General features: G+C 40.3%; 1 long non-coding RNA gene and 1 other non-coding gene across 2 annotated transcripts; one reads left to right on the top strand and one right to left on the bottom strand.

The window, feature by feature from the left end:
* The first annotated feature begins 37,917 nt into the window (after nucleotides 1-37,917).
* On the top strand, nucleotides 37,918-38,000 carry trnal-uaa (transfer RNA leucine (anticodon UAA)). Its single transcript has one exon. It is a non-coding gene; the product is annotated as a tRNA-Leu (tRNA).
* An 8,714-nt stretch (nucleotides 38,001-46,714) lies between these two features.
* On the bottom strand, nucleotides 46,715-50,538 carry LOC140582672 (uncharacterized). The gene is made up of 4 exons (XR_011985481.1): nucleotides 50,445-50,538; nucleotides 47,350-47,451; nucleotides 46,921-47,123; nucleotides 46,715-46,828 (listed from the first exon to the last, which is right to left on the bottom strand). It is a non-coding gene; the product is annotated as an uncharacterized lncRNA (long non-coding RNA).
* Nucleotides 50,539-72,089: the final 21,551 nt, after the last annotated feature.

Here is a 72,089-nt window from a genome sequence, read left to right as displayed (position 1 = left end):
CATTTGGACTATGAAGCTCCGCCTACTTAGATTTTTTGCTAATTTGCATAATTTGCAAATCATACTTCTGCCCTCAAGTCCTACCCCGTCTGCCCAAATCAGACATATGAGTTGTCAAACCAATCAGTTTTCTGAGCTGGTCAAGACGTATTAAAAATAAATATAATATTTCTGTATCATATGGCCTTCAGCCACGCCCAAACTCCACCTAAATTTGGCCAGTTTCAGTCTGACTGCTATAAGTTGGCCCTGCTTTAGCCGATCTTAACCAAATTTGAAATCGTACCTCCCAGCACCATTCTGGGGAGTAGATATAAAGCTGGCCCCATTTCGTCAATAGGGGGCGCTACAACTAAAAACTGCCAATATCTCCTGACTGCCTTGACCAATCTAATTGAAATTTGGCAGATATGTAATATGTACAAGCCTTAGGTCAGACAAGTATCATGGCAGTCATTAGTTGTAAAATCATGGCCACCATTAGCCAATCAAAATCAAGCAGCCATTTGACTGGCTAAACAATGAGCAATCAAAACCAAATTTAGGTTCTACATTTGTCCTCTGACCCTGAGCCCACCCTGTAAAGGACATGTCAGTCTGCCATATGGGGGCGCTACAGCGCATTTCTGCTTATTTCTCCTTAACTGTTAATTATAAAATTGACAATTGTTGCTTCAGCTATCCACTAGCTCATGACAAATTTAAAGGTAAAAAGAACTTCATCATATCTCTTGCCATTTTTGCCTATTTTGTAAAAGTCTTAAAACAGTACTTTTTCTTAACCTCCTTTGATTTTCACCAAACCTTAATATTTCTGTTATCATTTTAATCAGGAGACTGTCCTTATAAAGAAATATTAACAAAATCTGAAACTTTCCATGTGGTATGGCCACCAGCCACACCCAAACCATATGGGTGCCACACCCATTTCAATCAGACAGCTATATCTCAGGTGTGCCTCAGCCAATCATCACCAAACTTTAATATATACTGTAGGACATTACTGGGGAAGGGCCCTCCAAATTCTGTGCTGATCGGTCAAACGGGGGCGCTACAGCAATATAACATCACTGTATAAACTGCAAAATCAGCTCAACTTACATTTATCTCATTTTTGATCAAGTGACATATTACTGGTTAAAATCTTTTGCCCTGCAAGTTCTGTCAGTCATGTCAAATCAAGAAATATGCAATGTCTCATGATAGTCATTTGCATTCCCTTGTCATATTTAAAAACTTAAATAACATATTACTGTAACTACTGCAATGTCCAGCCCAAGGAGGTCAATCTGGTAGTAGATCAATCATGACACTGCCATTATGTATAATTTATAAAGATATCTTCACCTGCCTGTACAGTATGGCCACCAGCCACACGAACCTACAGCATTTCCATGATCATTTAAATCAAACAGCTAAATCTGAGGCATACTTCGTCTGATCATCACCAAATTTGACCCACTAATGTAGCACTGCACCTCAGACAGACCCTCCAACTTTGGTGCCGATCGGTCAAATGGGGGCGCTACAGCTACTGTCCATATACACTCACCTAAAGGATTATTAGGAACACCATACTAATACGGTGTTTGACCCCCTTTCGCCTTCAGAACTGCCTTAATTCTACGTGGCATTGATTCAACAAGGTGCTGAAAGCATTCTTTAGAAATGTTGGCCCCTATTGATAGGATAGCATCTTGCAGTTGATGGAGATTTGTGGGATGCACATCCAGGGCACGAAGCTCCCGTTCCACCACATCCCAAAGATGCTCTATTGGGTTGAGATCTGGTGACTATGGGGGCCATTTTAGTACAGTGAACTCATTGTCATGTTCAAGAAACCAATTTGAAATGATTTGAGCTTTGTGACATGGTGCATTATCCTGCTGGAAGTAGCCATCAGAGGATGGGTACATGGTGGTCATAAAGGGATGGACATGGTCAGAAACAATGCTCAGGTAGGCCGTGGCATTTAACGATGCCCAATTGGCACCAAGGGGCCTAAAGTGTGCCAAGAAAACATCCCCCACACCATTACACCACCACCACCAGCCTGCACAGTGGTAACAAGGCATGATGGAGCCATGTTCTCATTCTGTTTATGCCAAATTCTGACTCTACCATTTGAATGTCTCAACAGAAATTGACTCATCAGACCAGGCAACATTTTTCCAGTCTTCAACTGTCCAATTTTGGTGAGCTCGTGCAAATTGTAGCCTCTTTTTCCTATTTGTAGCGGAGATGAGTGGTACCCGGTGGGGTCTTCTGCTGTTGTAGCCCATCCGCCTCAAGGTTGTGCGTGTTGTGGCTTCACAAATGCTTTGCTGCATACCTCGGTTGTAACGACTGGCTATTTCAGTCAAAGTTGCTCTTCTATCAGCTTGAATCAGTTGGCCCATTCTCCTCTGACCTCTAGCATCAATAAGGCATTTTCGCCCACAGGACTGCCGCATACTGGATGTTTTTCCCTTTGCACAACATTCTTTGTAAACCCTAGAAATGGTTGTGCGTGAAAATCCCAGTAACTGAGCAGATTGTGAAATACTCAGACCGGCCCGTCTGGCACCAACAACCATGCCACGCTCAAAATTGCTTAAATCACCTTTCTTTCCCATTCTGACATTCAGTTTGGAGTTCAGGAGATTGTCTTGACCAGGACCACACCCCTAAATGCATTGAAGCAACTGCCATGTGATTGGTTGATTAGATAATTGCATTAATGAGAAATTGAACAGGTGTTCCTAATAATCCTTTAGGTGAGTGTATGTCTAAGACCCACCTTAGCAGATTCAGCTGAAATGTCCTTATTACTCATATAACCTTCAAAGAATTGAACCTTCAAACCTTTCCCTTCACCTGCGTCCATATTTTTAATTTCCTTTCAATTTTCACCAATTTGCCTTATATAACATTATCAGACTTCATTTACAAATGAGAAGGTCAGAAAGCATTTAATATCATTTTAAAAATGGAGCGCTGACTCCACCTGCTGGCCACACAATTTCCATTACCATTTCATTCAAACAGCTAAATCACAGGCAAGCTTTATCCAATTCGTACAAAATTTGATTCACTTCTGTATCACTGGACTACAGACTGACCATCCAAGTTTGGTGGCGATCAGTGAATCAGGAGCGGTACTGCCACTGTCATAATATGTCTAATACCTACCTTGGCTAATTCAGCTGAAATAATCTTCATAATACTTTCAAAGAATTGTTTACTTTCCCTTCATGTCAGTACATATTTTTAAGCGCCTTTCATTATTCTGCTATTTGACTTATAGAAAATTATCAGATTTTATTTATAAGCCAAGCAGTATATATTGCAGATTTTTCACTTTTTTGTATTAAATTGGCCAGTAGGTGGAGATGGTGCTCTATTTATATTGCAATTTTTAGATTTTTTTTATAGACTAGCCAGCAGGTGTAGTTCGTCCTCTATTTCATTAATGCCATTAAATTCTTACAGGGCTTCTCATGACTAGAAGAATACTTTACAAATGTAGTAAGCCACTGTTGTTTTTAATATACAAGACAGCATGTGTTCACTGAGGTACTATAAAGTTTGATTAACTTGTATGATCTAGACTTAAAATATTAGGTATGCAGGTGCCTATTTCTACCGTCTACTTAGACCATCTGACACAAACCACACATTCTTTTGGGCTGAGGCACTTCACCAAAGGGTTCTATTTTATATCATATATTGTTGTACTAAGGCTGCTTCTGCTAATGGCAGTAGTCAAACTGCCACACCAGGGACTGCATGCTACCATTTATCAAATGTAGTGCTAACTCCACCTGCTGGCCACACTATTTCCATACTGAATTCTCATTAATACTTCATCAAATTCTCAAAATTTGACTCACTTCTATAGCACTGGACTACGAATAGACCATCCAACTTTGGTGACATTCGGTTAAACGGGGGCGCTACTGCCACTGTCAAAATATGTCTAAAACTCATAGTTAATGCAGCTGAAATTTCTTTATTTTTCATCAAACCTTCAGAGATTAATCACATATTCATTTACTTTCATTTTCCTGCCATTTCACTTTTAGAAATGTATCAAAGTTAAGTGATACTTCAGGCTGTGTACACTGCAGCAATTGCAATTTCTTTGAACAGCTAGTCACCACATTTCCCTTCCGTTTCTCATCTACCATCTTCCCTTTATCGTACCTTAATCAACATTTCTACGGTAATGTTAAAATGTCAAGTATCATCTTATCATAGTAGCATTTGCAACATTGTGACTATTTAAATGCATTGGCCATCAGTTACAATCTGTACTTCATTTCCAATTTAGCCACTGTCCTAATATGTCTAACAACAACCTTGGTTAATGCAGCTGACATCTCCTTATTGTTTATTTAAATATTAATCACCTTTCCCTTCATCTAAGACCATATTATTAATCTGCTTACATATTCCTGCTATTTTACTTTTAGAAATCTATCAAACTTCAATGTTACTTCAACCTGTGTACACTGCAGCAATTGCAATATTTCTACCAACAGCTAGTCACCACATTTCCCTTCTGTTTCTCATCTTCCCTTTTCCTTTTATCAAACATTGATGAACATTTCTACAGTAATGTTTAAAGGTTAGATATCATCATATCATTTTAGCATGTCATATTTTCTGACTATTTAAATGCATTGGCCATCAATTACAGTCTGTACTTCATTTACAATAATTAGTGAACTTTTAAGTTTATGTCATTCACTTCATTCCTATTCATTGCTTCTGTCCATTTGCTTTGGGCCCGATTGTCACTGCTTGCAGTTATCTTTATTATTATTTTTCTGCCCTAAAACTGAATGCCCAGCCGTAGCGCCCCCCAACACATTTTGGACGATATCTCCTGTCCTGTTTGTCCTACCATCGAAATTATTTTTTCTCCTGATGCAGACAGCCATGCCCTACCAAAAAGTCAATGGGACCATGAAGCTCCGCCTACTTAGATTTTTTGCTAATTTGCATAATTTGCAAATCGTACTTTTTCCTTAAAGTCCTTGCTTGTCCTACCAAATCAGACATATGAGGTGTCAAACGAATCAGAACTCTGAGCTGATGAAGAAATATTAAAAAAATTCAGACATTTTGTGTATCCTACTGCCATTAGCCACGCCCAAACTATATCAAAATTTGGCTCATTTTGGTCTGACTGCCATAACTTGGCCGTGCCTTGGCCTACCTTGACCAAATTTTAAATCCTACCTCTATACACTATTGTGGGGACACTCTCCAAAGCGGGCCTCAATTCGTCAATAGGGGGCGCTACAAATACCAAATTCTCATATCTCCTGACTGCCTTGGCCAATCCAACTGAAATTTGGCAGACTTATACTAGGACCCAGCCTGAGGACAGAAACGTACAATGCTTAAATTTGAAAATCTTAAACTTTCAGTAAGGTACGGCCAATAGCCAAACCATGACCATACTGGTGCCATGTCCATTTCAATCAGACAGCTATACCTCAGGCATGCTTCAGCCAATCATTACCAAATTTATCTCACTAATGTAGGGCTGTAACCTAGACAGACACTCCAAATTTCGTGTCGATCGGTCAAACGGGAGCGCTACAGCCACTGGTTATATATGTCTAAGACCATCCTAGGCTAATTCAGCTAAAATGAGTTACCAGGTCAGGTAGGAAGGTGTCCAGCGATCTCACCCATTTTACCAACAGCAGCAGGTGGCTCAGTGGGCTAAACTTGCGTGCTTGTAATCAGAGGGTCGCCGGTTCGAACCCAGCTTCGGTGGGTACATGAGCTAGGCAGCCTGATGTGCGCAGCATGCACTCCGTAAAGCAAGCTGCGGAGACGTAAAGGTGTTTTCCACATGAGGGGAAAAAATAATAATAAAGTAATTATTTAACCAGCCATTCAGACAGGCTCAGGCACTCTTCCAAAAGGGTTCGATTATAATTTTTTTTCTTCCCTAAAACTTAATGCCCAGCCTAAACCATAAGTCCTAGGCTGACCTAATTTGGCAGTAAGATTCCTATTGCTACCCACTACTCAGCCCCTCCGACCCATCCCAGTCAGTCAGAGGGGGGCGCCGTTGCGCCCCACAATACGTTTTGGTCGATATCTCCTGACCTACTTGATCTACACTTAAATTTTATTGTCAGTCAAATTCACTGTCATGCCAAATCCAGTAACATATATAGTCATATCTCATTAGACCTACGCTGAATCTCCATCATGTTATGGCTGACTAATTCTGTCTGACTTTCTACTACCATGGCCGCCGGATCTCTGCCCTTATTCCTCTACTGTCCTACCAGTCCGATCATCCTACGCTTTGGACCCTTTCGTAACTGCTTGCAGTTTCTAGTTATAACTTGAAATTCTGAGTTCATTTCATGAAACCTGCGCTTCCCCTATAAGAGTTCGACCTACCATTATAGGAAAACGTGTTTTTGTGAAGAAGTCATGACAAATAACACAAAATGAAGATTTGATTATAACTTGACATTCTGAGTTCATTTCATGAAACCTGCGCTTCCCCTATAAGAGTTCGACCTACTATTATAGGAAAATGTGTTTTCGTGAAGAAATCATGACAAACTAACACAAAATGAAGATTTCATTATAACTTGACATTCTGAGTTCATTTCATGAAAACTGCGCTTCCCCTACAAGAGTTCGACCTACCATTATAGGAAGACGTGTTTTCGTGAAGAAATCATGACAAACTAACACAAAATGAAGATTTCATTATGACTTGACATTCTGAGTTCATTTCATGAAACCCTCATTCCCCTATAAGAGTTCGACCTACCATTATATGAAAACGTGTTTTCGTGAAGAAATCATTAACACAAAATTAAGATTTCATTATAACTTTACATTCTGAGTTCATTTCATGAAAACTGCGCTTCCCCTATAAGAGTTCAACCTACCATTATAGGAAAATGTGTTTTCGTGAAGAAGTCATGACAAATAACACAAAATGAAGATTTCATTATTACTTGAAATTCTGAGTTCATCTCATGAAACCTGCGCTTCCCCTATAAGAGTTCGACCTACCATTATAGGAAAACGTGTTTTCGTGAAGAAGTCATGACAAATAACACAAAATGAAGATTTCATTATTACTTGAAATTCTGAGTTCATTTCATGAAACCTGCGCTTCCCCTATAAGAGTTCGACCTACCATTATAGGAAAACGTGTTTTCGTGAAGAAATCATGACAAACTAACACAAAATGAAGATTTCATTATAACTTGACATTCTGAGTTAATTTCATGAAAACTGTGCTTCCCCTATAAGAGTTTGGACCTACCATTATAGGAAAACGTGTTTTCGTGAAGAATTCATGACAAACTAACACAAAATGAAGATTTCATTATAACTTGACATTCTGAGTTCATTTCATGAAACCTGCGCTTCCCCTATAAGAGTTCGACCTACCATTATAGGAAAATGTGTTTTCGCGAAGAAATCATGACAAACTAACACAAAATGAAGATTTCATTGTAACTTGACATTCTGAGTTCATTTCATGAAAACTGCGCTTCCTCTATAAGAGTTTGGACCTACCATTATAGGAAAACGTGTTTTCGTGAAGAATTCATGACAAACTAACACAAAATGAAGATTTGATTATAACTTGACATTCTGAGTTCATTTCATGAAAACTGCGCTTCCCCTATAAGAGTTCGACCTACCATTATAGGAAAACGTGTTTTCGTGAAGAAGTCATGACAAATAAGACAAAATGAAGATTTCATTATAACTTGAAATTCTGAGTTCATTTCATGAAAACTGCGCTTCCCCTATAAGAGTTCGACCTACCATTATAGGAAAACGTGTTTTTGTGAAGAAATCATGACAAATTAACACAAAATGAAGATTTCATTATAACTTGAAATTCTGAGTTCATTTCATGAAACCTGCGCTTCCCCTATAAGAGTTCGACCTACCATTATAGGAAAATGTGTTTTCGTGAAGAAATCATGACAAACTAACACAAAATGAAGATTTCATTATAACTTGACATTCTGAGTTCATTTCATGAAAACTGCGCTTCCCCTACAAGAGTTCGACCTACCATTATAGGAAAACGTGTTTTCGTGAAGAAATCATGACAAACTAACACAAAATGAAGATTTCATTATGACTTGACATTCTGAGTTCATTTCATGAAACCCTCGTTCCCCTATAAGAGTTCGACCTACCATTATATGAAAACGTGTTTTCGTGAAGAAATCATTAACACAAAATTAAGATTTCATTATAACTTTACATTCTGAGTTCATTTCATGAAAACTGCGCTTCCCCTATAAGAGTTCAACCTACCATTATAGGAAAATGTGTTTTCGTGAAGAAGTCATGACAAATAACACAAAATGAAGATTTCATTATTACTTGAAATTCTGAGTTCATTTCATGAAACCTGCGCTTCCCCTATAAGAGTTCGACCTACCATTATAGGAAAACGTGTTTTCGTGAAGAAGTCATGACAAATAACACAAAATGAAGATTTCATTATTACTTGAAATTCTGAGTTCATTTCATGAAACCTGCGCTTCCCCTATAAGAGTTCGACCTACCATTATAGGAAAACGTGTTTTCGTGAAGAAATCATGACAAACTAACACAAAATGAAGATTTCATTATAACTTGACATTCTGAGTTAATTTCATGAAAACTGTGCTTCCCCTATAAGAGTTTGGACCTACCATTATAGGAAAACGTGTTTTCGTGAAGAATTCATGACAAACTAACACAAAATGAAGATTTCATTATAACTTGACATTCTGAGTTCATTTCATGAAACCTGCGCTTCCCCTATAAGAGTTCGACCTACCATTATAGGAAAATGTGTTTTCGCGAAGAAATCATGACAAACTAACACAAAATGAAGATTTCATTATAACTTGACATTCTGAGTTCATTTCATGAAAACTGCGCTTCCTCTATAAGAGTTTGGACCTACCATTATAGGAAAACGTGTTTTCGTGAAGAATTCATGACAAACTAACACAAAATGAAGATTTGATTATAACTTGACATTCTGAGTTCATTTCATGAAAACTGCGCTTCCCCTATAAGAGTTCGACCTACCATTATAGGAAAACGTGTTTTCGTGAAGAAGTCATGACAAATAAGACAAAATGAAGATTTCATTATAACTTGAAATTCTGAGTTCATTTCATGAAAACTGCGCTTCCCCTATAAGAGTTCGACCTACCATTATAGGAAAACGTGTTTTCGTGAAGAAGTCATGACAAATAACACAAAATGAAGATTTCATTATTACTTGAAATTCTGAGTTCATTTCATGAAACCTGCGCTTCCCCTATAAGAGTTCGACCTACCATTATAGGAAAACGTGTTTTCGTGAAGAAATCATAACAAATTAACACAAAATGAAGATTTCATTATAACTTGAAATTCTGAGTTCATTTCATGAAACCTGCGTTTCCCCTATAAGAGTTCGACCTACCATTATAGGAAAATGTGTTTTCGCGAAGAAATCATGACAAACTAACACAAAATGAAGATTTGATTATAACTTGACATTCTGAGTTCATTTCATGAAACCTGCGCTTCCCCTATAAGAGTTCGACCTACCATTATAGGAAAACGTATTTTTGTGAAGAAATCATGACAAATTAACACAAAATGAAGATTTCATTATAACTTGAAATTATGAGTTCATTTCATGAAACCTGCGCTTCCCCTATAAGAGTTCGACCTACCATTATAGGAAAACGTGTTTTCGTGAAGATATCATGACAAACTAACACAAAATGAAGATTTCATTATAACTTGACATTCTGAGTTCATTTCATGAAAACTGCGCTTCCCCTACAATAGTTCGACCTACCATTATAGGAAAACGTGTTTTCGTGAAGAAATCATGACAAACTAACACAAAATGAAGATTTCATTATGACTTGACATTCTGAGTTCATTTCATGAAACCCTCGTTCCCCTATAAGAGTTCGACCTACCATTATATGAAAACGTGTTTTCGTGAAGAAATCATTAACACAAAATTAAGATTTCATTATAACTTGACATTCTGAGTTCATTTCATGAAAACTGCGCTTCCCCTGTAAGAGTTCGACCTACCATTATAGGAAAACGTGTTTTCGTGAAGAAATCATGACAAACTAACAAAAAATGAAGATTTCATTATGACTTGACATTCTGAGTTCATTTCATCAAACCCTCGTTCCCCTATAAGAGTTCGACCTACCATTATATGAAAACGTGTTTTCGTGAAGAAATCATTAACACAAAATTAAGATTTCATTATAACTTGACATTCTGAGTTCATTTCATGAAAACTGCGCTTCCCCTATAAGAGTTCGACCTACCATTATAGGAAAACGTGTTTTCGTGAAGAAGTCATGACAAATAACACAAAATGAAGATTTCATTATTACTTGAAATTCTGAGTTCATTTCATGAAACCTGCGCTTCCCCTATAAGAGTTCGACCTACCATTATAGGAAAACGTTTTTTCGTGAAGAAATCATGACAAACTAACACAAAATGAAGATTTCATTATAACTTGATATTCTGAGTTTATTTCATGAAACCTGCGCTTCCCCGACAAGAGTTCGACCTACCATTATAGGAAAACTTGTTTTCGTGAAGAAATCTTGACAAACTAACACAAAATGAAGATTTCATTATAACTTGACATTCTGAGTTTATTTCATGAAACCTGCGCTTCCCCGACAAGAGTTCGACCTACCATTATAGGAAAACTTGTTTTCGTGAAGAAATCATGACAAACTAACACAAAATGAAGATTTCATTATAACTTGACATTCTGAGTTCATTTCATGAAAACTGTGCTTCCCCTATAAGAGTTTGGACCTACCATTATAGGAAAACGTGTTTTCGTGAAGAAATCATGACAAACTAACAAAAAATGAAGATTTCATTATGACTTGACATTCTGAGTTCATTTCATCAAACCCTCGTTCCCCTATAAGAGTTCGACCTACCATTATATGAAAACGTGTTTTCGTGAAGAAATCATTAACACAAAATTAAGATTTCATTATAACTTGACATTCTGAGTTCATTTCATGAAAACTGCGCTTCCCCTATAAGAGTTCGACCTACCATTATAGGAAAACGTGTTTTCGTGAAGAAGTCATGACAAATAACACAAAATGAAGATTTCATTATAACTTGATATTCTGAGTTTATTTCATGAAACCTGCGCTTCCCCGACAAGAGTTCGACCTACCATTATAGGAAAACTTGTTTTCGTGAAGAAATCTTGACAAACTAACACAAAATGAAGATTTCATTATAACGACATTCTGAGTTTATTTCATGAAACCTGCGCTTCCCCGACAAGAGTTCGACCTACCATTATAGGAAAACTTGTTTTCGTGAAGAAATCATGACAAACTAACACAAAATGAAGATTTCATTATAACTTGACATTCTGAGTTCATTTCATGAAAACTGTGCTTCCCCTATAAGAGTTTGGACCTACCATTATAGGAAAACGTGTTTTCGTGAAGAAATCATGACAAACTAACACGAAATGAAGATTTCATTATAACTTGAAATTCTGAGTTCATTTCATGAAACCTGCGCTTCCCCTATAAGAGTTCGACCTACCATTATAGGAAAACGTGTTTTCGTGAAGAAGTCATGACAAATAACACAAAATGAAGATTTCATTATTACTTGAAATTCTGAGTTCATTTCATGAAACCTGCGCTTCCCCTATAAGAGTTCGACCTACCATTATAGGAAAACGTGTTTTCGTGAAGAAATCATGACAAACTAACACAAAATGAAGATTTCATTATAACTTGACATTCTGAGTTAATTTCATGAAAACTGTGCTTCCTCTATAAGAGTTTAGACCTACCATTATAGGAAAACGTGTTTTCGTGAAGAATTCATGACAAACTAACACAAAATGAAGATTTGATTATAACTTGACATTCTGAGTTCATTTCATGAAAACTGCGCTTCCCCTATAAGAGTTCGACCTACCATTATAGGAAAACGTGTTTTCGTGAAGAAGTCATGACAAATAAGACAAAATGAAGATTTCATTATAACTTGAAATTCTGAGTTCATTTCATGAAAACTGCGCTTCCCCTATAAGAGTTCGACCTACCATTATAGGAAAACGTGTTTTCGTGAAGAAGTCATGACAAATAACACAAAATGAAGATTTCATTATTACTTGAAATTCTGAGTTCATTTCATGAAACCTGCGCTTCCCCTATAAGAGTTCGACCTACCATTATAGGAAAACGTGTTTTCGTGAAGAAATCATAACAAATTAACACAAAATGAAGATTTCATTATAACTTGAAATTCTGAGTTCATTTCATGAAACCTGCGTTTCCCCTATAAGAGTTCGACCTACCATTATAGGAAAATGTGTTTTCGCGAAGAAATCATGACAAACTAACACAAAATGAAGATTTGATTATAACTTGACATTCTGAGTTCATTTCATGAAACCTGCGCTTCCCCTATAAGAGTTCGACCTACCATTATAGGAAAACGTATTTTTGTGAAGAAATCATGACAAATTAACACAAAATGAAGATTTCATTATAACTTGAAATTATGAGTTCATTTCATGAAACCTGCGCTTCCCCTATAAGAGTTCGACCTACCATTATAGGAAAACGTGTTTTCGTGAAGAAATCATGACAAACTAACACAAAATGAAGATTTCATTATAACTTGACATTCTGAGTTCATTTCATGAAAACTGCGCTTCCCCTACAAGAGTTCGACCTACCATTATAGGAAAACGTGTTTTCGTGAAGAAATCATGACAAACTAACACAAAATGAAGATTTCATTATGACTTGACATTCTGAGTTCATTTCATGAAACCCTCGTTCCCCTATAAGAGTTCGACCTACCATTATATGAAAACGTGTTTTCGTGAAGAAATCATTAACACAAAATTAAGATTTCATTATAACTTGACATTCTGAGTTCATTTCATGAAAACTGCGCTTCCCCTATAAGAGTTCGACCTACCATTATAGGAAAACGTGTTTTCGTGAAGAAGTCATGACAAATAACACAAAATGAAGATTTCATTATTACTTGAAATTCTGAGTTCATTTCATGAAACCTGCGCTTCCCCTATAAGAGTTCGACCTACCATTATAGGAAAACGTTTTTTCGTGAAGAAATCATGACAAACTAACACAAAATGAAGATTTCATTATAACTTGATATTCTGAGTTTATTTCATGAAACCTGCGCTTCCCCGACAAGAGTTCGACCTACCATTATAGGAAAACTTGTTTTCGTGAAGAAATCTTGACAAACTAACACAAAATGAAGATTTCATTATAACTTGACATTCTGAGTTTATTTCATGAAACCTGCGCTTCCCCTATAAGAGTTCAACCTACCATTATAGGAAAACGTGTTTTCGTGAAGAAATCATGACAAACTAACACAAAATGAAGTTTTCATTATAACTTGACATTCTGAGTTCATTTCATGAAACCTGCGCTTCCCCTACAAGAGTTCGACCTACCATTACAGGAAAATGTGTTTCCGTGAAGAAATCATGACAAACTGACACAAAATGAAGATTTCATTATAACTTGAAATTCTGACTTCATTTCATGAAACCTGCGCTTCCCCTATAAGAGTTCGACCTACTATTATAGGAAAATGTGTTTCCGTGAAGAAATCATGACAAACTAACACAAAATGAAGATTTCATTATAACTTGAAATTCTTAGTTCATTTCATGAAACCTGCGCTTCCCCTATAAGAGTTCGACCTACCATTAAAGGAAAATGTGTTTACGTGAAGAAATCATGACAAACTAACACAAAATGAAGATTTCATTATAACTTGACATTCTGAGTTCATTTCATGAAACAAGCACTTCCCCTATAAGAGTTCGACCTACCATTATAGGAAAATGTGTTTACGTGAAGAAATCATGACAAACTAACACGAAATGAAGATTTCATTATAACTTGAAATTCTGACTTCATTTCATGAAACCTGCGCTTCCCCTATAAGAGTTCGACCTACCATCATAGGAAAATGTGTTTACGTGAAGAAATCATGACAAACTAACACAAAATGAAGATTTGATTATAACTTGAAATTCTGAGTTCATTTCATGAAACCTGCGCTTCCCCTATAAGAGTTCGACCTACCATTATAGGAAAATGCGTTTACGTGAAGAAATCATGACAAACTAACACAAAATGAAGATTTCATTATAACTTGAAATTCTGAGTTCATTTCATGAAACCTGCACTTCCCCTACAAGAGTTCGACCGACTATTATAGGAAAATGTGTTTTCGTGAAGAAATCATGACAAACTAACACAAAATGAAGATTTCATTATAACTTGACATTCTGAGTTCATTTCATGAAAACTGCGCTTCCCCTATAAGAGTTCGACCTACCATTATTGGAAAACGTGTTTACGTGAAGAAATCATGACAAACTAACACAAAATGAAGATTTCATTATAACTTGAAATTCTGAGTTCATTTCATGAAACCTGCGCTTCCCCTATAGGAGTTCGACCTACCATTACAGGAAAATGTGTTTACGTGAAGAAATCATGACAAACTAACACGAAATGAAGATTTCATTATAACTTGAAATTCTGACTTCATTTCATGAAGCCTGCCCATCCCCTATCAGAGTTCGACCTACCATTATAGGAAAATGTGTTTACGTGAAGAAATCATGACAAACTAACACGAAATGAAGATTTCATTATAACTTGAAATTCTGACTTCATTTCCTGAAACCTGCACTTCCCCAATAAGTGTTCGACCTACCATTATAGGAAAATGTGTTTTCGTGAAGAAATCATGACAAACTAACACAAAATGAAGATTTCATTATAATTTGAAATTCTGACTTCATTTCATGAAACCTGCGCTTCCCCTATAAGAGTTCGACCTACCATCATAGGAAAATGTGTTTACGTGAAGAAATCATGACAAACTAACACGAAATGAAGATTTCATTATAACTTGAAATTCTGAGTTCATTTCATGAAACCTGCGCTTCCCCTATAAGAGTCCGACCTACCATCATAGGAAAATGTGTTTTCGTGAAGAAATCATGACAAACTAACACGAAATGAAGATTTCATTATAACTTGAAAATCTGAGTTCATTTCATGAAACCTGCGCTTCCCCTATAAGAGTTCGACCTACCATCATAGGAAAATGTGTTTACGTGAAGAAATCATGACAAACTAACACAAAATGAAGATTTCATTATAACTTGAAATTCTGACTTCATTTCATGAAACCTGCGCTTCCCCTATAAGAGTTCGACCTACCATTATAGGAAAATGCGTTTACGTGAAGAAATCATGACAAACTAACACAAAATGAAGATTTCATTATAACTTGAAATTCTGACTTCATTTCATGAAACCTGCGCTTCCCCTATAAGAGTTCGACCTACCATCATAGGAAAATGTGTTTACGTGAAGAAATCATGACAAACTAACACAAAATGAAGATTTCATTATAACTTGAAATTCTGAGTTCATTTCATGAAACCTGCGCTTCCCCTACAAGAGTTCGACCTACCATTATAGGAAAATGTGTTTACGTGAAGAAATCATGACAAACTAACACGAAATGAAGATTTCATTATAACTTGAAATTCTGACTTCATTTCATGAAACCTGCGCTTCCCCTATAAGAGTTCGACCTACCATCATCGGAAAATGTGTTTACGTGAAGAAATCATGACAAACTAACACGAAATGAAGATTTCATTATAACTTGAAATTCTGAGTTCATTTCATGAAACCTGCGTTTCCCCTACAAGAGTTCGACCTACCATTATAGGAAAATGTGTTTTCGTGAAGAAATCATGACAAACTAACCCAAGATGAAGATTTCATTATAACTTGACATTCTGAGTTCATTTCATGAAACAAGCGCTTCCCCTATAAGAGTCCGACTTACCATTATAGGAAAATGTGTTTACGTGAAGAAATCATGACAAACTAACATGAAATGAAGATTTCATTATAACTTGAAATTCTGACTTCATTTCATGAAGCCTGCCCATCCCCTATCAGAGTTCGACCTACCATTATAGGAAAATGTGTTTACGTGATGAAATCATGACAAACTAACACAAAATGAAGATTTGATTATAACTTGAAATTTTGAGTTCATTTCATGAAACCTGCGCTTCCCCTATAAGAGTTCGACCTACCATTATAGGAAAACGTGTTTTCGTGAAGATATCATGACAAACTAACACGAAATGAAGATTTCATTATAACATGAAATTCTGACTTCATTTCATGAAACCTGCACTTCCCCTATAAGTGTTCGACCTACCATTATAGGAAAATGTGTTTTCGTGAAGAAATCATGACAAACTAACACAAAATGAAGATTTCATTATAACTTGAAATTCTGAGTTCATTTCATCAAACCTGCGCTTCCCCTATAAGAGTTTGACCTACCATCATAGGAAAATGTGTTTACGTGAAGAAATCATGACAAACTAACACAAAATGAAGATTTCATTATAACTTGACATTCTGAGTTCATTTCATGAAACAAGCACTTCCCCTATAAGAGTTCGACCTACCATTATAGGAAAATGTGTTTACGTGAAGAAATCATGACAAACTAACACAAAATGAAGATTTCATTATAACTTGAAATTCTGAGTACATTTCATGAAACCTGCGCATCCCCTATAAGAGTTCGACCTACCATTATAGGAAAATGTGTTTACGTGAAGAAATCATGACAAACTAACACGAAATGAAGATTTCATAATAACTTGAAATTCTGAGTTCATTTCATGAAACCTGCGCTTCCCCTATAAGAGTTCGACCTACCATCATAGGAAAATGTGTTTTCGTGAAGAAATCATGACAAACTCACACGAAATGAAGATTTCATTATAACTTGAAATTCTGACTTCATTTCATGAAACCTGCGCTTCCCCTAAAAGAGTTCGACCTACCATTACAGGAAAATGTGTTTACGTGAAGAAATCATGACAAACTAACACGAAATGAAGATTTCATTATAACTTGAAATTCTGACTTCATTTCATGAAGCCTGCCCATCCCCTATCAGAGTTCGACCTACCATTATAGGAAAATGTGTTTACGTGATGAAATCATGACAAACTAACACAAAATGAAGATTTCATTATAACTTGAAATTCTGAGTTCATTTCATCAAACCTGCGCTTCCCCTATAAGAGTTTGACCTACCATCATAGGAAAATGTGTTTACGTGAAGAAATCATGACAAACTAACACAAAATGAAGATTTCATTATAACTTGACATTCTGAGTTCATTTCATGAAACAAGCGCTTCCCCTATAAGAGTTCGACCTACCATTATAGGAAAATGTGTTTACGTGAAGAAATCATGACAAACTAACACAAAATGAAGATTTCATTATAACTTGAAATTCTGAGTTCATTTCATGAAACCTGCGTTTCCCCTACAAGAGTTCGACCTACCATTATAGGAAAATGTGTTTTCGTGAAGAAATCATGACAAACTAACCCAAGATGAAGATTTCATTATAACTTGACATTCTGAGTTCATTTCATGAAACAAGCGCTTCCCCTATAAGAGTCCGACTTACCATTATAGGAAAATGTGTTTACGTGAAGAAATCATGACAAACTAACACGAAATGAAGATTTTATAATAACTTGAAATTCTGAGTTCATTTCATGAAACCTGCGCTTCCCCTATAAGAGTTCGACCTACCATCATAGGAAAATGTGTTTTCGTGAAGAAATCATGACAAACTCACACGAAATGAAGATTTCATTATAACTTGAAATTCTGACTTCATTTCATGAAACCTGCGCTTCCCCTACAAGAGTTCGACCTACCATAACAGGAAAATGTGTTTACGTGAAGAAATCATGACAAACTAACACAAAATGAAGATTTTATTATAACTTGACATTCTGAGTTCATTTCATGAAACAAGCACTTCCCCTATTAGAGTTCGACCTACCATCATAGGAAAATGTGTTTACGTGAAGAAATCATGACAAACTAACACAAAATGAAGATTTCATTATAACTTGAAATTCGGAGTACATTTCATGAAACCTGCGCATCCCCTATAAGAGTTCGACCTACCATTATAGGAAAATGTCTTTTCGTGAAGAAATCATGACAAACTAACACAAAATGAAGATTTCATTATAACTTGAAATTCTGAGTTCATTTCATGAAACCTGCGTTTCCCCTACAAGAGTTCGACCTACCATTATAGGAAAATGTGTTTTCGTGAAGAAATCATGACAAACTAACCCAAGATGAAGATTTCATTATAACTTGACATTCTGAGTTCATTTCATGAAACAAGCGCTTCCCCTATAAGAGTTCGACCTACCATCATAGGAAAATGTGTTTTCGTGAAGAAATCATGACAAACTCACACGAAATGAAGATTTCATTATAACTTGAAATTCTGACTTCATTTCATGAAACCTGCGCTTCCCCTAAAAGAGTTCGACCTACCATTACAGGAAAATGTGTTTACGTGAAGAAATCATGACAAACTAACACAAAATGAAGATTTCATTATCACTTGAAATTCTGAGTTCATCTCATGAAACCTGCGCTTCCCCTATAAGAGTTCGACCTACTATTATAGGAAAATGTGTTTACGTGAAGAAATCATGACAAACTAACAAAAAATGAAGATTTCATTATAACTTGACATTCTGAGTTCATTTCATGAAACCTGTGCTTCCCCTATAAGAGTTCGACCTACCATTAAAGGAAAATGTGTTTTCGTGAAGAAATCATGACAAACTAACACAAAATGAAGATTTCATTATAACTTGAAATTCTGAGTTTTCATGAAACCTGCGTTTCCCCTATAAGAGTTCGACCGACCATTATAGGAAAATGTGTTTTCGTGAAGAAATCATGACAAACTAACACAAAATGAAGATTTCATTATAACTTGAAATTCTGAGTTAATTTCATGAAACCTCCGCTTCCCCTATAAGAGTTTGACCTACCATTATAGGAAAATGTGTTTACGTGAAGAAATCATGACAAACTAACACAAAATGAAGATTTCATTATAACTTGAAATTCTGAGTTCATTTCATGAAACCTGCGTTTCCCCTACAAGAGTTCGACCTACCATTATAGGAAAATGTGTTTTCGTGAAGAAATCATGACAAACTAACCCAAGATGAAGATTTCATTATAACTTGAAATTCTGAGTTCATTTCATGAAACCTGCGCTTCCCCTATAAGAGTTCGACCTACCATTATAGGAAAATTTGTTTACGTGAAGAAATCATGACAAACTAACACAAAATGAAGATTTCATTATAACTTGAAATTCTGAGTTCATTTCATGAAACCTACGCTTCCCCTATAAGAGTTCGTCCTACCATTATTGGAAAACGTGTTTACGTGAAGAAATCATGACAAACTAACACAAAATGAAGATTTGATTATAACTTGAAATTCTGAGTTCATTTCATGAAACCTGCGCTTCCCCTAAAAGAGTTCGACCTACCATTATAGGAAAATGTGTTTTCGTGAAGATATCATGACAATCTAACACAAAATGAAGATTTCATTATAACTTGAAATTCTGAGTTCATTTCATGAAACCTGCGCTTCCCCTATAAGAGTTCGACCTACCATTATAGGAAAACGTGTTTACGTGAAGAAATCATGACAAACTAACACAAAATGAAGATTTCATTATAACTTGAAATTCTGAGTTCATTTCATGAAACCTACGCTTCCCCTATAAGAGTTCAACCTACCGTTATAGGAAAACGTGTTTTCGTGAAGAAATCATGACAAACTAACACAAAATGAAGATTTGATTATAACTTGAAATTCTGAGTTCATTTCATGAAACCAGTGCTTCCCCTATAATAGAACGACGCTACATTATAGGAGAATCATTTTACTTGAAGAAATCATGGCAAACTAACACGAAATGAAGATTTCTTTTTAACGTTAAATTTTGACTTCATTTTATGAAACCAGCGCTTCCCCTATAATAGAATGACCTACCAATATAGGAGAATGTGTTTACATGAAGAAATCATGTCAAAATAATGCGCAATGAAGATTTCTTTATAACATGAAATCCTGACTTCATTTCATGAAACCAGCGCTTCCCGTATAATAGAACGACCTACCATTGCAGGAGAATGTGTTTACATGAAGAAATCATGACAAACTAACACGAAATGAAGATTTATTTATAACATGAAATCCTGACTTCACTTCATTTATCCAGCGCTTCCCCTATAATAGAACGACGTTACATTATAGGAGAATGTGTTTACATGAAGAAATCATGACAAACTAATGCGAAATGAAGATTTCTTTATAACATGAAATTTTGACTTCATTTCATGAAACCAGCGCTTCCCCTATAACAGAATGACCTACCATTATATGAGAATGTGTTTACATGAAGAAATCATGTCAAAATAACACGCAATGAAGATGTCTTTATAACATGAAATCCTGACTTCATTTCATGGAACCAGCGCTTCCCCTATAATAGAACGACCTACCTTTATATTGGAAAATGCGTTTACATGAAGAAATCATGACAAACTAACACGAAATGAAGATTTATTTATAACATGAAATCCTGACTTCATTTCATGAAACCCGTGTTTCCGATCATAATATAATGACTTATTATCGCAGGGGAAAGACGTTACTTCAAGAAATCATGACATACTTACTCAAAATGAAGACTTCTTTATAACTTTATACTGCCAATTTCATGAAACCCGGGTTTCCTATCATAATAGAATGATATATCATAAGAGAATGACTTTACATCAAGAAATCATGATATACTTACTCAAAAAGACGACTTCTTTATAACACGAGATCCTTACTTAATTCCAAGAAACCCAGGTTTCCTATCATAATAGAATGACTTAATATCGCAGGAGAATGACTTTTCTTCAAGAAATCATGATATGATTTCTTTCCTTTCAAGATGCAGAAAAACTAATACATGCCTTTATAACTTCTAGATTGGACTACTGCAATGCCCTCCTTTCGGGTTGTCCATCTGGATCCCTACATAAACTTCAGTTAGTACAAAATGCAGCTGCCAGAGTTCTAACAAAAACTAAAAAATTTGATCACATTAGCCCTATCCTGTCTTCCCTGCACTGGCTACCGGTCAAGTTTAGGATTGACTACAAATTATTACTATTGACTTACAAAACTCTGAATGGCCTTGCACCACAATATCTCAATGATCTTCTGGTCCCTTACAACCCTTCTCGCCTGCTTCGTTCACAAGGAGCAGGATATCTATTAGTTCCTAAAGTAGACAGGGCTACGGCAGGCTGCAGAGCATTCTCTTACAGAGCTCCGCAGCTGTGGAATGGTCTCCCGGCGGATGTGCGGGATTCAGGCACACTCTCGCTTTTCAAGTCTAGATTAAAAACGCACTTGTATAGCTTAGCGTATAGGAAACCTAGTTCTGGTTCCAGCTAGTCCCTCACTCCCAGTCAGACTAACAGTATGAGGTGATGAGCTGGGTGGGGATCGGTGTCATTGGCTTTGGATAAACTGAGGCGTCAGTGCTGTCACTCTAGCTCTACACTAGAGTGCTGATGTTCAGGGAGTCCCCATGCCTGTGTTCCCGCCTGTCTCTCCCTCTTTCTCATGCTGCTATACTCAGATCTGCCGGAGCCTAGACGAATATTGCACTCGATCATTTTGCTTGCACTGCCTCTGATTTCCTCAACTCTGGCTAATACACAATTATTCTTACTTCCTCCCTCACCCCTTCTGGGGTGTGCTCCATGGAGCACAATGTCATTGAAGAGTTTATGCCTCTGCGGCCTGCAAGACAACTACCTCCACCTCCGGCAACTACCCTCCAACCTGCCTGCGTGTTGGCTCAACACGATGCCTCGCCATCCATCCTGCGGCTGTGTGTCTATTAATCCTGCCATCGTGCATCAAGCACCACGTGCCTGCACCGGTTGGCCGCTGCATTGAGACATATATTTCAACCCCTGTATTAGCTTAGTCATTTCATCTTGTTTGTTTGACTCATCTGCCGGCCCCTGGAGGATGGGCTCCCCCTTTGGTCTGGTTCCTCCCAAGGTTTCTTCCTCTTAGGGAGTTTTTCCTTGCCACCGTTGCCTTTGGCTTACTCAATGGGGGGTCCTTACGAGGCAGAAATGTAAAGCGCATTGAGACAATGTAATGTTGTGATAATGCGCTATATAAATAAAATTGAATTGAATATACCTACTACAAATGAAGACTTCTTTATAACATGAAATCCTGACTTAATTTCATGAAACCCGGGTTTCCTATCATAATATAATGACTTAATATCGCAGGAGAATGACTTTACATCAAAAAATCATGACAAACTCAAAATGAGGACTTCGTTATACTGTAAAACGAAATCCTGACTTATTTTTGTGAAACCAGATTTTCCTATCATAATAGAACGACTTCAAATCACAAGAGAAATATTTTACATCAAGAAATCATGTCATACTTACTCAAAATGAAGACTTCTTTATAACTTGAAATCCTGACAATTTGATGATACCCGGGTTTCCTGTCATATTAGAACAACTTCTGTAGCAGCCCTTGGATCCCAAAGAGAGTCTCGACAGATGCTTAAGTTTCCTTTAATTTGAAGTTGCAGCATCAACCGTTTCGTCTGATGCCTTATAGCACTGTGAAAACTATATCTGGACATACAAACAAATATTTAACAATCCAGTTCCCACGGATACAAACTTCTTATGTAAATAAATAGTAAAACACAAACATTCATATACATATCCATGCGTCACATACATACACTCACATAAAAGATTATTAGGCAGGGACGGATTATGGGTTGTGTGGACCCCTGGGCAAAACGTTCACGAGGGCCCCCCCCCCACCACCACCAGCACAACCACCACAATTCAAGGGCCCTTGGCAGCCAAACGCCCCCTCCATGTTTCCATCAGAGGCCCTATAGGGTCAGGGGCCCTTGTAGGCAGAGGATCAAAGAATGTAGGCCCTCTAAAATAGACAAACGAAAATACATTGTTGATAAGCATTGCAAATTGTTTTGGGCTAGGGGCCCCACGGGGCCCCTGGGCAGCGGCCCCGCTGGCCCGGTCCGTAATCCGTCCCTGTTATTAGGAACACCTGTTCAATTTCTCATTAATGCAATTATCTAATCAACCAATCACATGGCAGTTGCTTCAATGCATTTAGGGGTGTGGTCCTGGTCAAGACAATCTCCTGAACTCCAAACTGAATGTCAGAATGGGAAAGAAAGGTGATTTAAGCAATTTTGAGCGTGGCATGGTTGTTGGTGCCAGACGGGCTGGTCTGAGTATTTCACAATCTGCTCAGTTACTGGGATTTTCACGCACAACCATTTCTAGGGTTTACAAAGAATGATGTGCAAAGGGAAAAACATCCAGTATGCGGCAATCCTGTGGGCGAAAATGCCTTGTTGATGCTAGAGGTCAGAGGAGAATGGGCCGACTGATTCAAGCTGAAAGAAGACCAACTTTGACTGAAATACCCACTCGTTGCAACCGAGGTATGCAGCAAAGCATTTGTGAAGCCACAACACGCACAACCTTGAGGCGGATGGGCTACAACAGCAGAAGACCCCACCGGGTACCACTCATCTCCACTACAAATAGGAAAAAGAGGCTACAATTTGCACGAGCTCACCAAAATTGGACAGTTGAAGACTGGAAAAATGTTGCCTGGTCTGATGAGTCTCGATTTCTGTTGAGACATTCAAATGGTAGAGTCAGAATTTGGCGTAAACAGAATGAGAACATGGATCCATCATGCCTTGTTACCACTGTGCAGGCTGGTGGTGGTGGTGGTGTAATGGTGTGGGGGATGTTTTCCTGGCATCGTTTAAATGTCACGGCCTACCTGAGCATTGTTTCTGACCATGTCCATCCCTTTATGACCACCATGTACCCATCCTCTGACGGCTAATTCCAGCAGGATAATGCACCATGTCACAAAGCTCGAATCATTTCAAATTGGTTTCTTGAACATGACAATGAGTTCACTGTACTAAAATGGCCCCCACAGTCACCAGATCTCAACCCAATAGAGCATCTTTGGGATGTGGTGGAACGGGAGCTTCGTGCCCTGGATGTGCATCCCACAAATCTCCATCAACTGCAAGATGCTATCCTATCAATATGGGCCAACATTTAAGAATGCTTTCAGCACCTTGTTGAATCAATGCCACATAGAATTAAGGCAGTTCTGAATGCGAAAGGGGGTCAAACACCGTATTAGTATGGTGTTCCTAATAATCCTTTAGGTCAGTGTATATATATTAGTTATAGACGATGCTGGATTAGTAATAAGAACTGGTAAGTTACTAGTGTCCTCAACAGTGAATACCCCTGCAAAACTATCATTGAACTCATTTACTATATCAATGTCGTTTTCAATTATAAGACCCTTACTATCCTGCAGATGAGTAATTTCAGCTTTTAGAGCTCCTTTAGAGTTAAAATACTGGAAGAAACTTTTAACATCATCCTTAGCCTCCAATGCGATCTTCCTTTCGACATTCCTTTTAGCTCGTCTAATGTCATTTTTTAACTCAGCCTGTAGGTTAGATACTCTTGCTTTATTCTGTCATAATCAGTTATTTTCCATTTCTGGAACAAAGCCATTTTCCTCCTTACTTTATTTCCCTAGTAAACCACCTAGGTTGCAATTTCCTAGATTTATTCTTGCTGGAAACAGGTATGAAGTCCTCTTGCACTTGCAATAATGTGCTTTTAAAAAATTCCCATGCCTCTTCAACAGTTTTGTTATTTAACTCCATCCAGTTCACAGTTTCTAGTTTTAATCTCATACAATTGAAATTAGCCTTCCTAACATTATATATTTCTGATTTGGACTTTGCTCTTCGGGCACTAAACTTAACCTCAAATTTAACCATGTTATGATCGCTACTTTCAAGTGGTTCTAAAATGTCTAATTTACCAATCCTGTCCTGGTTATTAGAGAAAACAAGATCAAGAATGGCATCTCCCCTGGTAGGGGTGTTAACAAACTGAGTAAAAAAACAATCCTGTACTAATTCCACCATCTCCAGTTAATTTTCAGAAGAACCAGCAACAATGTCCCACTGCATTCCCGGTAGATTAAAATCACCCATAACTACCACATCATTTTTATTGCTCATAATCCTAATATCACTGTATAACAATCTGCTTTCCTCGGCAGCTACATTAGGTGCTCTGTAACAAACACCGACAATTAGGCAATTTGAGTTTTTAGCATCTAATTTTACCCATATAGCTTCCGTAGTTTTACTTATATCAGTAAGCTCCCTTACCTGCAAGTTTTCCTTTACATATACTGCAACACCAGCTCCCTTCTTACCTATATGGTCTTTACGGAACAACGTGTAACCATCCATATTATATACTTGTCCATCCTTTTCTCTCAACCACGTTTTAGTTATTGCTATAATATCATAAGGTTCCGATGAGATAAAAGCCTATAAATCATGAATTTTATTCCTAATACTACTGCCGTTTAAATACAGACAACAAAGGGTAGGCCTATTACGGTGACCACTTATAATATGATTTTTTGGGGCTTTCCGTTTCCCCCCACTTACATGCTTAACTAACCTCCCTGCCCCCCCCATACAAAAAATGTATATAATACAAAATATATTATAGACAATATATTTTCACCAGGTTAAATATATTAATCCAACTACATAAAAAATACATGGACTAATATATTGACCAAAATATATTGACCAAACACCAATGTATTATAAATATATTTTAAATATACAAAAAATTGCCGCTTTGGTATATTGTAGTATATTTCAAAAAATACATTTGTATATTGAAATTACATTTTTCATTATATTTATTTTCAATATATGCAAACATATATGTAAATTAATATATTTCTTATATATGACAGGTATACCAAGAATTATATGAGTATATATAATAAATTATATTTTAAATGTATGAGATTTTTTGGTAACACTTTATAATAACATTCCTTTGTAAGGCATTTATAAGTGATTAGTTAATGATGAACTAATTATTTACAAAACATTCATAAATGATTAATAAGTGATATGCTAACAGTTTGTGTATGTTTTGTTAATACATTTACAAGTCATTTACAAGTGATTAGTTAGTGATGAACCTACCATTTATAAACATAACTGCATTCAAAAAGGAATGATAAATGTTAATATTTTTGTGTATGGTTTGTAGACTAAGTTATAAATCATTTACAAGTGATAAGATAATGATAAAATAATCATTTACAAATCATGACTATATGTTCACAAAGATTATTAAGTAATATGCTAATGATTTACAAACATGTCGTTATTTATCTTTAAAACAATAGCATATTACGATATGATCAAACAAATCCTAAGCAAATTCTTATTTAGGTGCTATTTAATATGCTATTAATCACTTATAAATCATTGAAATGTCAACATTGTATACACAGTAAAGCTTGGAAAGGATAACGTAAAATTTTTAAATATTACTTTTGTATATGTTAAATCTACTTTGTTTATTATTTATTTACTGTGTTAGATACGGTTTTGATATAGCGGAGTTTACTTAACTAATTTGATTTTGTCAGCACATCCACATAAATTTCCCGCTCTGCTTGTAAGGTACATTTCGTTCAATTCGTTTGACTTAGTTGTACATTCGACAGCAAACGATGTTAATTTACTACGAACATGTAATTTCTTTAATCCTGTAAATGGTTTGATGCAGGCGGGAATGTCTGAGCTCAGCTCAGGCTAAAGGAGGCTTGAAACTAAGCATGTTCGACGGACATTTTCTAAGCATAGTGCTAAGGCCATGGTCAGTGGTTAACTAATGCTGATAGCTTGGTGTGTTATGGTCTTTAATGCTCCTAAAGGTTTTTTAGGTGTTCTGAAGGTAGCTCTAAGGATATTTAACTTTTACACATTTTTCAGTTCTTAATGAATCTATACCATTTCTTTTTTATTTATTTTTCCTTTTTTCAGATTGGGACCAATATGGCTGAGTACCTTCGTTCAGAAGAGTCCATTGAATTTTCTTATGTTCAGACAACCACTGCTTTCAAGCCTTTGCTATAATAAATGGCACAGCATTTGAGCAAAGTACATTACTTGCTGCAGTGGACGTTTGAAATGTTTTCATATTTTAAATACATATTTTCTTGGAAGTAAATTTGACTTCAGTCACTTTATATCTCAGGATATATTGATGTTTGCACATAATTGTTAATGGGAAAGTTATAAAATGTTTTCCTATTTTTTCCTAATCTTAAATTTGTATTTTCTTAAGTTTTTTTTTTTGTTTGTTTTTTCAGTCAGTTTGATGCCGTTTCATTTTTACTTCTACATATTTTTTTTTCTACATTGCAGTTGATGATTTATATATATCAGGATATGTTAATGTTTATGCACAAATTTGTATTTTAAAGTTAATCTTTCTGACTTCAGTCAGTTAGATGCTTTTTCATTATTACTTCTACATACTTTTATTTTTCCTCTACTCTGCAATTACATTGCAATTGATTCTTACTGATGATTCCTGTATATCTCAGGATATATTAATGTTTATGCATGATGTAAATGTTATGAAAAGTTTTCAGATTTCAAATTGTGTTTTTCTAAAGTTAATTTGTCTGACTTCAGTCTGATGCATTGTTACTGACTTCAGTCACAGTGTTTCTGTGATACATTTTGATACATTTTAAATTTCTAGATTAAATTTCTGACCCATTTTGGGTTACATTCAACCCAGCAGTGTAGTCATTTTGAACTAATAGTTGGGTTAAAAATCAGAACCCAATATGCTGGGTTAACCCCTTGGAACCGGCGATCCCGCCGGCGGGATCTGACAGAAATTTCGCAAAACCGTTTAAATAACTCCGCGAGTTTTTGTCATATACACATTTTAAAAATACTCTCAGAAACCTTGGACGGTCTACTTTTCAAATATATATAGGTAGAAACTAAATATATTTTTACAGCTTCGTGATACGAATTGAAAGAACAAGAGTGACTGACTTAAGCGTCTGCGTCTCGAAGCGGCTCTGATCGCCCACCCACTTGCAAATCGCGCTATTCGCATGATAATAACATGATAATCTGACAGTTAGTATTGGGTAAAGAAATATGTGAATACGCCCATTGTGACCGAAATAAACAAGAGCACATGTCTGGGTAGTGTTTACACTGATCGGCTACAATATAGCACACGGATACGTCTCTGCCGCTGAAGCTTTGCGCCAGTGTTGCCACTTTCAGCAGCGAAGCTCATACCTGTGTTCATAGCTCAGTGGGCTAAGCCTGTGTGCCTGCAATCACGTGGTCGCCGATTCAAACGCAGCGTATTTAGAACGTGAATAGCGATCTTCCGCTGAGAGCGGTCCTAAACGCTCCCGACGCAAGTAAAACCAAGAAAGGTGACACGATTTGCTTTTTTGCCTATTTAACATAATTTTAAAAACTTTAATACTTCTGACAATGGAAGTTTTGAAAAGAAGACAGATAACGGATTTAGTCAGTGTTTTTTTCATGATTCTACATAATGATTTCAGCGAGATATAAACTGAAATACACGAGAAAGATACGCGGTCGATGATGCCCTCGTCCCCAGAGCGTCAATAATAGTCACTGCATCATATTTATCGCTTTCTATATTTATATAGTCACAGTTTTTCATTTTTCATTCCATCTATCAATAAACTGTGAAAGGGATTTTATTGTTGCTACTTTTCTTGCGTTTCAAACTGCCTTTCCAAAGTGATGGGTGTGGGGTGCAGTGACATTCCAGACTGATGGGCCATTGACAGTATGCAAACTACTACAGGTGTGAGGACACCTATCTCATCAATATTCATTGTGAAGACCACTGACTTTGAGAAAAAGAGTGTCACTCCAAAGTTCTAACACTTTAGTAATCAAACTACATAAAATTTCAGAATGTCACTTTCACCTATGTGTAGCCAACCCCTGTGTCTATAAGCTTCAGAGCTCAAAAGTCTTACCTAGAAATGTCTATAATGTGATTTTTTACAATTTCTCAGCATGTCTGAAAATAGGTTTTTGAAAAGTATATGTTTAAAGTTGATTTTAACAAAAAATAGAATAATAACATTCTAAGAGGTCTCAGATTATTGGTGCTGAGTTTGTGCTGAATAAAAGCAAATGTATCACTTTGGGATAAATGTTTTTTAGATAGGTAAAATATTTTAAAATGTCAAGGCATGTCAGACTACCTCGAAAGTGGAAAAAAGGCCTCAGGGCCCAGGGGGTTAAACGTGTAACCCAACTTGTTGGGTCAAAATAACCCAGCGTTGGGTTAGTCCCTTTTTTACCCAGCGCTGGGTTACCAAAATAACCCAGCAGTTTTTAGAGTGTAGTCTTGGAGAGTGTGGGATCTAGTGATAATGTGAACCAGTTTCACCTTCCACAGCGTTACAGCATTAACATACTCCATGTGTCAAAGAACACATCTGTCTGCAGTCAGCCCTTACATTGCAGCACACGTTTTACTCATCATTCGTAGATCTTTCTTACCTGTTTCAAATCATCTGTAGCTGTACACAAGGCATTTACAACACTTTCTGCATCCCCTAATCTAAAGTGTAAACTACTCATCACTTGTAAATGTTTTACTCATCATTCGTAGATCTTTCTTACCTGTTTCAAATCATCTGTAGCTGTACACAAGGCATTTACAACACTTTCTGCATCCCCTAATCTAAAGTGTAAACTACTCATCACTTGTAAATGATTTATAACTTAGTCTACAAACCATACACAAAAATATTAACATATTTATCATTCCTTTTTGAATGCAGTCATGTTTTGTAAATGGTAGGTTCATCACTAACTAATTACTTGTAAATGACTTGTAAATGTATTAACAAAACATACACAAACTGTTAGCATATCACTTATTAATCATTTATGAATGTTTTGTAAATAATTAGTTCATCACTAACTAATTACTTGTAAATGACTTGTAAATGTATTACAGTATTTCTGAATTGCTAAAACACTAAAATCCATTTGCAAAACCAAAGTTGCAAGTGTACAAACCACTTTATTGATTGAATCACACAATTTGCAGAACTTTAAACAGTTCTCATGTGGTTAGACACAACTAGCAAATCGTAATCAGTCTTTGTGCAAAACTGTAAACACATTGTCATTGACAAGGCACATGTAGCATTGTGGTGCACTTCAACTCAGAATGGCACAACACAGCCCCAAAAGTGAAACACAAGCAACACACTGTTGTCATCGGTAACACACAAGCACTCAAAATTTAACACACCTGTTTCAAATCAGTAATGTGTTGCACCTAATCAATAATCAGGATATAAAGCCATGTGAAATCCAAATGGCATGTGTGATTTTCACAATGGAGGGCAGGAGAGAAGGAGGAAGTGGACGAGGACGACGAGGAGGAGGAGGAGGAAGAGACAGAAGAGGAGGAGGAGGAGGAGGAGACAGAGGAGGAGGAGACAGAGGAGGAGGAAGAAGAAGAGCCATCATTTCCAATGAAATTAGAGCAACAATCATACACCATGTTCTGGTTCATGGAATGAGTATGAGGGAAGCAGGACTACGTGTTCAACCAAATATAAGCAGGTTCTCTGTGGCCTCCATTGTCAGGACATTCAGAGAAGAGAACAGGTACGTGTACTATCATTTGTGGTCCCTCAAACTTACAGTACAGCATGTACAGTTGTGGAACGTCTCAGTAAATTACTGTAACATATCTCTAAAAATTGGTCCTTTTCTAGCAGTATTACAGTAAAACTAATAGTAGTACTAAAAATAATAGTATTTTATGTATTGTACATATTTGGTGACATTTCAATGCATTAGGCCTGTCTGTACAATTCTAACAAGAGGTTTTATTTGCTAGAATTGAAAGACTGCCACATGCCGGTGGAAGGAGGGGTATGTTCTCACAACAGCAGGAGACCATTATTGTCAATATGGTCCTTCAAAATAATCTCATTCGTCTGCGTGAAATACAACAGCGAGTTGAGGAAGACAACGTGAACTTTGAAGGAATCAACAGTGTGAGTCTCTCCACAATTGACCGTGTCCTGAAACGCAACCTGATAAGTCTCAAACAAGCCTACAGAGTACCATTTGAGAGAAATTCTGAAAGGGTAAAAGAGCTACGATATCAATATGTACAAGTAAGTAATCATGTCCAGAGATTAGACAGCACTATTGAGTTGCTGTACATCTTTACTGTGTTGAATGTAATGCAGCACATGTATATAGAGGCATGAAGCCTGGAATGCTATGTAATTTACGTTACTTCAAAAATAAATTTTTGTTCTTTTCTATAGAGATAGTTTCAACTGGATTCCATGGAGAGGCCTCATGAGTGCATCTTCTTGGATGAAGCTGGCTTCAATCTCACCAAGAGGAGAAGGAGAGGCCGCAACATTATTGGTCAACGTGCCATTGTAGAGTTGCCAGGGCAGCGTGGTGGCAACGTGACCATATGTGCTGCCATCAGCAGCTACGGGGTTATTCACCGCCATGTGACTTTAGGGCCTTACAACACTGCCCATCTTATAACGTTTCTGTATGCTCTACAGGAAGCATTACTGAGACGTGAAGAGAGAGGTGATGAGCAGGCAGAGCATCCCATGTATGTGGTAATCTGGGACAATGTGAACTTTCACCGTGGTCTTAGAATCTGTGAGTGGTTTGAAAATAACCCACGTTTTATAAATGTGTGCCTCCCACCATACTCGCCCTTCCTTAATCCCATTGAAGAATTTTTTTCTGCATGGAGGTGGAAGGTCTATGACAGAAATCCTTATGCACAGGAAAATCTCATTCAGTCAATGGATGCAGCATGTGACGACATTGGAGTGGAAGCGATTCAAAGTTGGATTCGGCATGCTAAAGGATTCTTTCCCCGTTGTTTAGCAAGGGACAGGATTGCCTGTGACGTTGATGAGGTCCTGTGGCCTGACCATGCCCAGAGGCATGATGCTGAGGCAGAATGATTCCAAGACATTGCTTGCTATCGATCTGCTGCATTTTTTGTTTGTGACTACATTTATATGTGTGCAGGATTGTGCAAATACAGGTACTTCATAATAAATACATTTTTTCCCCTGCTCTGCCCTGAGTGCAGTGTTTTGCATTTATCTGTGTAGTGTGTAATGACTGCTGTGTAGTGTTCATGCATTAGCTGGATGTGTGTGTTATCTGAAAACAGTGTTTGGTTTTGGGTAAAGATAACATAGTTCTGAATCAATTGTTTGATATAGCAAGACAAGTCAAAGGTTTTGACAGTGTAGCTTAAGTTTGGTGATTTGTGTTTAAGGTTTTGAGAAAGTGAGAGAAACATTCAAAAAATGTGTTTTAGCAATTCAGAAATACTGTAACAAAACACACAAACTGCCAGCATATCACTTATTAATCATTTATGAATGTTTTGTAAATAATTTGTTCATCATTAACTAATCACTTATAAATGCCTTACAAAGGAATGTTATTATAAAGTGTTACCGATTTTTTTTATTTGATAATAAATTTTTAAATATATTGTGATGTGTATTACACAATATATTACTATATATATTATACAATATATGTACTGATGTACTATACTGTATAAATATGACTAAACACGTTTCTTATTTTATAGGTATACCATTTATTACTATTTTTACTATTGCCAATTAATATAATGTATAAGCAATAGTTTACTTTTTATAGACACTATATTTTAAAATACATTGTAATGTTTTGCCAATGCACTCGTATTTCAGTAAGTAATATATTTAGTTATAGAATTATATTCATCAGAATTAACCCAGTGGGCACCAACACATGGAATACATGTGGAAACAGCATGTGGAAAAGACAGGTGAATTACGTGTAAAAAAAAATTCACGTGGGTTTTGGCACGTGGAATGTACGCGTTGTGTTCAACATAAATTCTGCAAACGCAGTGGGCACAAACAAGTGGAATACACGTTGGAACAGCATGTGGAAAAGACAGGTTATTTACATGTAAAAGGTAAGTTGAGTTCACATGGATGTTGGCAAGTGGAATGTACGTGTTGCGTTCAACATAAATTCTATGAAGTTTACAATATCTACAACATCCTCCATAAAGCAGACATGAAAAGATAATTCACAGAAATATTCAATGGTAATGTATTTATTATGATATACTTCAAAACAGACTAAATAAGATACACATTAAAATTGGATGTAGTTTATAATACTAACATATGTCAGAATATTTGGCACTAAAAAATAAATGAAACACTCGTGACCAGTTAGAGAACTGTCTAAATCAAACCATACCACTCGACGGCAACAATAATAATTAAAGCATGTCCGGTCTTCCTTGACGCTTTGGTGCATTTCTTAGTCTGCTGACAATGAAGCTGTAAACAAAGGCTTCTGTAACCCCATGGCTCTTTACCACACCATCTGTGAATCAAGTGACAAAAAACATTCAGAAGTGTTAGCAAATTCAGATGTGTGGAATTCAAATCATCAGTTACAGACATTTAGATAAAAAAGACACAGTCACTTAAGTGACAATCATTCACCAATTATTAATTTACAAAGAGCTGTCTTCTCAAAAGATGCTTTCTCCCCTCTCAATCTCTTCATGTTAAATTTACTCATAAGTGCATTGGTTAAGAATCTAGAAGAAAATAAATATTTTAATCAACATCACAAACTTGGCAGTCTTTAAACACCAATTTCACATGACGAACAAAAGGAAATAAATGGTCTAACTGTGGTATTCAGACTTTGATCTATAAGCACAGATGCATTAATCAAAATTATTGTATTAATATTTTACTAAAAAGTTATAATACACATTTGAGTGTGGTTTCCTCATACATTTTAATCTAGTTTTATATCAGAGTTAGAGAAAAATTATGTAGAAACTCAGAAGTTCACTTATCAAAAGACAAGGTCAACAAAATAAATACCATAAAATTGATGTGTGAGCATCTTCATGGTCCTATTACAGGGTCAGAAAAATGAACTTACGTGGCTCATCTTATTTTCATTAAAAAAATTGATAATTGTTTTATATGATGGAATGGTGCATTGACAATGGCATGAACTAAACAGATGTGGCAGCATTTACCTAAAACTTGGGAAATGCTGATTTGCAGTAGCCACACTAATTTTCATGCAATTCTTAAACTGAAATAAAATATAATATATACTCATATGCTAATATATACTTTAACTCCATGTTAAAGTAATCGTGACAAAAGTTTAAAAATTAAATGCTGAGGATATTTTGAAAAGGCAAACCTTTGGAAAGACCAACAGTTACACATTTTATTCTGGAGCATTTGATAATTAACATTTAAAAACCAATTATGTCTGAAAATTTCTAACTCTGTTGTGACATACCATTACTTATGATGTTGCTGTCAGAGAGAGATAGAATGCCGGATTCGTCAAAATGACAGGTTGGGTCAAAGGTCACAAAGGTCAAATAAATCAAAAAGTGACAGGTGGGGGCTGCAAGCCGGGTGACGTCATGAGGTAGTGGGAGGGGGGGCTATTTTTTTTGGCTGTGAGCCAGTTGAGCGATTTGAGCGTTGGGATAGGGGTTTATTTGTATATAGTTTATTTATTTATTATAATTATTATAATTTATTTATTTATTATTTAATTATTTATTATAATGTAATTATTATTATTTTAATTTGAGGAGAGTGCTTATGAGTGTGTTGTTTTGTCTGCATCCACCGGGTGCCGAGCAGGGGACTGAGCAGGGGGTTGTTGCGTTAAGGTCCCAAACACTGGGTCTGAGTGGGGTGGGTTACCTGATGGAGTGTGAGCGTATGCTGTACCACCGTGGTAAGGTCCGTGGCTTTGGAGAATCTGTAGAAAAGGGCTCGGAGAGAGCGATGCTGTGTGTGGTGCGGTACCGTGGTAAGGTCCCGTGGCTTTGGATAATCCGCAAAGGACTCGGAGAGAGCGATGCCGGAGAGCTGAGAGTTGTGCTGCGCGAGACTGAAAGAAATCCTGTGAGAATGAACAAGTTGGAGCTAAGAATGAGAGGAGGAGGAGGAGGAGGGTCTGGGTCTGACGTCCAGTAAAAAACGCTTAGCAGTAGTTTGACCATCTGTGTGTGTCTGTGTGTGTGTGTGCGTGAAAGCCGACACCCCCCTGCAGCAGTAGCAGTTTGGCCTTGTGTTTTTCCTCATGCAACCTATGTACATCCCGATAGGTCAAATCCCGGTCAAACTGTAATTTGGGCCACAGATCAAGTTTGACATTTTGTATTTCAGTAAATTTTGTTTGAAATTTTGTCTTTTCCCCCCGACTCCCCACCACACATCAAGTTTGACATTTTGTATTTCAGTAAATTTTGTCTTTTCCCCCCCGACTCCCCCCATACCGTCTGCGCAGTTAAAACGTACATCGAAATAGACAACAGATAAAACTTGACAGGACGTATATTTCTCCTTAAATAAATCCTAAAAAGTAAGCAACCGCTGAAATTTTTATTACCTTGAGCAGGGTTTCCCTCCTTTGGTAAAGAGACACAAGTACCCCCACCCAGTATCATCAAGGCCTTACCATGCGTGCCACGCCCCCCTACCATCAGGCCGTGGAGAATATAGGGAGCTTTGCGCTGTAGGGCCAACACTGATTTTTTAAGAAACACAGACATGTCTGGCACTATGGAAATGAACGATTCAGCCTCACCACCACCTAAGACTCAGCAGGAGCAGGAGGAGGCTGTTATGCGGCCTCCGGGGGCTCCCAAGAAGAAGACTCCTACGAGGCGTAGACGGGTACTTTTGATGCAGCCGTCTGGAGACCTGAGAGTTACCTGGGAGCTGCCCAACGGGAATAAAGTGGTCTGCCTCTTTGACAATGTTGCGGAGGAACTACGCATCTTTCAGGTCACCGGAGATGCCGCAGACCCGGGGAAAGATGACCCGCATCTGGCATGTTTTTCTGAAATGGAATGGGGAAACTTGAAGACTGTCGTTATCCCGATGATGAAGGAGAGCACCGACCCCGACTTTGAGACAGAGACTGCTAGAATGGAGATGCACTATAGAGATGCTGACACTGGTAAACAACGGAGCACCTTTATGAAGTGGGACGCGACCAGGGAGCTGGACAAGAGAATGCTGAATATATGGCAGCTGCCTAAATGCGACTGTTGTGGAATGAGAATTCCGTTCATGATTTGGATGCGGCTGATTGAAGAAAAGAGCGATTACTTCCAAGCGCTGTTCAAGGAGAGTCGGGTACGTAAGGAGATGCAAAAACCTACGCCCTAAGGATCACCCCCCCCTCCCCTCACCCTCCGCCTGTATATAACTGGACGCCTTTACAACCCCCTTTCACAAACATCATCATCATCATCATGGCAGCAGCAGCAAATTACAGCGACAAAGTGTTCTCCGACGACGACGACGAAAGCGAGGAGAATGAGGCCTTTTCACCCCCTTCACCAGCAGCATCACAGGCCTCTGATGCCGGAGAGCTCCCTCCGACCCCTCCACCGACACCGGCCTCTGTTCCTGGAGAGGTCCCTCCGACCCCTGAGATCTGCACGCTTCTCTCCAGACCGGCTTTGTGCATAGGGATGCTCAGCTGCATAAAAGCCATGATAGTGGGGCTTTTAGCCTCAGTCATCAGGAAGCATCAGCAGAAAAACTGCTACGGCTGCGAGGTGGATCATCCCAGTCAAAGACAGCACCCTTGCCTGTTTCCCGCCGGCAGGAATTACTTTTACATACACTTTGACTCTGTGCTGAGTGACCTGTGGACCAGCCGGCTGACACCCGCCTTGATTCACGTTCTGACGACCCTGGGCATCCAAGCTTCCATCGGCAGGTTGGAGGGGACCGTGGAAGCTATCCTGTAAGATCTACGCGAGGCCCGCGAGGGAATGCTGGAAATCACTCGCCTGGAACAGGATCTGTTTGAACAGACCCCCGCGCTTAAGCAGATCCTGGAAGAAGAGTTTCTGAGTCGTTGGGAGGCCCAAGACTAAAACAAAACGCAATTTGTAATGGGGAACGGTATCGGCAGCGTTTTACGGCGGTTTATGTTAAATGTTTTTTTAGAAAAAGTTAGCCCACTGTTGTTGCATGCTATCGATAAAAAGAAAAGCGATTGTCGGGATGATTATACTTGTTGCTGCTTTCATAGACTGATATTTGAGATTGCTCAAGTCGGAGAACATTATCAGCGGGGAATAGTTTTACTTACTCAGCCGATGGCAGAGAGAGAAGGACAATCGTCAGAAAGTCTCATACACGCGTGTCTATCTTGTATTCCCGACGATGAATTTGACTGTAATCACATTTTTATATTTTATGCTTTAATCGTAGATGTAGTTGCCTTTAAATTTCATAATAAGCAGCCTTTCGATGTTAATCAGATGCTTTCTACTCTGCATACATGCATCGCTGAAAAGGCCTCTATACGGACCTTACTGCATGTGACATCGCTAATCTACCTCAACAACTGTCACGGCTGTAACTACCTGTAATTGTGTGCCCTTGTAATAATTTTTTTAAACTATATCTTTCACAAAATCTACCTCAACAACTGTCACGGCTGTAACTAATTGTATGCCCTTGTAATAACGTTTTTAAAACTATATCTTTCACTAAATGTGTACCCTTGTAATAGCATTTTTAAAACTATATTTTTCACAAAATGTGTACCCTTGTATTAGCGTTTTTAAACTATATCTTTCACAAAGAAAATGTATACCAGCATTTTGAAAATGTATCTTTCACTAAAATGTATGCCCTTGCAATAAAATTGAGTTGAACAACAATGCAATAGTCTTTGTATATACATGTTCAGCAGGGTGGCCGAGTGGTTAAGGCGTTGGACTTAAGATCCAATGGACGTATGTCTGCGTGGGTTCGAACCCCACCCCAGCTAAAACTCTTTTCTAAACTCTCTCATGAAAGCAAACGCCCTGTACCCTATAAGCAGGGTAGTCGTTAAAAATTACACGCTGCCCGCGCAGTCGCGGGTCTGCCCACAGGACAATCTTTTCCTGGGCAACTTACCGCGCTACATCGTTTTGGGGATCGTGGACCACGCCGCGTTCGTGGGCACGCGAAACAGAAACCCATTCAGGTTTCAGCATTGTGACCTGGAATTTCTGAGTCTCTCTGTAAACGGTCGACACATACCCAGCAAACCGTTCCAGCCCGATTTTAACGCGAGGCAGTCGGTCAGAGAGTTTTACAACCTTTTCCTGGCTACAAACAGGCATTTAAGGGATTCGGCGCTATGCATTAACCGTGAGGATTTTGAAAACGGATACTTGCTATTTGCTCTCAATCTCTCCCGAGACGACGAGTTGGACGGAGGTGCCCTGTCACCCGTCATCAGCGGCACGTGCCGTCTGGATTTAAGGTTCAGAGCCCCGCTACCTCGAACAATGAGTCTCATCGTCTACGCCTGCTTCGACACCGTGATTGAAATAAACTCCAAGAGACAGGTTTTGGTGGACTTTTAACCATGAACACTCACCAGCTGGAATGCCTTTTACGACCCCTGCTGGGGGATGCTTTTGGAGGTGTGTGGGCTAGCGATTTATTACCCACCAGCGTACAGACGAGGCCCACTTTTCTGGTCGCAAACACGCACGACAGCAATAGAGAGGGTGAACACTGGATCGGGATAATTTTGGAGCCCCAAGAGGGGAAAGCCTCCTTCTTTGATTCTTACGGCTATCCCCCCAATTCCCCTTACTATCCTAAAAGTTTTATGCGCTTCTTGGGGAGGCACGCTAGCGAAATAAGGTATAATACGCGTCAAGTTCAACACGACTTTTCCTCCACGTGCGGGGCCCACGTCTCCTTTTTCCTCTATCAGCGCTTCAAGGGACTTTCATTTCAAGAGACTATGATGCTGTACTCTGATGACTTGAGGAAAAACGACGCTCTAGTATCCAAGTTTATCAAGAAATATTCAAACTGTATTAGCCGTGTTAATGCCGATAAACTTTCAAAGCCGCAAAATGTATGTTCCTTAAAACTATTTAAAGATTGTTATAGTTGTTAGATTATTTGTCGGGAAAAATTAAAAAAAAAAAACACCGTGACACCATTTATTCAATAAAATCAACATTTTATTAACCATCTTTTTTCGTTGTTACAGGCGTCTTTTTTTTCCACACGCATAAAACACTTAATCGCTGTAATCTATCCACGGAGAATAAGGGGTACCCTTTAAAGGCCATAAACGATATTCAGGGGAGGAATCACGCGGTGTGTGAGGGGTACCCACAAGCGGAGAGTCGTCCGTACTAAATTTTGCACGTCTCTTGCGCTTCTTTTTCACAGGAGGGGGCGAGGAGGGTGGCGGGGGACCCCTCGCCGTGGCGTTTCCAGCGCCGTAATCTTTAAGATGGCTTAGGGCTTTCCTAGCTTGAATGTTACCGACGGTCGTGAGGGGGATGTTTAATTCGGATATTACGTTTAAAAAGGGTTCCCAGCCTTTAGGATATCCGACGGCCTGGGATTTCGGCTGGGATAAAGTTTTCATCAAATCCAAAATATGGGAACCTTTAATGGGACTATCTCTGATGATGAGTTCACCCGACTGGGTCCAACATACTGCCCCGTCGGAATCGAGCAGTTTCTGCATGATGTACCCCACATTCTTTCTAGCCCTGGGCGCCACTTGCTGGACAACTTCCTGTACAGATTTGTCCCTAGTCGCGCCGCCGGGCTGTCTGTCCTCCTCCTCCTCCCCCGGCACATCTCTCTTTTCCTCATCCGTTTTTTCTTTCCGCTCGGTAAGGATAATTTCTCGCCCCTGATTTTCCTCTTTTCGGACTAAATTCAGATACCTCTGTAGCAATTGGTTGTATCTCTTTACTTTTTCGTGCGAGTTCATACCCGGCTGATTTAATAAACCGTGCATCTGGGTTTCAAGTTCACCCAGGGCCGATTCCCCGATGGTGGTGGTATGCGGGGTCGCCCTCTGGGTCAGCATACGGAGTTGTTGGGGGCTCAACAGGAACATTTTTTTTACCTCGCTCATGCCGGTGGTGGAAAAAAAAACACACAAAAGCTAGTTAGCCGTCTTACTGGTGAACAGGCTTGTGATGAATGGCAGAGCCACTGACAGCAGCGGTAACAAAAATCCTCCTTTCTGAAGCACAGCCTTGCGTTTCCTCGCGACGCTGTTTTTCTTACAGGCGAAAAGCTTAATCAGCCTTTTCTGCTTCTTAAGCTTGTTAAATTGAGCTACGGATAAAGGTATACGGCCTCTTATAAGATTGAGACAGATTTCGGAGAGAGCCAAAATTATGTTATTAGATGGGTCCGAAAGAATCTTTTTACGTTTCACCCCCCTCATCCTCTGTAAAACTTTAAGGGTCGGCAGTTGTTTCCTGAGATGCTCGGACATGGCTCAGTAATGTTAAATCAAGCAATCAATGGCTCGCTGGTAGAAAGAGGACGGGAAGCGTCCCCGGTAATAAACCGGTCCTGAGTCGGAACTCTTCTGGGCACGTGGTTCTTAAATCGACCAATAAATACCCGTGCGCGGGTCGAGTGGCCTCTTCATAGGCATCTAGAAAAAACTTTTTCTGCCAAGGAAACATTTGCTGAGCTAAAACTTTGATTTGCATTCTGTCCCGCACATTCTTAAACAGACAATAATAAGTAGTATTTAGGCCTATAGTCCTACTGTACTTGCCCTGGTGAAATACGTTCTGCACTAGGTATATGACCGAGATTTGACGGTGATGTCTGAATCTCGTGAACGCTTCTGCCACGAGTTTATTTTCGGACGCGCTGTCCATCAAATCATCGATGATTATCAAGGAGCCGGAGGGGAACCGCTCCTCATCTTCCCAGCTTTTAGGCAGCCCTTGTATAAATTCAATTTCGCTGATCCGATCACGCAATTCATCATAAAGCGGCTGATGGGAAGCGTAACACCACACAATTTTTTTAACGGGTCCCCCTATGAAACAGTGACTCTGATTTAACAGCAATTCTTTAGTAAAATAGGTTTTCCCCGAAGAACTCGCCCCGGCGATTATCGCCGTAAACGGCAATTCTAAACGGTGATCAAAGTCGACCTCTCTCACGCCGCTACCCATCATCTTCCAAAAAAACACTGATGAAACGGTAAACACTACCATATTGTTTTAAATCCTTTCCACACACACACACACACACACACACACACACACAAACCCAAAATGCGTGTATAAAAGTTTTTATAAAATCTTGTGATAAATGTACAAAACATTTTCGTACACAAGTTACATTTTAAAACAAATGAACATCTTTGAAAAAAACAACTTTAAAAAACATCTTACTTTCATGATACATTTTAAAAAACTTTCATTTTAAAACATCTTACTTTCATGATACATTTTAAAAAACTTTCATTTTAAAACATCTTACTTTCATGATACAATTTAAAAAAACAGCTTTGGAAAAACTTTTCATTTTAAAACATCTTTGGAAAAACTTTCATTTTAAAAACAAATGTACATCTTACTTTCATGATACATTTAAAAAAACTTTCATTTTAAAAAACAAATGTACATCTTACTTTGAAAAACTTTTCATTTTAAAAAACATCTTACTATGAACATTTAAAAAAAAAACATCTTTGGAAAAAACTTTTAAAACATCATACTATGAACATTTTTCATTTTAAAACAAATGTACATCTTACTTTGAAAAACTTTTCATTTTAAAACATCTTTGAACGTTTTACATTTCAGTAACCAAAAGGCAGTTTCCCCGCTAGTCAACAATCTGCGTTTGTCATAGACGACCCTGACCTTTTTGTCTAGAGGCCTATTAAACAGTCGAAAACTTTTCATGTCGCGTTCGATTTTGTTGTAGTGCGTCATTATAGGGGGATCATTCCTACATCCACCGATGTAGTTTTCAATCAATCCAATCATACTGTCAAGGTTTACCTTTTGACAGGTTTCATAATTTAGAGTTATACCCTTACATTTCAACTTTCCCGTTGTTGAGTCGGTAACAGTAACTTTTTGGTCCCAGTGCACCCCACGAAGCAATGTATTCGTCGGGGGCTAATTCGGACGTGAGCTCCCCCAGGTAATTGCCTAAGGCCGGCTCATATTCACCCGGCTTGCTTATGTACATGATGCTGTCTGTGTCGTGATACAGCACCCTACGCCCCAATTTTTCCAGTTCTTTGTAAAGCGTCAGCCGCCCCCACGCGGTAGTTTGACACGCTATGAATATGTTGGTCTTTCCCGGCGGCACTTTGTAGGAAGACTTGTATCGCCAGCGGATGAGGGCGACCTCGTCGTTGACAAACGCGAAGCTGGAAATCTCGTACAGCTCCGAGCATAAAAAGTTAAAAAAACTCCCCTGGGTCAGACACTATACATGTCTGGAGCATGTTGTTCCTCTGCGCCAGTTTACCCCACAGAGAGTTAAGCAGAAGCTTGGCCACCTGCCTCTTACCACCGTTAGACACTATCTTATCGGGCTCCAATTGGATCCCCTCGCGCTCTAGATAGTTTTCAATGTAGTCCCTGCGACCCGCGTCATCGGTCGCGTCGTCGGGGTAGCCCGAAGCCTGCTGCTTCACTTTGAGAAAGGTTTTAATGTATTCTCTAAACAGGTCGCCGCTGGTCTGGGGAAAATGCCACACTTCGTGCACCTTCACGACAGTATAGCCCCTGTCTAAAGCCAGATTGAACTCCGGAGAGACCCACACGCCGGTCAGCGCACGCTCTGCGTCAGAATGGGGGCATGCCCCCTCTTGCCTGTTGTCGATCGCGCACGTCCTGCACAGTGTAAACACGAGTTTCCCATTTGGCAGTCTGCTTGGTAGGACGGGGAAAAACAGCTCGCGCGGGGTGTTCACAGTGGCTTTGATCAGGCCAAAGTATTCATTCAGAGGTTTAAAATTTGAATGAATGATTTCCGGGTGCCCCACGGGGAATTCACATTTAGCCAGAGTGTACGGGTACAGCGACGTGAAATCCACGTAGTGGACGCGCTCTTCCCCCGTGACGTCGTAACGCAGGCGAATCGCCGACGTCCGACCCCCAAACAGCGCTTCTCGCGGCCTAAGGGGGTCAGGGGGTTGAAAGTCTGACAGGAAACTCTGCACTTGTGGGTCGTTAGTTTTAGCGTGAGCCCATTCGTGTTCCCAGATGGATTCTACGTTCATATTAAACTCTTGGCGCAACACCTCGAGTTTTTCCCTTGTTTTAACGTACAGGGCACCGAAGCTCTCGCGGGTCAGGGGGCAGACATCATGTTCATTGTTGCACTTAGGACAGCCGTGAAACTGGCAGCCTAGAAACTCGAAAGCCCATTTCTCTCCCTCTATCTCAGCGTATCCGTCTAGGTGAAAGCACCCCACGCGCACTTCACCCCCGCGCAGCGCGTGTCGAATTTCTATGCCGCGCGTGCGGCCCACGAATTCCAGCCACTGGATCGAGACGTTGGAATAACTTTTGTATTGCCTCCTGTAATCCCAGACGTCTGGGATCGCGATCGTATCTCTGGGCAGGAAATTTGTCCTGTAAACCAGCAACGCGGCCGAAGCGATGGTCGCCGTGGAGAAGGGGTCGCAACCCGTGAGCGTTTCAAACTCCCGCAGGAAGCGCAAGCAGCCCTCTCTCAGAATCTCCACGTTGTTCTTACAGTAAGCGATCATCTCTTTGTGAAAATTAAAGGTCTGGTGCTTTACACCGTCGTACCATTGATAAAACTTGTCGCGTTCTTTGCCGGGCATTTGCTCGGGCCCATACTGATCGGGAGGAGGGTAGGGCCCCACGTAACTAAACTTTTCCATGTCTGTGAAATGATGCGGAAAATAGCCTTTTCGCATCTGAGTCGAGCACCCCATTGCATCGGGGATTTTTCTCAACGGCATGCTTAGAAAGCAGTGACTGTCGATGTACCTTTGCTCAAACACGCTGTCCAGGATGAGAATGATTTTATTCCCCTGTGACACCACACGCGGTTCCACTCCTTCCTTCACCATAGCGTTCACTATTATGTAATTATCGAACGCCTTTCCATAGTGACTAATGAAACACGTCCCTGTATAGTAGGGCGTCCTGAAATGTCTGAGAAAGTGCAGCGCGCAGTCTGGCCCCTCGGCGGTCATTGTCTCATTCTGATCGGAGATGGCGCACACGTAAACCGGGATATGGGTACCCGAGCTCTGGGATGTTTCAAAGTCAAAAAACACATATTTGGGGGGCTTTTTACTGCCCTCGCCGCTTTGGGCGACCGATTTCCCTTTGTTAGATTTCTCGATTGGATTTAAATAGCAGAGATGTGGGGTGGATATGTCTGATTCTGCTGACTGTAACTTAGCGTCGCATATATTACATTTTGCTGTTTTACACGAGTGCGGTTTTGGGTTCTCGGGACTTTGGTAGTAGTTGAGCCCGCAAGCTTTGCATTTTTTGAACTTGTCACAGGGGCTAGCAATCTCACCCCTAATGGGGCAGACCCTCGGCGTACGGTGACGCTCGAAGCACATGTTATTTAAGCATCTGAGATTACACCGCTCACACACTATCCCCGGTGTGATTTCACCTTCTTTACAATTAGTCTGACAGACGCTGCAAAATTTTTTGCAGCGATGAGAGTGAGGCGAGTCGTACCCTTTGAAACAGCTTGTGCAAACGTAGCTCGCCCCTAAGAAGCCCTTGGCGCTTTTAATGCCGTAAAAATGCTGAGTTTGTAAAAAGAAATACACCACCCGTCTATCCGTCGATTCAGAATCCGCGGGGGACCACGAGACCTCGTCGTCGGGCAGCACCGCTTCTGCTTCAGAGCCCCTTTCATTTAACATGCTTATTAATGTCTCTAAGGACGGTAGGAAACAGGGCTCTTGGGCCCTGGACTCACCAGATGCCGCGGGTGGCGAGTCGTGTTGATAAACCGCATCATTTTCATCATTATTAGCGTTGTTGATGATGTCTATTTCATTTAATAACGCTTCGGGTATAGGCGCTGGTGGTGGTGCTGGCGAGTCGTGTTGATAAACCGCATCATTTTCATCATTATTAGCGTTGTTGATGATGTCTATTTCATTTAATAACGCTTCGGGTATAGGCGCTGGTGGTGGTGCTCCGTCCATACCTGCTGATTCAGGTCTTGCGTAGATTTTCTCTTGACCGGTCCGTGCCGTCTCTCTTGTACATAGAAAAAAAAAGAGAATACCTATTATTAGAATAAGTTATTTTTAATGAAATAAGTTATTTTTAATGAATAGCGCTTTTATCACACGTATAAAAGAAATAATATACTCACTATATGGAGTTTTCTAACCGCAGCGTCTCCCGTAGAGAAAAAAAAACAAACCCAAAATAGCTGAATCTCTAAAAATAAAATAATTATTTTAAGTTATTTTATTGTATGGTGTTTATCATAAAACACGCATAAAAGAAATAATATACTCACTCTATGCAGGTCCCGAGTAGTTTTCTCTTTCCAGTAGGGCAAGGCCTTGATGATACTGGGTGTGGGGTACTTGTGTCTCTTTACCAAAGGAGGGAAACCCTTCTCGGCATACTAAAAATTTCTGGGGTTGGGTACTTTTTAGGATTCTTTAAGGAGAAATATACGTCCTGTCAAGTTTTATCTGTTGTCTATTTCGATGTACGTTTTAACTGCGCAGACGGTATGGGGGGAGTCGGGGGGAAAAGACAAAATTTACTGAAATACAAAATGTCAAACTTGATGTGTGGCGGGGAGTCGGGGGGAAAAGACAAAATTTCAAACAAAATTTACTGAAATACAAAATGTCAAACTTGATCTGTGGCCCAAATTACAGTTTGACCGGGATTTGACCTATCGGGATGTACATAGGTTGCATGAGGAAAAACACAAGGCCAAACTGCTACTGCTGCAGGGGGGTGTCGGCTTTCACGCACACACACACACAGACACACACAGATGGTCAAACTACTGCTAAGCGTTTTTTACTGGACGTCAGACCCAGACCCTCCTCCTCCTCCTCCTCTCATTCTTAGCTCCAACTTGTTCATTCTCACAGGATTTCTTTCAGTCTCGCGCAGCACAACTCTCAGCTCTCCGGCATCCCTCTCTCCGAGTCCTTTGCGGATTATCCAAAGCCACGGGACCTTACCACGGTACCGCACCACACACAGCATCGCTCTCTCCGAGCCCTTTTCTACAGATTCTTCAAAGCCACGGACCTTACCACGGTGGTACAGCGTACGCTCACACTCCATCAGGTAACCCACCCCACTCAGACCCAGTGTTTGGGACCTTAACGCAACAACCCCCTGCTCAGTCCCCTGCTCGGCACCCGGTGGATGCAGACAAAACAACACACTCATAAGCACTCTCCTCAAATTAAAATAATAATAATTACATTATAATAAATAATTAAATAATAAATAAATAAATTATAATAATTATAATAAATAAATAAACTATATACAAATAAACCCCTATCCCAACGCTCAAATCGCTCAACTGGCTCACAGCCAAAAAAAAATAGCCCCCCCTCCCACTACCTCATGACGTCACCCGGCTTGCAGCCCCCACCTGTCACTTTTTGATTTATTTGACCTTTGTGACCTTTGACCCAACCTGTCATTTTGACGAATCCGGCATTCTATCTCTCTCTGCTGTCATATACAAAATCACTTCTGAGTTTTCGATTAGCTTGGCGTTTCTTTGGAACCTCTTCATCACTATTCTCAGTTGCTGTGGTTACGTCATATTCTTCACACTCTTCCATACTGTCTGAAAAGCAGAAAGTAACTGTTTTCCAATGCCTTCGTCACTGCTTTGACATAAATGAATTTCATTATTTGACATAAATGAATTTCACTTACGAGAGGAATGTTTAATCTTTATGAGCTTAATTTTTCTCCATTTCTCTACATCAAGCTCAGCACACTTCTTGTGTAAAACGCTAATATTGGTACACACTGGCCAGAACACATTTGTATCCTTGATCCAGTTGAATGGAATAACACCCTCTTCTTCGCGAGTATTCTCCATCTAGACAGCCCACGCCCATTTCTTTCTCTCCATGCTATGGGGGGAAAATAAAATTACAAAGTTTTTATTGGAGAACCTATTGATTTAGATCATTAATCACATAATCACATTTTAGCAAGAGATTGAGCTTGGGCAAAGCTCTCTTGACAATAATTAGTAATAAAACATCAAGATGTGATGGCATTTTCTACTTCTAATTTCTTGCCTACATATTACAGAAAACTTGCAAAAATGACCAAAAAAATTATATCAGCAGTTACCCTTTCAATGGTGTTCATCGGCATGTAAAACAGGCAACAACACGTGTCCATTCCGGTTCTAGACCATTGATGTTTGGGCAGTATTAGTATGGGAGGTATTTTCTGCAAAAAATAAAATGAAAATGATAAAAAGAAAATACAATCTCCACTTTGCCATTTAGTTTCCAAAGTCTTTGCACAAAAATCTTGCAAAAATTAAAATAAAAATGAAATAGCACCATTTGCATTTTAAATTTCCACTCATGTATGAGTCAGATGTGAAAAATTAAAAACCCTTTTTGTATTTTCATTTTCAAGTTCACTACATGCAAATATATGTTAATCGGAGCGGGGTGGTGGGCGGAGCTACGGATCACTGCTGCGATTCCGTTGTCTTCGTGTTTCTTGGCCATGGTCAACCTTGTCACCCAAACTAATGACAAAGTCACACGCGGCTTAAGTTAGCTACTTATCTGCAGCTTCCGATTCGTTTAGCTTCTTATTCGTAGCGTCTTATTTTGGGGCTTAAGTTAATTCCAGCTTCCTTATATCAGAGTGTTCGCAGCTGCACATGCTACAGTTTTTAGTTAAGACATTTTGAAAATACGAAATAAAATATGTCGTGCGATATAATGGCAGGTATGCCATTACACAAGCATACCTTTCATGATCGCTGCATTATATGCTATATCAATAACATTACAGAACACAAAAATAATTTTTAAAGAACATCAAATGGGTAACATTTAAAAATCCTATCTCGGTGGGACAAGGACACACGTGATTCCGTTAGCTGTAAACCATAATGTTTTACTACTATGAATCTAAAAAAAAGTAATTTAACTCTTTCACTGTCGCCGCCTAGTGGTTCGGACGCATACGTCCAAATTTTCAATAACAAAAAAAAATGACGTTCAATAAAAGAAACAAATGTATCAAATCAACCAAAAACGGCTTGTTACACTACAAAAAACCTTTCAGATGATATCTGTAGAAAGTTGCGCAATTTTTGTGCCATGGTTTTTTTGTAACAAGTAAAAATAAAATGACCATGGTAGCCATCTTTAAACAGGTCGAGTGTCAGGAAGTAAAATATAAGTGTTAATAAAATGAAAACTAAGCACTTCAAACTATTTCTTTCACGGCCAATACTTCAAATAGCTTGCTCACTCATCGCGGAAAAATGTCAGTCGGCATTCTGTACATTCGTGCAATGTTTTTTATCTTCGGAGTTTTAGAAGAAAATCAATGAATAAAATGACAAAGTTACCCTCGTTTGAAAGCTTGATCTCTTATGTACATAAATCAATCACTGTAATCCTTCATTGTCAAGTATTTTTTCAGATATATGCTCTGCTTCCCTGCTAGCACATTATTTTTTACGCACTGAACCTTTGCCCATGGTTATGTTTCACCATAATAAACTTTTTACATGAAAATCAAATTACAGTGTCATTTGCTTCATCCAATAGAGGTGTGTCTAAGGTTTGCAAAATGGTATGGGATGTGCTGATTGGGCATTGTTTTTCGCGCTGGGGACATGAATGCGCAACTTATTCTCTGCAGGTGCAGTATTTGTGGGATTGTCTCGAGTACGCATTGCGCACGTAGTCTCCGTGAGTTTACCCAGTTATTTTCGGACAACAACTTTTTTGACTGAAGAAAAATGGCTCGGATGACTTTCACTGTTGAGAAAGCACAGAAGATGATTTTGAAGAGTGGTTCGGGGGAAGAAAGTGTCGCTTTTATCCATTGATTCGATGGAGGAGGACGCTTTTTTGCGCGGAGAGGATGCAACGCTCGACATAAGTACATTTATTTACAGTTTACATTTTACTCTTTTATTCTATAGATTTTTATAATTCCGTGAGTCAGCAAATTACAATTAACATTTGCTTTGGTAACACTTGTATTGTGGTACATTGGGAAAAGTTCCGCATCGCCTTTGTCAAGCTTTGAAGTGTGCAAAGTAATGCAGCGCTTTTGGCTTTCACTTGGGCAAAGTTACGCGGGGCTTTCTTTGGGCAAAGTTATGCGGGGCACTTGTCGGCCTTGTTTGAGCAAAGTTATGTACAGTACTTGTCGGATTTGTTTGGGCAACATTATGTACGGTACTTGTCGGCTTTGTTTGGGCAAAGTTATGCGGGGCACTTGTCGGGCTTTGTTTGGGCACAGTTATGCAGGGTTAGGGTTAGAAACAAAATGTTTCTTATGACCCATAAGTGGTAATGCATTTAGAAAGAAAGACGCTATCCCAAAACACTGCTAGTTACACTGCGGCCATTTTGGATAGGTTTTGGATAGGTTTGGCACAAGTCGTGTGAATAAAATATAGATTTTCCTACAAATGTGTGGTGATGTTGTGTGACAAAATGTTACTTATGACCCATAAGTGGTAATGCATTTCGAAAGAAAGACGCTACCCCAAAAAACACTGCTAGTTACACTGTGGCCAGTTTGGATAGGTTTGGCACAAGTCGTGTGAATAGAATATAGATTTTCCTACAAATGTGTGGTGATGATGTGTGACAAATTGTTCCTTATGACCTATAAGTGGTAATGCATTTAGAAAGAAAGTTGCTACCCAAAAAAACACTGCTAGTTACACTATTGCCATTTTGGATAGGTTTCAGATTAGTTTAGGTTAGGTTTTGGATAGGAAAGGCTCCCAGTTGCACCATTTGCTCTTTCCTCCGTAAAACCTGTTGGGCTGCATCAAATGATATGAAATTGGGCACACACGTAGAAAACAAGTTTGGGAACCAGATTTTTTAAATTGGACCTATTCCATCATATAGTTTTTTAAATATTTACAAAAATCCAAGACACAAAGACAGATTTTGTATTTTTCCAGCTGTTTTTGTTATATTCGCATGTCCATAAATTATACACAGGTTATTCATTTCGTTATTGACCTTCCTACAATCAATTGTAAAGGGGTCAACTTTGATTTTAGGTATCAGGCATGTGTCTGTGACTTTTATATCTGAAGTTATAGGGTAATTATTCCAAAGAGGGAAGAAATGCCCCCCCATGCAAGGGGCCCCTGGTTCACTCCATAGGGTTAACTAACTGACTGACTGTTTAATATGTAAAACAAAGTATTTACTACTCACATGAGCTTCGAAAAACGTCGAAATCCTGGTCACTGGACGACAGGAGAAATCCGCGCGAAAGAGTCTGCAGTCGTTGTAAATCCAGGAAAAAAAAACTTTCAAATTTGGGTGACGTCATACAACGTCGCGACGCTATTTTTTCCATTTTGTATATTATTTATTCTCACCTGATTTTTTTAAATAAAATACTAGACAATCCGTGACTAGATCACAAAAATAAAACAACAGAATGCTGAAATGAAAGTGTAGCTGCAGATAACCTGTTAGCGTTCCAAACACGCGGTTGCCGACAGTGCCATAAAGTTTATCGAGTTATCGAAAATACAATTGTGGGTATGTTCAGTGACTAGTTTAAAAAGACATCACATAAAGTGTTTTAAATCTGTCTAGGAGCCATATGAAAAATGTACAAAATCATTATGGCCTACTTTAGAACTTCACAACAGAAAAAGCAGAGGTTGAGTTACACTCTGATTATCTCTATTCTGTGTTTATACATGCAGATTTACAATTTATGAAAAACATGCAAAAATATTTTTCCTGTTTGAACTAAAATTGTATTCGGTGGACAAAGATTGATAATGGAATCAAAAATTCCACGTGGATTTAGTACATCTTTTCCACATACTTAAAATCATAATGGATCTACGTGGATATCAAGTGGACACTGGTGGATCCACCACTTCACCAAATATCCATCAAAAACCCATATGGATAACACGTGCTGTGCCCACTGGGAATATTATTACAGAGAAAGGACAAGAACATGGCCCAAACAGGTAATTTATTAGCATAATCACTTGTTTTGTGAAAATTACAATGTGACAAATCCCAAGTGTCTAAACTGCCTTCAAATGAACACAACACCAGCCCAAATCCTTAAACTTGAGGCCACCACTGCGCTGTATGTATTTGTTTGTTCTAATTGTCACATAAGCTACATAAATTAATAAATGAAATTTAAAACAACCTAATTGATTTAAATATATTTGGGAATATATAAGCAATGTATTGGCCTATAGTATATGAATCGATGTATTTACAATCATATATTTCACATATATTTGAGAAATACATAGTATGTGAATATATTGCTTAAAATATATTTTTAAATACATTTTTTACTTCGACAACATAAATTCAAATATATTGCAATATATTTCATTTCTGTATGGGCCCCAGTCCCTAGTTTAAACATTCCTCAACTATTCTACACATACGCCTTCCCAGTACACTGGTTCCCCTCCGGTTGAGATCCAACAAATCCGGCTTGAACAGGTCCCACCTGTTCCAGAAGGTCCTACAGTGTGCCATAAACCTAAACCCCTCTTTCCTACACCATCCTTTTAGCCACGCATTTAATCTCCTTATCTCAGCTAACTTAGCCTGACTTGCGTGTGGCATGAAATAACATGAAATCCTGACTTAATTTCATGAAACCTGAGCTTCCCGTATAATAGAACGACCTAACATCATAGGAGAATGACTTTACATGAAGATATCATGACATACGGACTAAAAATAAAGATTTTATAATAACATGAAATCCTGACTTAATTTTATGAAACCAGGGCTTCCCGTATAATATAACGACCTAACACTTCGTAGTGCACACTACATAGTGTAAACTTTGTTGTGTGCACTCGATAGGGCATACTCAGTAGGGTTACAGTTTGATTATAGTTACCATTAGACTTAGGCTTAGCGTGTATACATAAGCACTGACGATGTGTTTATGATTATAGTTATAGCTTTTATTATAGATGTAGTCATAGACGTATGGCTTAGGTTGTGTTATGGTTTTTTAGATTTAAGATATACAGCAAGATATAGTGTAACATTTAACATTAAACAATGCTGCCTCCACAGTGAATTTCTAATTTTGTGACACTGCTGCTGCATTATCTGACAATTTCATGAAACCAGAAACCAACTTATAATAGAACGACCTGACATCATAGGAGAATGACTTTACATGAAGAATTCATAACATACGCACTGAAAATAAAGATTTTATAATAACATGAAATCCTGACTTAATTTCATGAAACCAGGGCTTCCCCTATAATATAATGACCTAACATCATAGGAGAAGCTCACAGTCTTAGGGCAGATCACTGACTAACCAGAGCCAAGCCAAGGCGGCAGGCAAAACGGCTTAACCGACCGCCTGCTAGTCGCTTACAGTCGTCACCCAGGCTTTATATTATTGAGACTGTGTCTGTTCCCCGCGGTTTTAATCGTGGGGGGTCATTCCATCGTAGTTCGTGTCTTAAAAACCTTAGAGAAATTAGACCTATTTCAACTCTGGATAGTAGGTGTAATGCAAACCTAAAACTTGGACTCCTGAACATTAGATCACTGGCTCCTAAGACATTGCTCGTAAATGAAATCATTACTGATTCTAATCTTGGTGCCCTATGTCTTACTGAGACTTGGCTAAAACCGAATGAGTTCTTGGCACTAAATGAATCCACTCCAGCTGAATATAGCTATAAGCATAATCCTCGACCCGATCGCAAAGGTGGCGGAGTTGCTGCAATATTTAAGACCGACCTAGGAGTGCGTGAAAATACTGGTTAGAGCTTTAGTATGTTTGAATTTATTATTCTAAGTCTTGCTAGCACATCTAAGTGTAGTTCTACACCTCCAATCACCATTGCCATTGTGTATAGACCGCCAGGCCCCTATAGCAATTTCCTTAAGGAATTTGCAGATTTCTTAACAAGCTTGGTGGTTACTACCGACAAGGCCTTGATTGTTGGTGATTTTAATATTCATATGGAAAATGAAAGTGATCCAGTAACAAAAGCATTTACTACCATTCTTGACTCTGTCGGTGTACATCAGAATGTAACTGGGCCAACTCATGCCTGTAACCACACCCTAGACCTGATTCTTAGTCATGGTGTCCTGGTAGAACACATATCAATTATCCCTCAGAATCCTCTACTTTCAGATCATTACCTTTTAACATTTCAAATAGAACATAACTCCCCTAAGGCCCCAGGCCAGAGGTACGATACTAGACGTTCCATAGCCTCATTATCCGCTGCAACTTTTCTGGAACAGCTCCCACAGTCCTTTAACCTAACCTCTGAAGTGTCATGTGTAAATGAACTTGAACAGGTAACCGGGAACATGGTAGAATCATTTCGTACCACTCTTGATCATGTAGCACCACTCAAGAAAATAAAACATAGAGATAAGAAACCTGCCCCCTGGTACTCTAACCGTACACGTGAACTTAAACAAGCTTCACGAAAGCTAGAATGCAAATGGCGGTCAACAAAATTAGAAGTTTTTAGATTTGCCTGGAAAGAGAGCCTGTCTAAGTATAGACATGCACTAATGACTGCTAGGTCTATGTATCTCTCTAAACTAATAGAAAATAACAAAACCAATCCTAAATTCCTATTTGAATCTGTATCTAGGTTAACAAAGAATCGTTCAATGTTAAACTCACAAGTCCCAGAAGCTCTTGGTAGTGATGCCTTTATTGCATTTTTTAATAATAAAATAACCACGATTAGACATACTGTCACGCCCCGCTCCGTCCGCTCCCGATGTGTGCCACGCCCACCTCATTACCTCGTGTTCAGCACTAATTGTGATCGCCTGTGTCCTGTTAAGTCTAGCTTGTCTGGTGTATTTAGTCCTCGTCTGAGTCAGTCTTCCCCAGACTTGTCATTGTAGTGTCACCCTTTGTTTGCCGTCCTGCTTCCCCAGTCCTGTCCTGCCCAATAAATCCCCGCTTTACCTGACTACCTGGCTCCGTTTCCCTGCTTCCCTGCTCGCCTTCATCCCGTACGCTGACAGAATGACAAGTCTCCGCGAAAGCACGAAGCAGCAGTCCGAGCACCACCGGCTCGGACTGCTGCAAACCTTCGTGCATTGGCAATCCCAGCCTGAGGTCCAGGAGGACCCGGTAGCCCTGGAACTGGCTAGCCGGGGCCGGGACCTGCTCAAGAAGGAGCGCCCGTCGGGGCAGGCATACCCGCTGACCAAAGCCCGGAAGTGCCTCCGCCGCCTGCAGAACCGGCTCACCGAGCGACGGGAAGCGATCCCAACGCTCCGCTTGGGAGCCTGCACTCTGCTCCCAGCGGGTGAGTACGAGGGCTCACCACCCGCCCGGGATGACATAGCCAGCGTCCCCGAAGAGCAGCCGCCTACAGTCGAGGCTTCTCGGTATCGGCCGGAGCGTCTGGGGCACGGCGGCATTCGCGCCGTAAAAGACGCTATTCCCCGGGTCCCGAGAGCCCTTAAAGGGGCAGCGCCAATGCACTCGGCACCCCTCCTGCCTGCTCCGGAGCTGCCTGATCCGGATTTGCCCGCAGCACCGCCTGCAGCTGCTGTCGCCGCTCTGCCCGCGGCACCGTCTGCTGCTGCTGTCGCCGCTCTGCCCGCGGCACCGCCTGCTGCTGCCGCCACCGACCTGCCCGCGGCTGCGCTGCCTGTTGCTGATGCCGCCGCTCTGCCCGCGGCACCGCCTGCTGCTGCTGATGCCGCCGCTCTGCCCGCGGCACCGCCTGCTGCTGCTGATGCCGCCGCTCTGCCCGCGGCACCGCCTGCTGCTGCTGCCATCTTGCCAGCAGCTCTGCTTGACCCGCCTGTCCTGCCTGACCTGTTTGGCCTGCCTGCTGCAGCTGCCGCCGCTCTGCCCGCGGCACCGCCTGCTGCAGCCTCCGCCGCTTTGCCAGCGGCACCGCCTGACCCGCCTGTCCTGCCGGACCCGCCTGCAGTTCCTGCAGCTACCACCGCTACGCCTACGGTGCCCGCCGAGGCGCCCCCTGCTGGCCGCGTGATGGCGGCGCCCGCTGAGGCGCCCCCTGCTGACCGCGTGATGGCGGCGCCCGCCGCGACGCCCCCTGCTGGCCGCGTGAAGGCGGCACCCGCCGCGGTGCCCCCTGCTGGCCGCGTGAAGGCGGCACCCGCCGCGGTGCTCCCTGCTGGCCGCGTGAAGGCGGCACCCGCCGCGATGCCCCCTGCTGCCCGCACGACGGAGGTGTCCGCTAAGGCACCCCCTGCTGGCCACGTGATGGCGGCGCCCGCCCTGCCGGCACCTGAACTGCCTGTCTCGCCCGTCCTGCCGGCACCTGAACTGCCTGTCTCGCCCGTCCTGCCGGCACCTGAACTGCCTGTCTCGCCCGTCCTGCTGGCTCCTGAACTGCCTGTCTCGTCTGTCCGGCCGGCGCTTGAGCTGCGTGAGGTGGCTGCGGTTGTGCCCCCTGCTGGTCGCGTGCTGGCGGCGCCCGCCGAGGCGCCCCCTGCTGACCGGACGCCGGAGGCGCCCGCCGTGGCGCCCCCTGCTGGCCATGTGCTGGTGGTGCCTGCTGCGGCGGCCCCTGTTGGCCACGTGCTGGTGGTGCCTGCTGCAGCGCCCCCTGTTGGCCACGTGCTGGTGGTGCCTGCAGCTGCGTCTGAGGTCCCGGTGCCGCCTCCACCTGCACCCACGCCCACCGAGGCGCCCCCTGCTGGACGCTGGACACATGCCCGTGGCCCTGCTTGAGGCCGCCTCTCCCGTCCTGCCCGCGGCCCTGCCTGAGGCCGCCTCTCCCGTCCTGCCCGCGGCCCTGCCTGAGGCCGCCTCTCCCGTCCTGCCCGCGGCCCTGCCTGAGGCCGCCTCTCCCGTCAAGCCCGCGGCCCTGCCTGAGGCCGCCTCTCCCGTCAAGCCCGCGGCCCTGCCTGAGGCCGCCTCTCCCGAACTATCTGCGGCCCTGCCTGAGGCCGCCTCTCTGGTCCTGCCCGCGGCTCTGGCTGCCCCGCCTGCGGCCACGCCCGCGGCTCCGGCTGCCCCGCCTGTAGCCTCCTTAGAGGCCCTGACTCCCTCGCTCTTACCCCGGCAAGGCCAATGCCCCCCAGGACCCTGCCTGTCGGTGTCCCGTAAGGGAAGGGGACATAGGCGTAGGGCCCGGGTCCCGCCCGCCCTGCCCCCTGGCTCGCCCGTTCAGCCCCTGGCTGTGGCTCGGTGGCTGCCTGCGGGTCCTCCGGCTCGGGGTCGGCGGTCGCCGCCGGGTCCCCCCCTGGATCCTCGGTCCCGCCTCCGGGTCCATGTCGGTCGCCTCCGGGCCCCCCTGCTCTGGCTGGGTGTCGGACGGCGCCTTCGCCGGCTCCGGCTGCGCCTCCGCCTGCCGCGGCTTCCCCCTTCTGCCTGCCTGCACCGGTGTTCCCTCCTGCTCCCTCCGTGTCCCCTCCGTCACTCCCTCGTCCCGTTCCCTTGGCCCCTGGGTGGTCCCCTCCTGCTCCCTTCTCCCTCTCCCCTGCTGCCCCTCCGGCCGCTGCCTGTCGCCCGCCTGGGCTCCTTCGGGCTCCCCTGTTTCCGCCTCCCTTTCCTTTGGTCCCGCCTGTTTCTGCTCCTCGTCCCTCTGTGTCTCTGTTCACTCCTGGCCCCTTCGTGTCGCCTGTGGGTGTTCCCTCTGTGTCTCCCTTCCTGCTCTGTCTGTCCGCTTTCCCTGTTCTTTGTCGGGTTCTGTCCTTCGTCTCGTCCCTGTTCCTGTTTTGTGTCTCTGTCTTGTTCCCTGTTTTTGGTTGAGGTTGTGCTTTGTCTTCCAGGTCCTGTTTCCCGGTTCCGTCTCGTCCGTCGCCTCCTCTCGGGCGCGCCCGGTGGGTGCTTTTGGGGGGGGTTGTGTCACGCCCCGCTCCGTCCGCTCCCGATGTGTGCCACGCCCACCTCGTTACCTCGTGTTCAGCACTAATTGTGATCGCCTGTGTCCTGTTAAGTCTAGCTTGTCTGGTGTATTTAGTCCTCGTCTGAGTCAGTCCTCCCCAGACTTGTCATTGTAGTGTCACCCTTTGTTTGCCGTCCTGCTTCCCCAGTCCTGTCCTGCCCAATAAATCCCCGCTTTACCTGACTACCTGGCTCCGTTTCCCTGCTTCCCTGCTCGCCTTCATCCCGTACGCTGACACATACCATCACGAGCACGCCCACGGTTGCACACAACCACCAATCCTCTGTTAGTGCTAGTGTTATTAGTACTAATGATAACATTTTTGAATGTTTCACTCCTGTAGTGCAGACAGAACTCCTTCAGTTAATTTCCTCTTGCAAACCCACTACTAGCCTTGTTGACCCAATACCCACCAATCTACTTAAGGAAATTGCACCACTGATTAGCACTACATTGTTAAACTTGTTAAACTCATCTCTTAGTCTTGGATATGTTCCTAAATCTTTTAAAATGGCTGTTATTAGACCTATCATAAAGAAACCAAATCTTGAACCTAGTGACTTAGGAAACTATAGACCCATCTCAAATCTTCCCTTCATTTCTAAAATTCTAGATAAAGTTGTTGCTCACCAGCTGTCTTCCTTTCTTCAAGATAATAATGCTAACGAGCTATATCAGTCTGGTTTCAGACCCAATCATAGCACAGAAACGGCCTTAGTCAAAGTGATAAACAACTTGCTTATGGCTTCCGACCGTGGCTGTATATCGCTATTATTCTTACTGGATCTAACTGCAGCATTCGATACTGTAGACCATAATATTCTTTTGGACCGGCTGGAAACATTGATTGGCATTAAAGGGACAGCACTACTGTGGTTTCGTTCGTATTTAACTGATCGTTACCAGTTTGTCCATGTAAACAATGAGTCATCCATAGCCACTAAAGTAAGATATGGTGTCCCGCAGGGATCAGTGTTGGGCCCACTACTGTTCAATCTATATATGCTACTGCTTGGTAACATAATTAGAAATTACAGTGTTAATTTTCATTGTTATGCTGATGATACACAATCTATCTGTCAAACCTAGTGACGCATCCCAGCTCTCTTCTTTAGCCGACTGTCTGCTAGACATCCGTTGTTGGATGGCAAGGAATTTCCTCATGTTAAATACCGAAAACACTGAGGTTCTTTTAATCGGTCCGAAGGATGCCCGCAATAAGTTTGTAAACCCCAACCCTAGCGGCCTCCCTACTCAATTTAAAACAGTGGTCAGAAATCTTGGTGTCCTGGTAGACTCCGACCTCTGCTTCAGTGCTTCTGCTTGTCCAGGAATGCAGTACAAAATGCAGCTGCCAGAGTTCTCACAAAAACTAAAAAATTTGATCACATTAGCCCTATCCTGTCTTCCCTGCACTGGCTACTGTACCGGTCAAGTTTAGGATTGACTACAAATTATTGCTATTGACCTACAAAACTCTGAATGGCCTTGCACCACAATATCTCAATGATCTTCTGGTCCCTTACAACCCTTCTCGCCTGCTTCGTTCACAAGGAGCAGGATATCTATTAGTTCCTAAAGTAGACAGGGCTACGGCAGGCTGCAGAGCATTCTCTTGTGGAATGGTCTCCCGGCGGATGTGCGGGATTCAGGCACACTCTCGCTTTTCAAGTCTAGATTAAAAACGCACTTGTATAGCTTAGCATATATGAAACCTAGTTCTGGTTCCAGCTAGTCGCTCACTCCCAGTGAGACTAACAGTATGAGGTGATGAGCTGGGTGGGGATCGGTGTCATTGGCTTTGGATAAACTGATGCGTCAGTGCTGTCACTCTAGCTTTACACTAGAGTGCTGATGTTCAGGGAGTCCCCATGCCTGTGTTCCCGCCTGTCTCTCCCTCTTTCTCATGCTGCTATACCCAGATCTGCCGGAGCCTAGACAAATATTGCACTCGATCATTTTGCTTGCACTGCCTCTGGTTTCCTCAACTCTGGCTAATACACAATTTTTCTTACTTCCTCCCTCACCCCTTCTGGGGTGTGCTCCCTGGAGCACAATGTCATTGAAGAATTTATGCCTCTGCTGCCTGCAAGACAACTACCTCCACCTCCGGCAACTACCCTCCAACCTGCCTGCCCTTGGCTCAACACGATGCCTCGCCATCCTTCCCTGTGGCTGTGCCTCTATTATGCATCAAGCACCCCATGCCTGCCGGCCCCTGGAGGATGGGCTCCCCCTTTGGGTCTGGTTCCTCCCAAGGTTTCTTCCTCTTAGGGAGTTTTTCCTTGCCACCGTTGCCTTTGGCTTACTCAATGGGGGGTCCTTACGAGGCAGAAATGTAAAGCGCATTGAGACAATGTAATCTTGTGATAATGCGCTATATAAATAAAATTGAATTGAATTGAATTGAGAATGACTTTACATGAAGAAATCATGACATAAGCACTGAAAATAAAGATTTCATTATAACATGAAATCCTAACTTAATTTCATGAAACGAGGGCTTCCCGTATAATAGAACGACCTACATCACAGGATAATGACTTTACAAGAAGAAATCATGACATACACACTAAAAATAAAGATTTCATTATCACATGAATTCCTGACTTAATTTCATGAAACTAGGGCTTCCTCTATAATAGAAGGACTTTACATGAAGAAATCATGACAAAGAGATCGATAATGCTGCTTTTTTCAAAAAGATTTATGACCTAAAGGTCAAAAGGTTACTGGTGAAGAGTTCACTGCGGGGGCGGGGTTGTGGTGGAGCCTAGGTGACGTCACGACTAGTGATTATTTGCATATGTTGCGAGAGTGGTGGTTTTTAAAATTATTTATTCATTTTTATTATTTTTGTCACGCAAGACGGGGCAGAAAGACAGAGATCCAGAGGTGCGGGGATAACGGAATTTTAATGGACAGGTAGATCCAGCAACCAGTAACACCAGGGGAGTGGAAAGAACCGGCACCTCAGCTCCAGCACTCGTATGACGAGCGAGGGGCAGGAGGGAGACCGCAGTGAGGAGTAGCGAGTCGATGGGCAAAGTGACGTCAGGCGATAGTCATAGTCAATGATCAATAGCAAGGGTCAAAGCCAGGAAGAGTAGGCTCGAGACAGGAACGAATGGGACGAAGGGACGAATGGGAGGTGCCGGGTTCAGCTGGACAGGTGGGTCACGGACGGGAACGGGACTGAGGAGGGAAAGGTAAGGATGGCACACAGGGCTGGTAGGCAGGTAAACGAGAGACAAATAGAGTGCTCGGTATGGCTTGACATCAGCGCAATACTTTGCAAGGACTGAATGGGAGTCCGCTGCCTTTAAAGGGGTTAATTGCCGGTTGACGTGGTGTACTTGTCCGGTCCCGCCTCCGTGGGTGTGACAATTTTTTATTATTATTTATTTTTATTTTTTATTTATTTAGACTAGTTTGGAGAGTGAAATGAAGTTTCAGTGAATTGTTTGCTTATGAGTGTGATTTGTCGGAATAGCCCCTTGCTATGAGGGTGATGGCTGACCCCCTCATATACCCGAAGCCTTATTAGATGAAATAGACAACATCAACAACGTTAATAATGAAAATGATGCGGTTTATCAAAACTACTTTGTTCAACACGACTCGCCACCCGCATCGTCTGGTGAAGCCATGGTCGAAGAGCCCTGTTTCCTACCATCCTTAGAGACATTAATAAGCATGTTAAATGAAAGGGGCTCTGAATCAGCAGGTATGGATGGAGAAACCCCCCCCCCCCCTATACCCGAAGCCTTATTAAATGAAATAGACAACATCAACAACGCTAATAATGAAAATGATGCGGTTTATCAAAACTACCTCACTCAACACAACTCGCCACCCGCAGCGTCTAGTGAAGCGAGGGTCAAAGACCCCTGTTTCCTACTGTCCTTAGAGACACCTTAACCTTCCTGTGCTGGTATGGTCGGCACCGACCTGTTTTTAAGTTTAAAAATGCATAAAAGCAGCACATATATGTATGCACACTCTTAAAACAAAAGGCTCCATATTGAACCTTTAAGGGTTCTATAGCTTGGTACATATATGACACCCTCAAAGGTTCTATATAGAACCATTATAGAGGGTTCAATTAAAAGAAATAGCACCTGTTTGAAGGCAGTAGTTCGATTTACTCTGGTTAGAACCCCTATAGTTCTATATAGCACCCCCCAAGAACCCTTTTTTCTAAATATATACTGCATCAAAGCTTTTTGACTTCGTCAGGAATCTCTATTTAAACTAAATAAATTAAAACAAAATCAAGGTAAGGCATGCCCATACATGTAAGGTAAGATAAGACCAGTTCAGTTTATGTATATAATTCACTCGAGGTTTATTTTACAATTATTTTTTTTTATTGAAAACGAGAGGAATGCTGTCAAAAGAAAGGTCCAGAAAGCCACACCAAAAATATTAACATGAAAGTTTTTTCTAAGTAAGATGTACAGGTGTTTTAAAATGTAACATTAAAGTTTTTCAAAGTAAAATGTACAGATGTTTTAAAATGTAAGATGTTCTGGTGTTTTATTTTCCAGACGCGTTATATGAAAACGTTTTATTACGTTTTATGCATTCATTTTGCGAATCAGTTTTGAAATCTAATATGAACGTGGCTTTTATTTTACAAAAACAAAGTTGAAAAAATTTTGTAGGCTTTTCATCAAAGGACATTTTGTTAGTTTTTTATTTTCAAAGTTGCACAAGGGTTTTAAAATGTAACATGTATACGTGTGTTTTATTTTTCAAACTTGTACAAAAATGTTTGTGTACATTTATCAAATGAGTTTTAAAATGTAACATGTACAGGTGTTTTATTATTCAAAATAAAAGTTGTACATATGTTTTGTTATGTTTGTGTATGCAGCACGGTCATGTTTTTAAAATGTACACATTTTTGGGGGGTGGTGGGAATAAAGCGTATTTAAAGGGGTACTTCTCATGGAATCTACCAATCTTTACCAGCTTTTGAACCCTGAGCTACACGGGGACTGGGGCTTTTAACTGTGAAAATCGACACCTATGCATTAGATCCTTACTTCAGCAATGGTCCCCATGTACCCAGTGTAGGGTCAGGTCCATCGCAAGAGAATGTCTCCACCGTGAAAGAATGATCCAGCAGCATTTTCTGTATCAACGAATCTGTAACCATTCTTTCCATTCATTATATGCTGACTTTTCCAAAATTGTTTTTTAGCTGAAGCATAAAAAGCTGTAACTTCGAGTGCACCTGGTTAATAGCATTTTATTTTATAACAGTAGGAATTTGTAAACTGCATTTAGCAGTCACATTAAAACACATTAAAAACTTTAAAGAATAAAGCCTTATAGTTATTTTTAATAAAGACGCCTTTTCAGTAAATGGTTTTCCTACAAGGTGACCCCGCGGCCTATGCTTAAGGCATCCGGGCGTCTGATTTGAGATGTTTACTGAAGACGGCATGTTAAGTTAATAGTAGTAACTGAGCTTCACCGTGTTTGACTCTTAATGAAACTTAGGCCTAATTCAACAGAACCAGTCGTCATCCACTTTGCAGTGAGATTTCTGAGCGAAAAGTGAACGAAGTTTCATTTTCTTTCTTTAAGAACATAAGAACATAAGAAATTTACAAACGAGAGGAGGCCATTCGGCCCTTCAAGCTCGTTTGGGGAGAACTTAACTAATAGCTCAGAGTTGTTAAAATCTTATCTAGCTCTGATTTAAAGGAACCCAGGGTTTTAGCTTCCACTACACTAGCAGGAAGACTATTCCATACTCTAACTACATGCTGTGTAAAGAAGTGCTTCCTCAAATTTGTTTTAAAATGTTCTCCCGCTAATTTCCACTTATGGCCACGAGTTCTAGTATTTAGACTAATATTGAAATAGTCATTTGGCTGAACAGCATCCAGACCCGTTAGAATCTTATAGACCTGAATCATATCCCCCCTTAGTCTCCTTTGCTCAAGGCTAAACAGATTCAGTTCCGCTAACCTCTCCTCATAAGACATTCCTCTAAGACCAGGAATCATTCTCGTAGCTCTTCGTTGCACCTTTTCCAAGGCAGCAATGTCCTTCTTGAGGTATGGTGGCCAAACCTGCACACAGTATTCTAGGTGGGGTCTTACCAAGGAATTATATAAGTGTAACATCACCTCCCTTGACTTAAACTCCACACATCTAGAGATATAACCCAACATTCTGTTCGCCTTTTTTATTGCTTCCCCACACTGGTGAGAGGGGGACATGGAAGCATCAACATACATACCGAGATCTTTCTCGTAATCAGCTACCTTTATTTCAGTGGAACCCATAAAATATCTGTACTTTATATTTCTGCTCCCTGCATGGATTACCTTGCATTTATCTGTGTTAAATTTCATCTGCCATGTATCAGCCCATTCGCTAATTAAATCCAGATCCCGTTGAAGCCTCTCTGCTGCTAGATTAGTATCTGCTACCCCGCCCACCTTGGTGTCGTCTGCAAATTTAACCAGTTTACTGTATGTATTTGTGTCAATATCATTAATGTAAATTAGGAACAATAGAGGTCCTAAAATTGAACCCTGCGGTACCCCACTATGAACGGAGGCCCACTATGACATTGTGCCTCTAATAACTACTCGCTGCTTCCTGTCAGTTAGCCAGTTTTTGATCCAAGTTGCCACAGTTCCTAAAATCCCTGCAGCTTTAAGCTTTAGCAAGAGACGTTTGTGGGGGACAACATCAAAGGCCTTCTGGAAATCTAAGTAAATCACATCATAGGCCTTTTTGTGATCAATTTCACTTGTAGCTTCCTCAAAGAACTCAAGTAGATTCGTTAAGCAGGATCTACCTCTCCTAAATCCATGTTGGCTATCCTTTATGATGTTATTTGCATCTAGGTAATCTACCATTTTCACTTGAATTATAGCTTCCATTATTTTTCCAGTAATGCTAGTTAAACTGATTGGCCTATAGTTTGCCGGATTACTTCTATCCCCTTTTTTGAATATGGGTGTTATATTAGCATGCTTCCAATCTGATGGTACCACACCCGCAGATAACGATTTCTGGAATATTAAAGTTAAAGGTTGGCTAATAATATCCCTCATCTCTTTTAAGACTATTGGTAAGATGCCATCAGGCCCCTGCGATTTATTTATTTTGAGTTTAGCTAGGCTTAGTATCACATCAACTTCAGTTATACATATATTGGTCATAGACGATGCTGTATTCGTATTAATTGGTGGTAAGTTACTTGTGTTCTCTATTGTGAACACCCTTGAAAAATAATCATTAACCCCCTGGGGCCTGAGGCCTTTTTTCCACTTTCGAAGGTAGTCTGACATGCCTTGACATTTTAAAATATTTCACCTATCTAAAAAACATTTATCCCAAAGTGGTACATTTGCTTTTATTCAGCACAAACTCAGCACCAATAATCTGAGACCTCTTAGAATGTTATTATTCTATTTTTTGTTAAAATCAACTTTAAACATATACTTTTCAAAAACCTATTTTCAGACATGCTGAGAAATTGTAAAAAATCACATTATAGACATTTCTAGGTAAGACTTTTGAGCTCTGAAGCTTATAGACACAGGGGTTGGCTACACATAGGTGAAAGTGACATTCAGAAATTTTATATGGTTTGATTACTAAAGTGTTAGAACTTTGGAGTGACACTCTTTTTCTAAAAGTCAGTGGTCTTCACAATGAATATTGATGAGATAGGTGTCCTCACACCTGTAGTAGTTTGCATACTGTCAATGGCCCATCAGTCTGGAATGTCACTGCACCCCACACCCATCACTTTGGAAAGGCAGTTTGAAACGCAAGAAAAGTAGCAACAATAAAATCCCTTTCACAGTTTATTGATAGATGGAATGAAAAATGAAAAACTGTGACTATATAAATATAGAAAGCGATAAATATGATGCAGTGGCTGTTATTGACGCTCTGGGGACGAGGGCATCATCGACCGCGTATCTTTCTCGTGTATTTCAGTTTATATCTCGCTGAAATCATTATGTAGAATCATGAAAAAAACACTGACTAAATCCGTTATCTGTCTTCTTTTCAAAACTTCCATTGTCAGAAGTATTAAAGTTTTTAAAATTAGGTTAAATAGGCAAAAAAGCAAATCGTGTCATCTTTCTTTGTTTTACTTGCGTCGGGAGCGTGTAGGACCGCTATTCACGTTCTAAATACGCTGCGTTTGAATCGGCGACCACGTGATTGCAGGCACACAGGCTTAGCCCACTGAGCTATGAACACAGGTATGAGCTTCGCTGCTGAAAGTGGCAACACTGGCGCAAAGCTTCAGCGGCAGAGACGTATCCGTGTGCTATATTGTAGCCGATCAGTGTAAACACTACCCAGACATGTGCTCTTGTTTATTTCGGTCACAATGGGCGTATTCACATATTTCTTTACCCAATACTAACTGTCGGATTATCATGTTATTATCATGCGAATAGCGCGATTTGCAAGTGGGTGGGCGATCAGAGCCGCTTCGAGACGCAGACGCTTAAGTCAGTCACTCTTGTTCTTTCAATTCGTATCACGAAGCTGTAAAAATATATTTAGTTTCTACCTATATATATTTGAAAAGTAGACCGTCCAAGGTTTCTGAGAGTATTTTTAAAATGTGTATATGACAAAAACTCGCGGAGTTATTTAAACGGTTTTGCGAAATTTCTGTCAGATCCCGCCGGCGGGATCGCCGGTCCCAAGGGGTTAAACTCATTTACCATATCAATTTCATTATCAATTATAAGTCCCTTACTATCCTGCAAATTAGTGATTTGAGCTTTTAGTGCTCCCTTGGAGTTAAAATATTGGAAGAAACCTTTACTGTCATGCTTAGCCTCCAATGCAATTTTTCTTTCTACATCCCTCTTGGATAGCCTAATGTCATTTTTTAACTCTGCCTGTAGACTTAGATACTCCTGCTTAATTTTGAAATCATTAGTTATTTTCCATTTTTGGAACAGAGCCCTTTTCCTCCTGACTTTATTCTTAATTTCCTTAGTAAACCACCTTGGTTGTCGTTTCCTAGATTTAGTTTTGCTGGAAACAGGTATGAAGTCCTCTTGCACTTGCAACAATGTGCTTTTGAAAAATTCCCATGCTTCTTCTACTGTTTTGCTATTTAACTCTGTCCAGTTTACAGTTTCTAATTTCCGTCTCATACCATTAAAGTTAGCCTTCCTAACATTGTATACTTTTAATTTCGACTTTGCTCTTCGGACACTAAAATTAACCTCGAATTTAACCATGTTATGATCACTACCGTACAATGGGTCTAAAACCTCTAATTTTCCAATCCTATCCTGGTTATTACAGAAAACCAGATCAAGAAGGGCTTCTCCCCTGGTAGGAGTATTAACAAACTGAGTAAAAAAACAATCCTGTACTAATTCCACCATCTCAAGTTCATTTACAGAAGAGCCAGAGATTGTGTCCCACTGTATCCCAGGTAAATTAAAATCACCCATAACCACCACATCATTTTTATTACTCATAATCCTGATATCATCATATAATATTCTGCTTTCCTCTACAGCTACATTAGGTGCTCTATAACAAACCCCGACAATTAGGCCATTTGAATCTTTAGCATCAAGTTTTATCCATACAGCTTCTGAATTTTTATTTTTATCAGTGAGATCCCTTGCCTGCAAGTATTCTTTTACGTATACTGCAACACCACCTCCCTTCTTGCCTATCCGGTCTCTACGGAACAACGTATAACCATCCATATTATATTCATCACCATCATTGTCACTCATCCATGTTTCAGTTATTCCTATAATGTCATAATTGTCTGAAGAAATTAAAGCCTCTAAGTCAGTAATTTTGTTTCTAATACTCCTAGCATTCAAATACAGACCACTAATGGTAGGCCTTTTACAGTGTCTACTTTTAATATTTATTTGGGCATTCCGTCTCTCCCCACATAAATTCTTAACTGACCTCCCTGCCCCCCCAGTCCCTAGTTTAAACATTCCTCAACTATTCTGCACATACGCCTCCCCAATACACTGGTTCCCCTATGGTTCAGGTGTAACCCGTCCGGCTTGAACAGGTCCCACCTGTTCCAGAAGGTCTGCCAGTGCCCCATAAACCTGAACCCCTCTTTCCTACACCACCATTTTAGCCACGCATTTAATCCCCTTATCTCAGCTAACTTTGCCTTACTTGCACGTGGCACGGGAAGTATTCCAGAGAATACCACCGTGGATGTTCTGCTTCTAAGCTTATCCGCGACTTCTATAAATTTATCTTGCAGAACAGCCCTTGTTCCCTTTCCTATGTCATTGGTGCCAACATGCACCATGACCACTGGATCCACCCCGGCTGGGGCCAAAAGCCTGTCCACTCGATCTGGAAGGTCCCCTACCTGGGCACCAGGCAGGCAAGACACCGTACGGGACCCTCTATCACGGGTGCACACATAACTATCTACACCTCTTATAATTGAATCCCCTACTACCACAACCTCCCTCCTACTGGGGTTAGGTGGCTCCTTGGTGCCCAAGGGATCACCTGCCTCCACAGTCTCTTCCGGCTCTAAAGCTGGAAGCACCTGAAAGCGGTTAGATACCGCTACTTCAGGTGATGCCGCCTCTGTGAATTGTGTACGCCCTTTTCTACGTCTACGACCTACGTTCACCCAGCTCTCTCAACCTACCTGTTCATCATTCTCCCCCCTCCCCGCTTGTGACGTACACACAGTCTCCCTAGAAGGCGTATTAACTCTCTCGTTTAACTCATTGTTATGTTGGATGAGAGCCAGTCGCTCCTCTAGGTCACGAACCTGGACCATGAGTGAGTCAACTAACCTACATCGCTCGCAGACGAAATCCGACTGGACGCAAGCTTGCAAACACAACACTGAGCTGGCCCCATAATTACCTAACTCACTATGTCCCCGTCCTTTACTCCCAGCCCAGTATATTAATAGAGAATATTTAAACTTTTAGTTGATCTAATTAACGTATAGTTAAAACAAAGTGCCGCGTACACTAAAACACTAAATTAACACTTGCGTTAAATCGGAACTTTATTATAAATTATCCGGCAGCGTCAGCGATAACAACCTTTAAATTAAACTTTTAAAATAACCAAATTTACAATTACTTACCCGAGATTAACTTCCTGCTTACCATCGGTATAAGCAAGGGAAATGGAGGCGGTAGTAACCTATATAGTTATTTATTCCTTCCATATGTATATAGCACCGCAGAATGTTTTGCACTTTTTGCACTATTTGTTTATTGTTTGTTGTGTGTTCTACACACATGTTTACACTGGAGGAGCTGCTTTTATTCTCATTGTACATGTGTATAGTGACAATAAAAAGGCATTCATTCATTTATAATATGTCGGACACAATGGCACTGAGCACAAGGGAGTCCGTGGTGCGGCGCGACAAAGTGCGCGAGCTGCTAGCTGATGTAACGCTACGAACGGTGGGGGTTCTGACATTCTTAAGGTGCGGTTATCTATCCCCAAGACACTTTTAGCCAGGATCGTGTATATTTGCGCTTAATGCTGCTGACAATGTCAGGGTTTTGTTGAGTCTTATAGGGAGCTGGCTAGCAATAACATTTTTAGCTGGTCTTTTTCATTCAGTACATGCACGCTTTAGAAGAACAACAACAACAAAAAAAATATTTTTGCATAGCGCATTATCACAACATTACATCGTCTCAAAGCGCTTTACAGCATCCCCACCCAAAGCCCCCAGTGAGTAAGCCATAGGCGACAGTGGCAAGGAAAAACTCCTGAGAAGGAAGAAACCTTGGGAGGGACCAGACTCAAAGGGGGAGCCAAATACAGTAAATTTTGAGACACAAACGGGGAGCAAGGGGGAGATGGCAAGCCGGTGCCAACGCTCCCTCCAATCGCCAGGCAACCAGAAGGCAGGGAGCGGGTCATACAAGGAAGGATGACACAGGCAGAACGGCAAGGTGGATGCACAGACGTCATTGGTAGAGGCGACGTCACATGTAGCAGGGTGTGCTGGACATCTTGATAGATTGAGGGCTCCAGGCAGCACCCCCCAGGAGAAGTAGGGGAAATAAAATATGCAATTAGTCAATGTAGGGGAGACTATACACTGTAAAAAAAAAATGTTCAGCCAACTCAAAAATTCAAGGCAACATGCTGCGATACATTTTTGAGTTAAGCTAGCCAACTCAATTACAAAAGTTTAGCAAACCTATAGACAGAGGTTCAGCTAACTTTGACTTCAGAGTTAAGGCAACACTGTAATACAAGTTAGATTAACTTAGGTACAAAGTTTCAATAAACTTGGATTGTTAAATTGTCAACTCTATTTTGCAAGTTCGATTAACATAGGTACAGAGGTTTAGTCAACTTTGTTTGAGGAGTCAAATTAAATACCTCCTGAGACCCAAGGGAAAAATTGTCCTTCAATTGTAGGTTATTTGTCTTTGGAGGAAATAAGACGTTACAATTTAGATTTTTTCAAATTTATTCTTATTTTAATTTCACAGCATGTCCTCTTTAGTGCACAACAAGAATAAATAGGTTTCCCAACATCAGTGAAAAAATAAATGCAAAAATACAATGTCCACTACAATGGACATAAATGAATAGGTCGGGTCTCAGGAGGTTAAATAAACCTGCCTTGTTTAGGTGACATTTTAAGAGTTAATGTTTTCATTAACTTTTTTAAATAGCAAGATTCAACTGTAATATTTCAAGTTGCCTTGTTTAGCGTAATAAAAAACTTATATTACCATTAGAACCCACTGAAAAAAGTGTCACACGTTTCACGTAGGATTGATGTATAATTTTCTGTAATGTGTTCAACTTTAATTTTTTAGCTGCCCCATTTTAATATGCGCACAAGAAGTCATGAGGATAAGAAGAGCCAGCCATCCCAGATTTACCCACCATCATGAGAAAGACTCTGACAAAAAAGGACCTTACAGCTTTTTTTTTTTTTCCTTTCTTTTCTTATATTGAAGTTTTGCTGGCTCAATTCTGACTGATCTTATAGATTAGAGAGCTGTGGTCTTGGTGGTTTTATAGCATGTTGACATCAAGACAGATGAAAAACTCTAGGAAATGTACTGAGTGTGTCTCCAGAGTGATATGTATTTTAATGTTGTAGTGGTGTATTTGATTGCAGGTCCCGCCCTTTGATGATTAACATATTTGGAAAGGTTTCAGGACAGTTTCTGTGCAGCTCCTGGTACCACCCACTCCCCTTTAGACCAATGGTGCTGGATGTATATTTGCATAGTATGATATAGTACTGTCTTTGACTTAAGATTTTTTTTAATCCACCATGATTGTGATGAATAGGGCAGGAGAACAAAAACCACATAAACTACTTCAGATGGAGTATTCTCTATGGTTTAGAGAAAATGATATGGAAAACAAATTGCGTTGCTTTTATTCACAGCCAAGACTCTCTAGGAAATGCATCCAGACCACATATACAGTACCTCCATAATTGATATACTTTGAAAGATTGTGCTGCAAAGCACAGTAAGATTTCTTGGGGGACACATACACATAAGAAGAACAGCACTCAGACCATTTAGCATACACCAACCCAAAAGTAGTAGATATTAAATGTGGCAAGGACTAATATCAGTGCCATACCATCCTCAATCAGCTTTATGAAAATCTGAATATTAAATACGCAAAATGATTTCATTGGTTTTCAATCCAAGTTGTGGTCTAAAGACAAAAGGTACTGTTTCTGGCCACTGTATCTTGTTTATAGCTATTTATGCAAGGATGCAACAATGTGTTGTAATAAAGTGGACTGTTGCAGTAAACTGGCTTTTGGGTTATTCAGTTCTTTCAAATTATATTTATTAGTTGAGAATGAGCAGTTTTATTGGTTTTAAGTGCAAAAATCTAATGTATTAGATTGACTACTTTAAGTTGAACTGACTTGAAAAAATTATATTAACCAAACTTGAAAAAAGTTTGAAAAAATGAAGTAATATTTTAAGTTGATCCAATGTTTCCTTTTTAGCCTGTAGGTTCTAATGGTAATATGTTTTTTAGTACTCTAAACAAGGCAACTTGAAATATTACAGTTGAATCTTGCTATTTAAAAAAGTTAATGAAAACAGTAACTCTTAAAATGTCACCTAAACAAGGCAGGTTTATTTAAATTTAATTTGACTCCTCAAACAAAGTTGACTAAACCTCTGTACCTATGTTAATAGAACTTGCAAAATAGTGTTGACAATTTAACAATCTAAGTTTATTGAAACTTTGTACCTAGGTTAATCTAACTTGTATTAGTGTTGCCTTAACTCTTAAGTCAACGTTACCTGAACCTCTGTCTATAGGTAATTTGTTGAACTTTTGTAACTGAGTTGACTTAACTCAAAAATGTATTGCAGCATGTTGCCTTGAATTTTTGAGTTGGCTGAACATTTTTTTTTTTTTTACAGTGTAGGCAGTGCTAAAATTTAGATGAGTGCAATATGAAATGCAATGCTCCGGCAGATATGGCTATGGCAGCATAAGTTAAGAAAACCTAATCACCATTAAAAAAAATTAGAAATAAATGTACAAAACTATTGAAATCCCCCAGAAGCATGTGCATATTTTTCTGGTTTGCATGTTGTGTGTGGTTGCCTAAGCACAGTCGGCCTAGTGTTTGATAGGTTATGGAGAAGCGTACGGTCGTGGGGACCGTAAACTACATGCGCCTACACTGTAAAAAGTAATACCTAGATCTAACTTATAAAAAGTGAGGCAAGTGGCTGCATTGGATGTTTTAAATTGAGTCAACTTGCAGCCTTTTTTAAGTGTAATAAACACTGTAACATTACTTAATACAAACACAACAAAATCAAGTTGAGTTAACTAATAGTACTAGTATTGCTCAGTTAGATAAACCTACTTTTATTGGTACAGGTAACTTATTTATGAGTTGCTACAAGTAACCTGTACTCATTTTAATTAGGTTTTATGAACTTTATTTTCTTAGTAAAAT

Source organism: Paramormyrops kingsleyae, chromosome 25 (genome assembly GCF_048594095.1).
Source record: "Paramormyrops kingsleyae isolate MSU_618 chromosome 25, PKINGS_0.4, whole genome shotgun sequence".
In the NCBI taxonomy this organism is placed as follows: Eukaryota; Metazoa; Chordata; class Actinopteri; order Osteoglossiformes; family Mormyridae; genus Paramormyrops; species Paramormyrops kingsleyae.
Note: the sequence above shows the minus strand (reverse complement) of the source record. Positions and strands in the feature narration are given on the sequence as shown.